At 38.4% G+C, this 72,089-nt stretch overlaps 1 protein-coding gene across 1 annotated transcript; it reads left to right on the plus strand.

Annotated features, from left to right (window-relative positions):
- Window positions 1–21,939: 21,939 nt before the first annotated feature.
- Window positions 21,940–23,976, plus strand: LOC113282392 (the record flags this gene model as incomplete). Its single annotated transcript, XM_026531382.1, has 4 exons — window positions 21,940–22,032; window positions 22,759–22,945; window positions 23,147–23,503; window positions 23,750–23,976. Coding segments are annotated over 4 exons (864 nt in total), but the record flags the coding sequence as incomplete, so codon positions are not given.
- Between the last annotated feature and the right edge of the window lie 48,113 nt (window positions 23,977–72,089).

Below are 72,089 nucleotides of genomic sequence, written 5' to 3' on the forward strand. Positions count from 1 at the left end.
GACTAATCCACCTAGATCAGGAAACAAAATAAATTGCCAGAAGACTACTACTAGAGATAGGAAAGGGGTAAAGAAAGATGCCCACAGCAGATAGAAAAAGCAACATGAAAAGTCTAACAGGATACAGAGAAGAATTCTTCCAACAAATCAAAGAAGAAAGAACTAAAACATATTCAAGATTTTAGAGAACGAACTATAAGAATATTTTCACTTTCCTTCTTAAACAAGAACCTTACTTAAAGAGATTCAATTTTAGAACCCATATTAAAACTCAGAATCAAAGAGCCCCATGTCAAAATCAAAAGAAAAAGCAGAAAGAGGATAAAGAGAAGATTAAACAAGATCAGAGAATCATTCACCCAATAAAGAGCAAGCATCAGCCACAAGGATTAAGAGAGGTATCAAACTTGACAACCTAAGCATACAAGCAATAGATCTACATCAAAAGAGAAACCATAAGAGAAATTTGAAATTGTATTCTAGATAGCAAACTATTAAGAAGGTTTTTTTTCTTTTCCAAAACCCCTCTTTTAAGAGATCCACCTTTAAAATCTCACTTTAAGAAACCCATTTTTACTGCTCACAGCAGGAATAGATAGAGAAACAAGATTATAATCCAATCTATATCTAAATTCTAAATTAAAAGAAGGAACATAGAAGAAACAAGAAACATTAAAAGAAAATTAAAATTAGAATCTGGTTATAAAAGAAGTCACATAAATCATCTTAGTAAAGACAAACAATACTTCGATCTAAGCACTACAAGAAGAAAAAGGAGAAAAGAAAACTAAAAAAAAGGATTATACCCTGCAAAATAATGGTTTCTTCCATCAGTTTCCCCAGATCCGTAATCCCTAGCTCATGATCTAACTTTCACCCCCAAGTGGTCCTAAGATTTACTCTCTAATGGTGTGAGCCGCCATTGGAGAAGAAAGTTTTCTAGGTTTTTTCTAAAAGAGACGAAGGATAGAAAGAGGAGAGAGAAAGAATCCTACAAAAAGATATTTTTTGAAAAAATAAAATTGATACCTCAGTTTAAGGCATCATTTTCATGACCTGAACCCCCCAGCTATTAGCACTTGAAACCCCCGATTCGGGTGAAGACTAACTACGAAAATTCATTGGTTTTTTGGGCATACCTCTCTGAAAACCCTCACGAGACTAAAATTCGTCCGTTAATTTAACGGTTTAAAGGATTGATGCACATGTTAAGTGCAGTCGCGATAGCTGCGGCAATGATATAGCGATGTATTTTTCTCGTTTACGTTTATTTTATGCTTCTTTGTATTTACATTAGTGTATTACTTTTGTCATAATAAACATTATGTTGTTCTATCAAAAATATGTCTTAAACAAGTATTGTTGTTTGAGATAAGTACGTTGGATCCTATAAAAGGATGGGATACCTTCACATATTCCACAAACCCGCAACAATTAGTTTTCGATTGATTTGATTGACTAACTGTGGTTAAACTTTGATTGCACCTAGTTTGTTTATGCTTGAGAATCTTCTTTTATGATATAAGATTCACTCAAACTAGATCGAAGTTTCGACGTGGATCTTTAGACTGTTTGTAGATCTAAAGACTTCTTGTGATAATCCATTGTTAACAAACTCCGTTCTGTGTGTGATTGATCACAAGAGATTCAAGTTGATTGTGTGCAGGTGTTTATTGAAGATCGAACAAGATTTATGATTTGGGTTCATAATCTTTGGTGTGCACAAAACTTCATCGGCTGGGGATCCAACTATAATCAGTTTATCTTTGTGATAACCTTGATTGATTAGTTGAGTAGATCGGCATCAATATATTGTCTTTGTGACTAAGAAGTATTGATTGCAAAATCTAGACAATTACTTTGGTAATTGTTATTGAGATAGATTTAAGAACCTGACAAAGGAGTTTATTGGGATAAACGGAAGAGCCTTTTGTCAAACTCATATCACTTGTTTGAAAAGAGTTGTTACCGAACATATTTGTTGTTCCTTTACTGTTTGGAATACGAACCAAAGGAATTGTTCCAAGTGCGTGACTTATTGCAAGTTGGAGGCGCAGGGATACAGACGGAACTAGGTTAACTATAGGTTTAGTTTCTAGGTTTCAACTATACGAAGTTGGTTTAGATTTTGTATAGCGGCTTAATCCTGAGAGTATTCAATTCTGGATAAGGTCCCGGGGTTTTTCTGCATTTGTGGTTTCCTCGTTAACAAAATCTTGTTATGTCTTTTAATTTTCTATTTCCGCAATTATAATTGTTTTTATTATAACTAGAAGTAAAATACACAAACATTAATTCATATTTACTTGATATCAATCCTATTGTGTTTGGTTAAGTCCGAACCTATTATCAAGTAAACTTACTTCGTTGTTTTATTGTCTCGATCTTGTATCCGTAGTCAATCACACAAGTTATCTTGTTGACGTATTGTATAGATCTCATATCCATAGACGATCACACGAAGTGTGAACCGATTAGTTGTATTATCTCGACTCAGTACATAGACAATCACTTTCGTAGAAAGGACTTATAGGTAGAAAAGTTTTAGATTGAGGTATATTTGGGTGCCCTCGTCTTTTCAATTGGTATCAGAGCAGGCAAACACGAAAAGATCTAACAATCTGTGTTTGGTGTGATCCAACCTATAAGAAATGAACTCGAGTTCTCGTGAGTCGACTTCAATTAACGTACCTCCAAGATTTGACGCAACAAACTATCTATGGTGGAAATATGCTATGAGATCTTTTCTTCAATCACGAGACTTTAATACATGGCTGTTAGTCGTCGATGGTTATAATTACCGAAAGTAGAAAATTCGGAAACTGAGTTTAAACGCTTAGTAGATTTTTCAAACGAAGAAAAGACTTTTGCTAGCAGAATTCAGATGGTTTGAATGTTATAATACATGTTGTAACTCGTGATCTACAACATCATGTATCAACATGTCAAACTTCGAAAGAATCTTGGGATAATCTTCAGATCGTATTCGAAGAAACACATCAGAGAAAGAAGCTAGACTTCAAACTCTTATGTCTGATTGGGAAAACCTTCGAATGGATGACAACGACACTTTTGAATAGTTTCATATTAAACTCTCTGAGATAATTAATGCTTCTTTCTCGCTTGGAAAGACTATTTCTGAAAAGGATATAGTATGCAAAATTCTCAGAACGTTGCCATCTAGATACGATTCTAAGAAACATAAAATCATCGAAGCTAATGATCTTTCCTCCTTATCGATAAGTTCCCTTGTCGGAAATCTGAAGATATTTGATCAGGAGTATTCGTCTAAAAAAAAAAGACAATCTGGCCTATAAAGCTGGGAGAAAGGTTCCGACTCAATGTCCGGAAAACTCCCAAGATCAGGAAGATCAAAATGATGAAGATGAAGCTGAACTAAATCATCATTTATCTTTTATTACTCAACAATTCAAGAAATTTTTGCGACACCGAAAAAGAGAATCTCCTGTGTCAAAAAGAAATCACATTTCTACACAAAAGCGTGAAGACACTTGGGATGACAATGATGATATTCCTCAATGCTACAAGTGTAGAGGATTTGGTCATATTTATCCGGATTGTCCAACTAAGGATGACCAATGGAAAAGAAATGCATATACTGCGAACCCTTGACTATTCCCCTTACGAGGATGATCAAGACTATATGGTGGATAATATTTCAACCATTGCAGAAGTCTTTAAATCTGAAATTCTTTCAACTCTAGATACTCAAGAAGAGTTTATCCCCTCGATTTTCAAAGAAATGTTTCCATGTAAAGATAAAAGAACTCAGCTTCTTGAATCTTACATCAATGGATTAAAATGGTCGCTTGATCAACTCAAACGGAGTTTTCTGAATGATAAAGAAAAATTTAACAAGCGACTGTAGAAAATCGAGGTCTCTCAATGTTCCGAAAAGGTACAAGTATCTAAACTCATTCTCGACATTAAATGTTGTCAGGATGAGATAAGGAAGTTAAAAGCAGAAAATCATAAACTGAGAGATAAACTCAATTGCTTTGGAAAGCCATCACCTGGTATGAATGCATCAAAAGGCAAGGAGGCAAACTTAAATAAATTTGTGGAATTTAAATCCAGAAACCGGAATAATTCTGGTGTTTGTTTCCAATGCAAAGAAAGAGGGTATTATCAAAGGAAATGTTCTGATACTAAACAGAGAGGGAGACTCTATAAACCCAAAAGTTCAGAATCTAAGTCTAGATCAAAAATCTCTTCAAAAAGGGAGAATAAGATTTTCGAACATCAAGATTAAGGATTGAACCTAAGAGTTGAAACACAATTGCTTCTCAAATCCATAAGGATGTTGAAACCTTCAAGGGAAGAAGATTCAACAACCGAAAAATGACAACCTAATTGGTTATCATGAATCCTTACTTGTTACCCTCAAAAAAGGTATACAGTAAGGATATGAATGTAAATATTTGGATAAAAATATTTATAAAAATAATTTTTCGGTTAAGGATTTAATTGAAATTATTCTCAAAGATTTGAGAGAAAGTTTTTGAACTTATAAGAGGAGAGACCTCTTACTTCATTTTATAGAATTTTGACAGAATATCTACCTCTAGCTGCAACTCTGGCAAAACCGAAAAATTCCGGACTATACTGTTTCCTAACAAGAACCTTCATCTCGAATCTTCTGATGGTGATTCGGATTCATCTCCAAAGCTTCATCAAGATGTTCCTAATGAAGAAATCTCTTCTCTCAATGATAATATTCTCAAGAATCTTTCACTAAAATTAGATCTAATCTTATGTGAAGTAAGGAACATGGAAAAGGATTTGCGAAAGGAAGTAAAGGAAGTCAATAACAATGTTATTAATCTTGAATCAAGACTAGTAATCATAGAAGATGATTGGAATCCGGTGAAATCTTCTGATCCGACTTCAACCTTGAAGGAAACTCTAAAAGGTTAAAATTAGAGTTTCAAAATAGACAACAGTTTTTGATTTCTCTCAATAAATTGTATAAGGCCTATTATGAATAAAACTATCTTATTTATGAATAAAATTATTAGTTTATAATTTTTCTTGTGATAGTTTTCGATTACATATCCTGTGCTTGAATGCTTTATTTTATTGTTATGTATGTTTACTAGGGCTTAACCCGTGCCGTAACGGCACGAAATGCTTTTGTCTCTAACTCGATATTGTTCACATTCTGTTTGTTTTATTTTTACGTGGGTAATAATTTTGATATTAAAATAAGTTTGGGACAGAAAAATGATTAGTTACCTGACCTTTTGTTTTATTTAATCATGTTATTTCAATTTAGTATTTGGCCGGAGTAATAATGTTGTCCCAACATGAAAATTAAAAAAAAAAAATAGATATTGTCCATATATACTATTTCATGTGAGGCTAATTTTAAATTTCAAAAAGAATATTTCATCTAACAGTAAATATACAAAAATTGACAACCCAATTCCATGAAGGGTCTAAAATTACTGATAATTAAGGGTCTAGGAAGTGAAACAAATATCCATAATATTTTCCCTACTAAACTATTTTTTTTACGCAAATGTGAGAGTTTCATAAAAATTAAGAACTCCAGGCTATTGGAAGGCTGAGATATATTTGTTTGAGCTGAAAAAATAAACTTATAAACGTAAATCAAAACATGTGCAAGCTTCTTCCTCAATCATATTGATAACATAAAATTGAACAAATTTGTGGATAAAAAAATTTCGCATCAACTATGCTAAGTAGTGCATGAGTGGAGTTCTCACATCTAATGTTACTCAAATATTTCGGAACAATAAAGAACATAATCATCTAATGAAGAAAAATCATTAGTTTCAGGGTAAAAGCCGACACAAACTTTTGTCGTTGGGTTATATGGGCCTTTAGATTAAACATATACCCCAACATTGGTCAAATAATGATTAGAATTTTGGGATCAAAACAGTGTGCCAACGGGAAAAAGGGAGAGACTAACATCAGTGTAACAAAGAGAATACCATATATGTATCTGTAGATGGTGGATTTTCGACAAAGGCTAAAATCGTAAACCCATAATTATACGAACTCCTGATCTAACAATCAGATGTGAGTATTGAGACACGGGTCTCTCATCGAATCCTCTGACTGAGAATAATTTCTCTCAGAGTACATGCAGATATGTAGTCTCTCGGCTGGATAACGGCATATCTCATGAATACTGAAAACTTCAGTAATTATTTCTATATAGAATCATGAGATTGACGGCTCCTAGACAGATTGCTCTGCTAGTATAGAGCGATAACGTCTTCAGGATACAAACAACGAGTTTCCCTGACTATATAAAGGATATGAAGCTCCAGCAAGCTCATGTCAGAATAATTAATGCTCCTAGACAGCTTGCTCTGCTAGTATAGTGCCATAAGTTAATTATTCCTAAATTCTTAGATTCATCCACTGAATTTCCGAAAATATTCAAATATTTTCGCAGTGTTTCGTTACTTCAATCTATGGTTCTTCCCAGCAGAATTCCATGGGTTAGTAATAAATATTCAACGCACGGGCATCTGAGCTACCTCTGAGTAAGATGATAGACACTTTTTTGTGTCTAATTTGATCTCAATACTGTATATTGTTGGTGGCACTCGATTTTGTACTAATTTTGGTGTTTTGTGTGTTTGTAGGTATTTTTGGGAAATTCAGCTCGAAAAGTTGATAAAGGCACCCTCGGAGCACATTTGCTAAACGGACCCCTGCTTTGGATAAGGGGCACCTCATTTATTAAGGGGCAGCTTCTTTACTATTTGCACCACAAGACAGCAACTGCTAACCGCACCCCATCACTGGTTAAGGGGAGACCATCTTCTTCTCAGTTTGAATTAATTGTTTTGGCGGGAAATCTTGGCAAGGGAAGAACATAATTAGGGTTCGAGTTTTGGTGCTCTTCCGAGGAGACTCAATGGATGAAAATGATGGAAAGCATCTGTTAGAGCATAACAGGGATAGAAGGAGTGATTTTGTCGATTGAATTTGGCTAGAACTCGAGTTAGAAGTAAACAGAGGTGTGAACTTTTCACGGGTATTTCAGGCAAGATTTTGCTGGAGCTTTGGCCGGATTCAATGGGATCTTTGGATTGGATATACCCTGTTTCGACTAAACAGGGTTGGTAATCACTCCAGATTCGATAAAACAGGGTTTAATTCTTGGGTCAAGAAAAACAGGGGAGGACATGGACTCAGGTTTTTGTGGAAGTTCTGGGAGTGATCTGTTGGAGTATTTTTCAGGTTTCCCCATTAAAATTAGTTGGGAATATCATGTTCAGCTAAAACAGGATTGATAGATGACTCAGAATCGAAAAAGAGGAGTCTGTCGGACACAGCAAAGCACGAGCATATCCCGAGTATAACTGAGGTTGGTGAGTATTTGGAGAGGATTCGACTCAATTTTCCATGTGCTGGAAACAAGTTTGGAACGTGTAAACGCTGATTGACAGCGTGAAAAGGCAAGAATGGAAGGAAAACAACCGAGAATATTTTTCTTTACTGCGAGTAATGGTGAAGATTTGAGGAGTTAATGAGACGTTATTCTTGTGCCTGCCGAGTATAAAAAGTCTTCTGGGAGCATAGATAAGGGGGTCGAGTGATTGGGGGAAGCTACAGAGAATAATAGGAAGCTGCAGAGCAGATTTTTCTGCTGCTGCAGGGAAGAAGAAACTGAAGAACATACTACCGTAAAAGACTGTCGTTTCAAGGGTCTTATATTTAACAGTTTTTAACGGCCGATTTGTAACGCTATCTTAAGTTTGTGACAATTATTGTAACGGTGAGCTCTGTAACACCGTGACAGCGTTGCGAATTCCCTGAGTTATATTTTCTTCTTTGTAAACACCAATTGAGCTATGAAATATATTTTGAGTGTGTTTTTCACTATGTGGAGCTAAACCTTTCTCTGGGACGACGGAGGAAACCAAAATTCATCATGTGGTAAATTCATTTAATTCTTTATATGACTATTTGAATTAATTTAAAATTAGAAAAAGATTTTTCTTAATTAATTGTCATTTCGTTTGATGGTTTATGCTTAGGATTAATTCTTTTGATATGCCATGCTTAAGTTTTACAATTAATATTTTTAAGAATCTACCTTAGGTAAAGATATAGAGTCAAAATTCTTATTGAATGAGCTATAATGGTTTAGAATAAATAGGTGAATCGCATGAATTTGAATATTTGGTGGAATCCTAGTCTTAGTACCTCTTGATACATTGTTACTATTTTGTATATAATTGCTAGTCTTATAATTTAAATCTAAAAAATCAATCTCATCAAGTCCGAGTGAACGACAACCTTTACCACTATATTAAAATTCGATCATAAACCCCGGCTCAAAAGGTGAAAGTGTACTCAACGATGATACACTAACAATCACCGCACGAACATTATTTTTAAACCCTACGAAAGGGTAGTTTAAATATAAACTGTGTGCAGAGAAGGAAGACGATTACGATATCATCTCAGCCCCTCGGGTTCGTACACTGACATTGGAGTCGATGGCTCGAGTCGACCTCAATGGTTCATCTCCCGTCTGGAACGGGAGGTAAGAATTCTAAACACCCGCGAATCCCTTGTCAGCGGGTTTACTGGATGATTTTGTATGCATATATGTTGAGGACCTGAAATCGGATTTATTTTTCTAGTAAAGGGCAAGGCCTGGCCAAATCAAGATAAGGACTCGGATTTCATCACCGTTTCCTTCTTGCCCGCCTTAGGAACACGTAACCTATGCGAACCTAAGCCTTAAAATTTGGACTAAAACGAGACCGATAGGGTAACGAGCTTAATTGGAAAGTCGTTCGAAAAATATTGGTTACTCTTTTGAGCATACTTTGAAGTTCATGATGGTTTCTGTGAGTTGAATACGCCGCCTTGTAATGTCGGTGAGGCCTTGGGTATCAAAGCTCCACGCAGCTTCCCTCGTCTCTATTCAACTTACTTTAACTCGAATTGATTCCAGAGGGGTTTGCTCAGATTGTAACGAATTCCTTTTCGAAAGAATAGAAGCTGGTCTAGAAACAATCTAAGTGGAGCCATCATGCTTTTTGTTAGGTAGATAAAATAGGATTGTTGTGGTAGAGTCAGCCTTCTTTGTGCTTGTTTAGAATTCCCTAGCAGTTAGGATGTCAAACTAGTATTATAGTAGCCAATACAATGAGTATCCGACTGAGCAGCTTGGACATTATCCTTTTTATGACCAAAGTGTGAATAGTGATTGGGAACGCGAAACTTTTGAAGGTTATGGTCCATACCATTGTGAGCCCAATTACTATCCACATACCCACAGGTCATACGAGCAAAACAATCCTTCTATTTCTCTAGAAGAGTCTCTCAAGAGTTTCAATGAGTCAACACAGAAATTTCAATTATTTATGAAAGAGACTTATAATATTCCGTTCCCAGAAGAGTCCGTAGAGAAGTCAACTAACATGTCTCTAGAAGAGTCCCTCAAGCAATTTACTGAGAGTACAAATAGGATTGTAGAAAAATGTGCTCAAGATAGTCTTAAATACCAATATAGTGTTCCCAATACCACCCTTGAAAATAAGGATAGTTTTTATTCACATAATCAAGATGACGAGGCTATAATTGGTAATACTACTTATTTAGATGGGGTTTGATCATTTTCATGTTATTATAATGATAATTATGATGAGGATAGTATTGATGAAGAACATAAAATATGTAGGCATAGTGATCAGGAATTTGTTACTCCGATTGAGCTTTATAATGATAGTGTTGTTTCTAGTACAAATCCAAATAATTTTAATAATTATTCACCTATTCAAAAGGATGAGGATTTTGACTAGAAATACCCCCGTTTTAGACGATGTAGTATTTCCTTTTCACGAAGCCAACGAAGGTTTAGAGGAACGAGTTTATTTTGAGTCTAGCGATTTAGAAACAATAGTTTTAGACAAATAAAGTGAACTCGTAGAGATGAGTGAGGATGAACCTGACTTAGAAGAATTAATTGACCATTTCCAGGAATCTGATGACCTAGAAATTAGGGAAGTTGTGACTAGTATTTCTAGAGACACTGAAACTCTAAGTTTGGGGGTGATTATCATTCTCTGTGTGCTTTAACTCTTAGAAAGGTCCCTCACTTGGACTTGATATATGTGCCTCAACCTTTGTGCCAGATTACCTTCATAGTAGATATCCCGAACTTAATAATGTCCAGGAAGAAGTTCAGTTGTTAGAAACCCATCCTATGGTTGATGTGGTTTACCCAGGCGATAGTACCCAAATTGACTTTGTTTTCCCACCAAATATTTTTCAACCAATTGGGGGAATGTATAAGTTTCATATGTGTCAATTATTAAGTTTTGAGACCAAACCTAATTACTTTAGGAGATTAGGGTCGACACATTTGTTTAAGGAAGACCACTACTTTCATCGTGGTCAATTGTGTGGGTCAAAACTAATTGACTTAAAGGATCCGTAATTATTTAGGTTATAATTATGTGCTTCCAAGTTTTTACTTGAGTTTTTACAGACTCTAATACCTGAATCGGACCTTAGCTACGAGGAAATGCAGTCTATGAAAATATTTTATCTAGACCCAGTTATAGAACCTGAACCTGAACCACAGCTAGATGTAGTTTTCTTAAACAGGATACTAGACAAGGGCGTGCTTTATCCGTTAATTTTCTTGGCATGTTGCAGATTCATTTTACTTGTGATAGCCCTATTTGGTTTTGGTGATCCGCAGCTATTCCGGCTATTACTTTATGATTCTATAAGGTGACTAATCCTTTCTTAGTCTGGCTGAAGACTTTAAACTTAGCACTTCTTGGGAGGTAACCCAATATTCATGCGACACGGTAATATCTTTCCTTATCTCTTTTGCTTCAATTGGTAACAATTTCTCTTTGTTCATGCTTTTAATTTCATCTTTAGAACATTGAGGACAATGTTAGATTTAAGTTTGGGGGTATGGGAGAAACGTTTTAGTCGCATTTTTGAAACTTCTAGCGTCACATAGTATCCGGTTAGCTAAGTTTACATACTGTTTCTCACCGAAAAGATAGAAATTGGAATGCTAGGGATAACAACCTATTGAGACATTAGAGAAAAAGACATTGAGATTGTAGATGGTGGATTTTCGACAAAGGCTAAAATCATAAACTCATAATTATACGAAGCTCTGATTCAGCAATCAGACGTGAGTATCGAGACACGGGTCTCTCATCGAATTCTCAACGGAGAGTACTTTCTCTCAGAGTACATGTAGATATGTAGTCTCACGACTGGACAACGACATATCTCATGAATACTGAATACTTTCAGTGATTATTTCTATATAGTATCACGAGATGGACGGCTCCTAGACAGCTTGCTCTGTTAGTATAGAGCGATAACGTCTTCAGGAACAAACAACAAGTTTACCCTGACTACATAAAGGATATGACTTACCGACAAGCTCATATCGGGATAATTAATGCTCATAGACAGCTTGATCTGCTAGTATAGAGCCACAAAGTTAATTATTCCTAATCAAGATTAATTCTGCTGTGACATTCACTACTGAATTCCCAGAATAATCTATTACTGCTCCTATTCTATGATCGAATCCACGGCTTGATCTCATAAAATGGCAATAACTATATTATCTCATTACTCCGATTTCATGATCGAATCCACAACTGGTCTCATAAATGGTAATAGATAAATCTTAATTACTCCGATTCTATTGTCGAATCTACGATCCCATGGAATGGTAATGCTCACTTTATTATTCTGAATTCGTAGTCGAATCCTCAGCTGATCCTATGAATTAATAATAAACATCTTATTACTCAGTTTTGTGAATTATTCTCCGCTGAATTCCACAATTAGTAATAAATAATCAACAACCGGGCGTCTGAGCTACCTCTAAGTAAGCCCCGATCAAATGGTGAAGGTGTATTCAACGATGATACACTAACAGTTCACCGCACGAACGAGTATTTCAAAAATACAACGAAACGATGAACCTATGCAAAATAAAGAAGAAAATAATAAATAATTAAAAATATTGACCAGGGTGCTGGGAGCACGGACACACGACCGACCGACCGTGTCGTGGTCAATCCCACGCCAGTTTTATATTTTTAATGCATTTTTATTATTTTCCATGATTTGACGAAAATTCTCTCATTTTATCAAATCTCCTTCGTCTCGAGGAAACTCCTCGGTTTCATGGTACTTCCATAAATCCATAAAAAATAATATAAAATTAAGGAAAGGAGTGTGGGGCGTGACCATTGGCCAACCGTCCATGCCTTGGTCCCAACCGGCCCCACACCCCACGGTTCCTTATTATTTTTTTATTATTATTATTATTTCTCTAATTTCATGAAAAACTCCTTGATATCATGGTATTTTTGCACAAATCATCAAATAATAATAAAATAAATTATGAAAACTTGTGGGACCGGGCCTTGGCCGGACGGTCATGCCCTAGCCGGTCCCACACGCCCCTTTGTTTTATTATTTTATTATTAGTTTTCCTTGAATTCATCAAATTCCTTTATTTCATGGTATTTCTCTCAAATTAGGAAAAATTCCCTCAATTCATCAAAAATACATGAAAAATACACAAAAATTAGGGAAACTCGTGGGACCGGGCCCAATCCGGCCGACCATGCCTCCACGGTCCCACACGCCCTTTTTTTATTATTTTAATATTTTTTGCTTCCCTGAACTCTTGAAAACTCCTTCAATTCATGGAAACTCCCTAAATTCATCAAATTTCTCAAAATTCATGAATTTTTCATAAAATCATCAAAATATTATAAAATTAAGGAAAAGGCACCACGAGACCGTGATCACGACGACCGACCATGCCTTGACCACGGCTGTCCCATGCCTCTCATTCCTTATTTTATAATTATTTTTCATCATCTCATGGTGTTTTCCTCAGTTTTGTCGAAACCCTAATTTTGGCATATTTTCTCGAATGGATGCTCAATTGCACGCCAAAAAATATCAAAATTCTCAGGACTGAGACGCGGACGCCTTGGGGACACGAGCACGCTATCTTGACCGACCAAGATTGGCTATTTAGCTCACGGAAGCCGGTCCCATCAATTTTCACAGTTTTGACCTAATTTGCACAATTGCTCGTATTAGGTCCAAAACTCTTCCAAACACTTTGGATTTTCATGAAGTGATCGTCAGGCGGTCACGTTACAACCCAGGGCCGGTTTCATGACCCCATGGTCGGTCCCTCACTCCGTCATAATTAATTAGGTTTTCTCACCTAAGGCTCAGACGAGCATTTTCGAATAAATGATTAAACCAGCATTTAATCATTATTTCACCAAAAAATCGTCAACTCTTCAGGAGTTCTTTGTATTTTCTCACGTGAGCATATGGAAACTACATGGTTTATCCACGGTCCAATGTAGTCGCTCCCTCCTTCATCCCATGGTCAAAATTCTGACGAACCATGAATTGATCATCAATTGATCAAATTAGGGTTTCTGAATCCAAGGATCATCATTCCATATTCCAACCTTAATAATTTTACGACGACCTCATGGTCATTAATTTTATTAATTATGCTCGGTTCAACGACCAGTATTCTAATTAATATTTTTTTGGTACGCTGCCAATAATCCATCAGATGAGCAACACATGCTCAGAAGATCAAATATTCAACAATTCATCACATGAGCAACACTTGATCAGATGATAAATATTTGCTCAAACCAAGGAATATTGGTTCAACAATCAATATTCAATGATCCATCGAATGAGCAATACTTGCTCACTTCATCGTAAGAACTATACCTCTGTCTCATGACATGTTCAATTCATGAGTTTCAGAACATCATGTTCAACTAAGCAACTACATGGACTCATCGTCCCATCAAACCACGAAGTCATCAATTGACTAACATACCATGAGACGTCAATCGTGTCACTTTGGGGGGATATCACTTAGGGTTTTGGTCTGGCGGTCTACGACACGTGTTCAAACACACGATGGAATGTGATCAAGTCGTGCAATCAGTTGAAGGAATTCACGAGGTAGTGGGTGTAAAATCGACCAAGTCTCCACACGTTGAGCAACTGGTTTCAAACACGATTTCCACTTCCCCACTCCTTGATTCCATCAACTGTCACACTTCATGGGATCATGGTGTCTAAAGTTCAAGCCAATGAATATTGGTTCAACAATCAATATTTAACGATCCATCGAATGAGCAATACTTGCTCACTTCATCGTAAGAACTATACCTCTGTCTCATGACATGTTCAACTCATGAGTTTCAGAACATTATGTTCAACTCAGCAACTACATGGACTCATCGTCCCTTCAAACCACGAAGTCATCAATTGACTAACATACCACGAGACGTCAATCGTGTCACTTTGGGGGGATATCACTTTGGGTTTTGGTCTGGCGGTCTACGACACGTGTGTTCAAACACACGATGGAATGTGAGCAAGTCGTGCAACCAGTTGAAGGAATTCACGAGGTAGTGGGTGGAAATCTCCACACGTTGAGCAACTGGTTTCAAACACGATCTCCACTTCCCCACTCCTTGATTCCATCAACTGTCACACTTCATGGGATCATGGTGTCTAAAATTACAGCAATATAAATAAGTCTCTGAATCATGATTGAATCATCAGCATCAACAGTATCATCAATATCACGTCTCATCGACAACACGAGATCATCAACTCATCAATTGAGCAACTACTCTCAATTGAGCAATTTCAATCACTCAGAGCTTATCGTATTCAGAATTCACACACCCACAATCTTTGATTACCATTGATTCCACATATTTTTCAGCTTCCCTCCTACAGATCAACCCATCCTCTCTTGGGACCGAATTTACTCTGGAACGGTCATTGTATTGATTTAGCCCGGAGTACTACAGATTAATCTCTCGAATCTAAAGCACCCCCTTTGCAGCGGTGCATCTGTGTGAGGTTTAACATTTCGCTCGGTTCGAGGAGTCTCCTCCGTACGGTCGTCTCTTTAATTCCTTAAAAACCAGCAAATCGTTTTTCCCCATCCACAGATTGGCGACCACAGTGTGAGATCATTCTCTCGGTTGCAATCTAAAAATCTCACAAGATGGTTGGTCTCAGGACTAATTCATCTAATTCAGATCAGAATATTTCAAACGGCAACATTCCTCATGTTACACCTGGCGGCATGAAAAGCAGAGGGATACCGACTTTGGCAGAGTTGGCTCAAATCCTAAAGGTCTATACCCGGAACATGGACCTGATGAAGGAGACGATAAACCACATCCTCGACTTTCTCATCAAATTAACGTCCGAGTTAGGCGGTATCTCCGCTCCAGAAGCCTCAACACCAGGGACTGAAGCGTCATCTGACCCTCAAATCAACAGCTTCACCACATACGAGAATCCGGTGGAACAAGAGGTCACACATTTGATTGAAAATCTATGTGAACTCCTGCACTTCTCCAGGGATCAGCGCACAGACATATTTTCATCACTCAACCAGATATCATCCAACGTGCAAATAACGCCACCAACACCATCAGTTGAAGAAGTATCCCTATTGCCTGGGCATTCGATCGACAACATCTCTTTTGGAGAAGAAGATCGCATGACAGATGAAGGACATAACCGAGCATTGTATGTCACTGGTTTCATCAAAGGCATCGAATTTAGAAGATCTCTTGTTGACACTGGTGCTTCCACCAACATTGTCACTATGAAGACTCTCAGGATGCCAGATTCCCACAAGGTAAAATCGTTCGCTATCCCATCCTAATGACAGGATTTGAAGGAAGTCAAAGCCATACATATGGATACGCATACATAGATTTGAGGGTGGGGCCGATTCGATCGAAAGCAAAGTTTCATGTGATCGAGCAAGAACCTGACTACCACATAATACTGGGACGCCCATGGCTCCAGGATAACAAGGTGGTTCCTTCAACATACCATCAATGCATGAAGACCCTGCTCGACAACAAGATTGTTCGCATTCCGGCTTCATCATCTCCTTATGCTCCCGTCTATGATACTGAGTTCCTTGAATCTCAAAAAGGCATCCCGGAATCTCCAAGCAGGATTCGCAGTACGCTACTTCCAAGCTGGAAGACTATCGAGAAGGCTGATAATGATCTGTCATCCTCAGCTGCTAAAGTAATCAAGTCACCTACTACACCGACTAAACGCCATAATGATCAAGTCTCAACTCTAGGGACAAACTTCACGACCGATCGAGACGTAGAAGGGAGAGTCATTTATCGCCGACGGAAAGATTAGAAATTAATCGAGGAGAACGATGAAAAGTCTCCCCACCATGAAGAATCGTGTCAGAGTGAGCTATCACTTGAAGAAGAAGTCCAAGATGCCCCACGACAACTACAGGACGACACTGACTCTACCACTGACGATCTTGAAACAATCAACATTGGGAGTGAAGACGATCCAAGGCCAATCCTGATCAGTTCAGCGCTATCTGATAGACGCATTTATGTGTCTAATTTGTCCTCAATGTTTCGTATTGTTGGTACTCGTTTTCGTCCTTATTATGGTGTTTTGCGTATTTTTAGGTATTTTTGGAATAAAAATATTGTTGGAAAAATTGGCTCGAAAAATCACTCGGAACACCCCCGGAGGATACTTGCTATACGGAGCCCAGATTTGGTTAAGGGGCACCTCAATTACTAAGGAGCACCCCAAAAAGGCAGCTGCTATTCGCACCCCACAGCTGGTTAGGGGGACACCATCTTCTTCATTTGAAACTTAAAAATTGGAGGGAAAAATGTGCCAGCTCTCTGAGAATGTTTCGATCGAAATTTGAAGATGTTCTAGGTGGACTAAAGGGCTGAAACTTCATGGGTAGTTGTGATATGTCATAAAAGATCTGGTATGGGTGTTTGTTTCGATCAAATTTGGCTGGAAAATCCGTGACAAGGAATCAGGGCAGCCCGTGCATGACAAGAATAGTTCACGAGTTTTGGAAGATTTATGCGTGTTCTGCTCGTGTATGATGACTCTAGCAACACTCTGGACCGTGAAGAAGAAAAATGAGGAGATTTTGCAGCTGTAGAAACACATGAGAAGCTAAAACAGGGAAGAAAATATTCCCAGAATATTTTTCTTCACTGCCGAGTTTAATGAAAATTTGTGAGATTTATGGCGTGATATTTTCCTGATGTTGAGTATATATAGGGTGAGGGGATCATAGAGAAAGGATACAGAGAGATTGGGAGAGAAAAATAACACCAAAGAGCGAAAAATCAAATTTGCAGAGCTGTCATTTCTGCTGCTGCAAAACTGAAGAACACGAAGAACGGACTTGCACCAGCAGTCGTTTTTGAACAGTGACAGCAACTCATTCTGTGGGTCGCAGTTTACAGGCAGACTTAAAAACGCAACAACAACAGTAACGGCTCTTTGTAACGGTTTTTGCAACAATTATAAGCGTTGCAAACCCGATTTTTATTATAATTCTCCCTTATTCATCATTTGTAACCCTTTGAGCATAAATGAAATCAACTTTTGAGCGTGTTTCCAACATGATGAGCGGCTAATTCTCTCGTAACCAAGGCAATGGATGAAGCTATTCACACATGAACAATGGGTAACTATTTCATTTTCTCTAATATTTAATTATAATTCACTCAATCACTGCTTTTGCAGAGTTCTTAAAAGTTTACATAATTTTCTTCATTAGTTGTGATTCAATTAGATAGGTTATGCTTTGGTTAGATAATCTATGCTTAGGGGATACAATTAATTTTTGAGAATATGTTTGATTATTTGTGGATTAAGAAATAAAGGATTAAAAGGATAATTAGAGTTATGAAATATTTGACATCATTCATGTGTAATAGTGGATTCTAGTGTCTTGGTTATTTTCCAATCACTTGAAATCAATTTTGAGTTAAGTTTTCTATATTTTTAAGTTCTATTAAGTCTAGAATTCATTGCCTTCACAAGCCTCAACGAACTCTTTACTACAACATCATTGAAAATACCATCAATTTTTGGCGCCGACGCGGGCTTGTCTTTAGGATAGAGTTTTTAGATTTATTTTTTTTTAGTTTTTTTTGTTCTTCTTTACGTTTTTGGGTTTTTGTCTTTTCCTTTCAGATTTTGGGAATTTGGAGCGAAAGAAATTTTTGCCAAAGCTTTTGGCGAATATTTAAAGACTTGAAGTAAAAGGCAAAGCGAAAGGAGCTAAAGAAGAATTTTTTTTTTTATAGAAAAAGAGAGAAAAAAAAGAGTGTTATTTTATTAGATTGTATTAGGAATTCTTTTTTTTTGTATTTTTTTTTTCTTTTTGCACTTTATTTTTTGGACCTTTCTTTTGGACTTTGGACATTTGGACATTAATTTTTTTTAAACCCTACGGAAGGGTAGATTAAATATTAAACTGTTTGCAGAGAAGGACGGTGATTACGATATCACCTCGGCCCCTCGGGTTCGTACACAACATAGGAGTTGTGGCCCGAGTCGACGACAACGGTTCATCCCCCGTCTGGAACGGGAGGTAAGTTTGTCGAAACACTCGCGAATCCCCTGTCAGCGAGTTACTGTATTCCTTCGTTTGCATATATGCTGAGGAACTGAAAACGGCTGTTTTAAATTCCTAGTAAAGGGCAAGGACTGGCCATACAAGATAAGGGTTCGGATTTCATCACCGTTCTCTTCTTGCCCGCCTTAGGAAAACGAAACCAAACGCGAACCTAAGCTTTAAAATTTGGAATAGAACGAGACCTATAGGGTAACGAGCTTAGTAGGAAAGTCGTTCGAAAAATATTGGTTACTCTTTTAGCATACTTCGAAGTTCATGATGGTTTCTGTGAGTTGAATGCGTGACTGCGCCGCCTTGTGATAGCGGTGAGGCCTTGGGTATCAAAGCTCCACTGAGCTTCCCTCGCCTCAATTCAACTTACTTTGACTCGGATTGATTCCAGAGGGGTTTGCTTAAATTGTAACGAATTCCCTTTCGAAGGATTAGAAGCTGGTCTAGAAACAATCTAAGTGGAGCCATCATGCTTTTTGTTTGCTAGAATTCAGTAGGTTTGCTGTGGTGGAGTCAGCCTTGTTTGTGTTTGCATAGAACTTCCCTTCCCTTTTAGGGCTTTTCGTTTTAGTTTTGTTTTTCTAGTGTATGCCCGAGGTCATTAGAGAACGGGCTTGGAAAAGAAACACTCTAGGTCGTCTGATTAGTGATAAACCTAGTAGTTCTTCTTGTGAAGGCGGGGAGCTCGAAGACTCTTCTTTAGAGAGCCCCGTTTTTGGAAACTTCAGTTTTGAGAATCTGCTTCTTTGTGAAGAAAGTACTCCTAGTCCTTTGGTAGTGCCAGAAATGGCAACTTTAAAAGCTTTATTGAACCCAACTAGGACCTCTCGTCCGTCTTGTATCAAGTTAGCTGAAACCGAGGCAAATTATGAACTCAAACCTGGGACTTTACAGATGCTCCCAACCTTTTTAGGAAAAGAGAATGAGAACCCCTATTTTCATGTTAGGGAATTTGAGGAAGTATGTAGTACTCTGAAAATTAAAAACCTTAGTGATGATGCACTGAAACTTAGGTTATTCCCCTTTTCCTTAAAAGATAAAGCCAAATCTTGGCTGTATAGTTTGGATTCTGAGTCAATTGAAACCTATGAACAACTTACATCTGCCTTTATACATAAGTTTTTCCCAAGGCACAAAACATCGTCTATTAGGACACAAATTTGTACTTTTGCTCAACAAGAGGGAGAATCTTTATATAGGTATTTAGAAAGGTTCAATGACTTAATATCTCAATGTCCTCATCATGGTTTAGAGAAGGTTAGGTTAGTTCAGATCCTCTACGAGGGTTTAGATTATTCAACAACAACCATGGTTGAGTCCTTATGCACAGGTGGGTTTGAGAATAAAACTGTTGATGAGGCGATGACATTTTTGAATGAAATCGCCAATAAGACCCAACAATGGGAAAATAATAGGGAACCCCAGAAAACAATTCTTCTAAGTAGAGGAAATGTCAATAGGGTAGAAGGATCCTATGAGTCAGATGCTAAAATAGCAGCCATAGCCAAAAGGTTAGAAGCGTTGGAATTAGGTCATTCTAGTGGTACTAGTGGTAGAATAGAGCCTTTTTGGGAAGACCATACTGTTGAAGAGCAAGCCAATGCTCTTTATAACAACACTAGATTCGATAACCGTCAGAAGTTTGACCCTTATTCAGAAACCTATAACCCTGGCTGGAGAAACCATCCCAACCTTTCTTGGTCTAAGGGCCAGAATCAAGGTCAGTCTAGTAACTCTCAAGCTCCCCCAGGTTTTGGCTATCCTAAGAATCCTTCAGCCCCGGCACAGTTTCAGAACCCTTCGGATAAGAAGATTATGAGTTTAGAAGAGTCTCTTGCTTTGTTAACTCGTAACACTATGCAGTTTCAGCAATCTGTTGCTCAAGGTTTAGAAGAAAATAGAGAATAGGTCAGGCTAACTCTCAGGCTATTTCCGAGTTGAAAACCCAGGTTAGTCATATAAATGAGTCTTTAAGAGAAAGAGGTAAGTTTCCTAGTCAAACTCAACCAAACCCTAGAGGAATTAATGAAATAGGTGAAAGACCATCCGATCATGTAAATGCTATTAAAACCCTTAGGAGCGGTAGAGAGATAGACAACAAGGTTTCCATGCCTAATAGTGAACATGCTGTAGTTCACCCTTCTGAGCCAGAGAATGAGAAGACTGATAGAGTCTCCAAAGAGACCAATGAGGGTCCTGCTGAGCCCGCTTTGTTCCCAGAGCCCCGTTTCCCCAGCTGCTAGTTCCGACTAAGAGGGAGTCCAACTTTAATGATATATTAGAGGTTTTTAAGCAGGTTACTATCAACCTACCATTGTTGGATGCGATTAAGCAGATTCCGGCTTATGCCAAGTTCCTTAAGGACTTGTGTACACGAAAGCGTAAGCTTAGTGTCCAAAAGAAAGCCTTCCTAGCTAGTCACGTGAGTTCCATTATTCAGAATACCACTACTCCTAAGTATAAAGACCCAGGGTCCCCTACCATTTCTTGCACAATAGGTAAACACCGTGTTGAGAAAGCTTTGCTTGACTTAGGAGCCAGTGTGAATTTACTTCCATACCATGTGTACCTTAAGCTAGGACTTGGTGAGATGAAACCTACCCAGATGACACTCCAGTTAGCTGATAGGTCCGTTAAAATTCCTCGTGGTGTGATCGAGGATGTTCTTATTGAGGTCGACAAGTTTATTTATCCAGTGGATTTTGTTATCCTAGATACCCAACCTGTCCCTGACCCAGAGAACCAGATACCGGTGATTTTAGGTCGCCCATTTTTAGCAACATCCAATGCGATCATTAACTGTCGAACTGGTATTATGAATTTGTCTTTTGGTAATATGACTATTGAGCTGAACATCTTTCACATTAGTAAGCTACCCCAGGAACTGGACGACTCGAGCGTAGAAGAGGTGAACATGATAGGCACCTTAGTAGAGGAGTCATTACCAAACACTTTGATAGAAGATCCATTAGAGAAATGCCTAGCTCACTTTGGGATTGATTTTGATGATGATGATGTGATTAATGAGGTGAATGCTTTGTTAGATTCAACCCCTTTGTTAGACACTAGTAATGGATGGAAACCTAAGTTCGAACCTTTACCCGTTCCCGAGTCTACCCTAGTTCCTTCGTTGGAAAAGCCTCCCAAGTTGGACCTTAAACCATTACCAGATACCCTGAAGTATGTTTTTTAGGCCCCCTGAAACTTTACCTGTGATTATAGCATCCGACTTGGATAGTGATCAGGAAAGTAGGCTAGTGACTGTCCTTCAGAATAACAAGGAAGCTTTAGGGTGGACCATAGCAGACATTAAGGGTATAAGTCCTATTGATTGTATGCATCATATCTATTTAGAGAGTGACACCAAACCTTCTAGGGAGATGCAACGTCGACTGAACCCTAATATGAAAGAAGTTGTTCGAACCGAGGTTCTGAAGCTGTTAGATGCAGGCATTATCTACCCCATTTCAGACAGTAAGTGGGTCAGCCCCGTTCAGGTTGTTCCCAAGAAATCCGGTATTACTGTAGTCCAGAATGATAACAATGAGTTAATCCCAACCCGAATGACCACGAGTTGGCGTGTCTGTATTGACTATAGAAAATTGAACAAGGTCACTAGGAAGGACCACTTTCCCCTTCCCTTCATCGACCAAATGCTAGAGAGATTAGCTGGACGTAGCCATTATTGCTTTTTAGATGGATACTGCGGTTATAATCAGGTTCCTATTGCCCCAGAAGACCAAGAGAAAACCACTTTTACCTGTCCCTTTGGTACCTTTGCGTATAGACGCATGCCTTTCGGCCTATGTAATGCCCCTGCGACCTTTCAGCGTTGTATGATGAGCATATTTTCTGACATGGTAGAACGGTTCTTAGAGGTCTTTATGGATGATTTTTCAGTGTTTGGTTCGTCTTTCGATGAGTGCTTGCATCATTTGTCATTAGTTTTGACTAGGTGTAAGGAAAAGAATTTAGTGCTTAATTGGGAGAAATGTCACTTCATGGTTCGTTCAGGAATTGTTCTAGGGCATATCGTATCTTCAAAGGGTATAGAGGTAGATAGAGCCAAAGTTGACCTTATTAAAACTTTACCGGTCCCAAAAACCGTAAAAGGTATTAGGTCATTCTTAGGGCATGCTGGTTTTTATCGTCGATTCATTAAGGATTTTAGCTTGATTTCTAGACCTCTTTGCAATTTGCTTGCAAAAGATGTTAAGTTTGTCTTTGATGATGCTTGTTTAGAGGCTTTCGAGAAGCTTAAAACTTTACTCACTACCGCCCCCATAGTCCAGGCACCCAACTGGAACCTACCCTTTGAAATCATGTGCGATGCTTCAGATTATGCTATTGGTGTTGTGCTAGGTCAGCGAGAAAACAAGTTACTTCATGTAATTTACTATGCTAGCAAAACTCTGAATGATGCCCAGTTGAACTATACCACTACGGAGAAGGAACTGTTAGCCATTGTGTTTGCCTTAGACAAGTTTAGACCCTATCTCTTAGGTTCTAAGATCGTAATATATACTGATCATGCTGCTTTGAAATATCTTTTGTCTAAGAAGGATACGAAACCTAGATTGATTAGGTGGATCCTGTTGTTACAAGAGTTTTCTCCGGACATTAGAGACAAAAAGGGTGCAGAAAATGTAGTAGCAGACCACTTGTCTAGACTTGTTGTGGATACCCTTAATGATTCCCTTCCTATAAGGGACAACTTTCCTGATGAACAATTGTTCTTTGTTACCCAATTACCTTGGTATGCGAATATAGTGAACTATCTTGTTACTGGTCGAATGCCCCAACATTGGGGTAAACAAGAGCGTTCTAGATTTTTAGCTGAGGTTAAGCACTTCTTTTGGGATGATCCTTATTTGTTTAAGTATTGTCCAGACCAGATTATTAGGAGATGTATACCTGAGAGTGACCAGTCCAGTATTATTTCCTTTTGTCATGATCATGCGTGTGGGGGTCACTTTAGTGCTAAGAAGACTGCTGCTAAGATATTGCAGTGTGGATTTTATTGGCCTTCGTTGTTTAAAGACTCCCACAGTTACTGTGTTACTTGTGAACGTTGCCAGAAATTAGGAACCATTTCCCGTAGGAACATGATGCCCTTGAACCCTATTTTAGTTGTCGAGGTCTTTGATGTGTGGGGTATTGACTTTATGGGTCCGTTTCCTAATTCTTTTGGTAACCTATACATCCTTGTCGCTGTAGACTATGTCTCTAAGTGGATTGAGGCGGTTGCGTGTAAAACCAATGACCATAGGGTTGTGATTGATTTCTTGAAAAATAATATTCTTACACGTTTTGGTACACCGCGGACTATAATTAGTGATGGTGGGTCGCACTTTTGTAATGGACCTTTTAGGCTTTTGATGAAGAAATATGGTATTACACATAAGGTAGCTACCCCGTATCATCCACAGACTAATGGTCAGGTTGAGGTTTCCAATAGGGAGATAAAACGTATATTAGAGAAAACAGTTAATCCTAATAGGAAAGACTTGTCGTCTAGGCTTACTGATGCCTTATGGGCTTCCCGTACTGCGTTTAAGACCCCCATTGGAATGTCTCCTTATCGGCTTGTGTATGGAAAGGCATGTCATTTACCTGTCGAGTTAGAACATAGAGATTATTGGGCTGTTAAGCAGCTAAACTTTTCTCTTGACAAGGCAGGAGCCCATAGGAAACTCCAGCTCAATGAGTTGGACGAGATTCGTATTGATGCTTACGATAGTGCGAAGGAGTATAAGAACAAAATGAAACTTGTGCATGATAGAAATATTTTAAGGAAGTCATTTTCTCCAGGTCAAAAAGTTCTTCTGTATGATACCCGCTTGCATCTTTTCCCTGGGAAGTTACATTCTCGGTGGACGGGTCCTTTTATTGTTCGCATTGTCTTTCCTCATGGAGCTATTGAGATCGAGACACCGGATGGTAGTAGTTCTTCGAAGGTTAACGGTCAGAGATTGAAACCCTTTTTAGAGCCCTTTCCAACAGGTGATGTTGAGGAGGTCCCTCTGGAGGACCCTGTTTACCCTTGATTGACCATCGAGGCGATTGTATGTTGTATATTAGTTTTTGATTTCTCTCTTCACCCAGGTACTATCTTTCCGACTTCTCTCTTTACTGATTCCTCATGTTACTTTACTTTTTGGTATTGCTCTTTCATTAGAAACATTGAGGACAATGTTAGATTTAAGTTTGGGGGTGGGGAAGAAACTTTTTGTTAGCTTTTAGTTGCAATAAATAAACTCCAGAGCCTAGAAATTTATGTTTATTAAGGTTGGCACTAACCAATCTAAGTGTATGGGAACATTTTGATTGTAGGAGTTGAGGAACCAATCTGATTAGATGGAAACATATAGAAGAGTCTATTCATAAAAGCACAGAGCTCAGGTGTTAGAAAAGAAAACATGGTAGTTTCACCATATCCTCGTGATGGAAACATCGAAAGAATCCTGATCACTTCTTTTTTTGTTTTTTTACCATTACTAGGGTGAAATAGAGTGACTGAGATGAAAAAAAAAATAATAAAATTGAGACCAGACCACCAGACCAACTAGAATAAATACAATAAAGTCGACCACTGGTACCCTTGTATATGCCAGCTGAGTTGACCTAGAGTTAGGATTATCGACTACTGGTTCCCTTGTATTTGCCAGTGTGTTGATATTATTCCAGACCAGTATCTCAGTCCATTAGGATAGGTTCACCTTAGTCAACATCATCCACATTTTTCTCTACGTCCATCTTCTTAATCTATCCATGTGATTGGTTGACTCCGGTTTATGATGTCCAGAAACTATCTGAGTAGAGCTCTGTCACTTATATATGAATTTTAGTATGCTTGAGTGCAAACTCGTGTACAACAATTGGAATTTCGCATCAGGGTACTTCCTCCTGTAGTCAATAAGTATGTCAACCAAGGAGATTATTTAGTGCCTTCCAAGGTTCTGCATAGATAGCTAGAGTCTGGAGTAATGGTTTTGTGGGCACACCTCTGGTAAACCCTCCCGAGATTAACTCGGTTTTATTTATTTTTTATTAGTTTTGCTCGAGGACTAGCAAATAATAAGTTTGGGGGTATTTGATAGATGCATTTATGTGTCTAATTTGTCCTCAATGTTTCGTATTGTTGGTACTCGTTTTCGTCCTTATTATGGTGTTTTGTGTATTTTTAGGTATTTTTGGAAAATAAATATTGTTGGAAAAATCGGCTTGAAAAATCACTCGGAACACCCACGGAGGACACTTGTTATACGGAGCCCAGATTTGGTTAAGGGGCACCTCAATTACTAAGGGGCGCCCAAAAAGGGAAGCTGCTATTCGCACCCCACAGCTGGTTAGGGGGACACCATCTTCTTCATTTGAAACTTAAAAATTGGCGGGAAAAATGTGGCAGCTCTCTGAGAATGTTTCTATCGAAATTTGAAGATGTTCTAGGTGGACTAAAGGGCTGAAACTTCATGGGTAGTTGTGATATGTCATAAAAGAGCTGGTATGGGTATTTGTTCCGATCAAATTCGGATAGAAAATCCGTGACAAGGAATCAGGGCATCCCGTGCATGAGAAGAATAGTTTACGGGTTTTGGAAGATTTATGCATGTTCTGCTCGTGTATGATGACTCTAGCAACACTCTGGACCATGAAGAAGATAAATGAGGAGATTTTGCAGCTGTAGAAACACGTGAGAAGCTAAAACAGGGAAGAAAATATTCCCAGAATATTTTTCTTCACTGCTGAGTTTAATGAAAATTTGTGAGAGTTATGGCGTGATATTTTCCTGATGTTGGTATATATAGGGTGAGGGTATCATAGAGAAGGGAGACGGAGAGATTGGGAGAGAAAAAGAGCACCACAGAGCGAAAAATCAAATTTGCAGAGCTGCCATTTCTGCTGCTGCAAAACTGAAGAACACGAAAAACGGACCTGCACCAGCAGTATTTTTTGAAGAGTGACAGCAACTCATTCTGTGGGTCGCAGTTTACAGGCAGACTTAAAAACGCAACAGCAACAGTAACGGCTCTTTGTAACAATTTTTGCAACAGTTATAAGCGTTGCAAACCCGATTTTTATTATAATTCTCCCTTATTCATCATTTGTAACCCTTTGAGCATAAATGAAATCAACTTTTCAGCGTGTTTCCAACATGATGAGCGGCTAATTCTCTCGTAACCAAGGCAATGGATGAAGCTATTCACACATAAACAATGGGTAACTATTTCATTTTCTCTAATATTTAATTATACTTCACTCAATCACTGCTTTTGCAGAGTTCTTAAAAGTTTACATAATTTTCTTCATTAGTTGTGATTCAATTAGATAGGTTATGCTTTGGTTAGATAATTTATGCTTAGGGGATACAATTAATTTTTGAGAATATGTTTGATTATTTGTGGATTAAGAAATAAAGGATTAAAAGGATAATTAGAGTTATGAAATATTTGACATCATTCATGTGTAATAGTGGATTCTAGTGTCTTGGTTATTTTCCAATCACTTGAAATCAATTTTGAGTTAAGTTTTCTATATTTTTAAGTTCTATTAAGTCTAGAATTCATTGCCTTCACAAGCCTCAACGAACTCTTTACTACAACATCATTGAAAATACCATCACTATCACCAGAGGAGCGGACCGAGCTGGTAAAATTATTGAAAGAATATCAAGATGTCTTCGCCTGGACATACGAGGAAATGCCGGGTCTGGATGACAAACTCGTCACCCATCACCTGCACATCGTCCCTGGTTCCAAAGTTGTCAAACAACCGCCCAGACAATTTAGACACGAAGTCGAGGATCAAATCAAGGTCGAAATCCAGAAACTGTTGGCAGCAGGGTTCATCAAGCATATTCTTCATCCAACGTGGCTAGCAAATGTGGTACCTGTTAAGAAGAAAAATGGTCAAATCAGATGTTGTGTCGACTTCAGGAACTTGAATAAATGTTGTCCAAAGGATGATTTTCCTCTACCCAACATTGACATGCTCGTCGATGCAACCAGTGGTCACGGTATGTTCTCTTTCATGGACGGCTATAGTTGGTACAACCAGATCAAGATATATGAACATGACGCCAACAAGACTGCGTTCCGTACTCCCATTGGGAATTTTCACTACACTGTGATTCCCTTTGGATTAAAGAATGCTGGTGCCACCTATCAACGAGCCATGACTGCCATATTCCACGACATGATGCACAAGCAAGTAGAAGACTATGTTGATGATGTGGTGGTAAAATCGAAGACTCGAGCATCTCATCTCGAAGTTCTAAGGAAGGTGTTTGAAAGATGCAGAGAATAGAATTTAAAAATGAATCCTTTAAAGTGCGCATTCGGAGTTTCTTCCGGAAAATTCTTAGGATTCCTGGTCACGGCCGAAGGGATCAAAGTCGACCCAAACAAGGCAAAAGCTATTACCACCATGCCTCCTCCACGTACCGTGAAGGAACTACAGAGCTTTATGGGCAAGGTAAATTATATTTGACGCTTCATTCCTGGATTAGCTCAACTCATTGCTTCGTTCACACCTCTGCTGAAGAAAGGAGCAAGATTCACCTGGACAGCTGTTCAACAAGAAGCTTTCCATAAAATACAACAGATATTATTGTCACCGGCCGTCATGAGGTCTCCAGTACAGGGACGACCTCTGATTCTTTACACAACCTCCAGTGACGTCGTCATCGGCGCACTCCTCGCTCAGTAAGATGACGAAAGCGTCGAACGACCGATTTACTATTTCAGCCGCACAATGAGAGATTCTCAACTCCGATATCCAAAGGCCAAAAGGGCATGTCTGGCATTGGTACATGCAATCCAGAAGTTCAGACATTACTTATTATCTAACAGGGTCGTACTCATCTCCAAAGCTGATCCCATAAAGTTCTTGCTATCAAAGCCAGCCTTGATAAGGAGACAACGAAGTGGCTACTCCAGATGTCAGAATTTGACATAGCTTGCACGCCACCTAAAGCCATCAAAGGTCAAGCAGTAGCAGACTTGCTCGCTGCTTTTCCAGGGGAAGACACAACAACACTACATGAAGAAGTGCCCGGCGAATTCCCGTACATCTTGGTCATCAAGGAAGGAACATGGATTCTATACTTTTATGGGTATGTCACCCCTAGTAATGACACCGGAGGAGCGGGCGTAGTGCTGGTGTCTCCATCTGGTGAAGTTTTCTCACATTCATTCAAGTTGGATTTCCACTGCACCAACAACTCAGCGGAATATGAAGCCTTCCTATTAGGATTATCGTTGGCCAAGCAAGCAGGAGAAACACCCCTCGAGATAAGGGGAGGCTCAAAATTATTGGTCAACCAGATGAATGGAACATATTCTCTCAAAGAAATCACACTTTCTCCATTCAGAACCGAAGCTCAGCGACTGTTGACCTATTTTGCTGACACAACGATCGTCCATACTGGACGGACTAACAATAGGCATGTTGATTGTCTAGCAACTCTCGCCTCCAAGATGCAATTCGAATGAGCATAGAAAACGATCACTGTACGGAGGCGTACAGTATCTTCGACTTGGCTCACTCAGATCGAAGACATTCCAGCGAACGATTGGCGATCACCCATCATTCATGAATTGAGCATCTGTATTTCAGAAGGCCAAGTCAGCCTCAAGGAATTGAAGAACTACTTCTTACTTCATGGAGGTCTATACTATCGAAACCCTGATGGATCTATATCACGATGTCTTGGGAGCGACGAAGCGGAAGAACAGCTCAAGCGCATACATGAGGAAGTCTATGGGAAAACGTTAGTGGTAACACTTTATAGAAAGCTTCAAACAATGGGGTACTACTGGCCATCCATGGAGACTTAGTCAAGATCTTTACAAGGATCTTGCCCTGATTGCCAAACACCTCCTCATCACTTGGAGGTTTTGACGGTCCACCACACTGGGGACTGGAGGGATCCTTACATCAAATACCTCCGGGACAACGAACTACCACTGGAAAAGAAGCAAGCAGTCAAACTCATTCAGAAAGCTAAGAGATTCGTCTATCTCGATGGGATCTTATACCGCAAAAGCTTTGGTGGAAATTTACTGAGGTGCTTAGCCGAACATGAAATCCCTACAATCCTGAAGGAAGTACATGATGGAGAACATCAAGGAAAGAGGAAACTATTTCTTCAAATTCATGAGAAATATTATTGGCCAACCATGGAAGATGATGCAGCCGCACACGTTCATAGGTTTCACCAATGCCAAACCCATGGTAATCTCATCCACACTCCTTGTCTCCCGTTGAATTCTGTGAATATTCTGTGGCCTTTCTACAGCTGGGGACTAGATATCATTGGGAAGATCAATCCAACATCTTCAAAACAACATGAATACATCATCACTGCGGCAGAGTACTTCACCAAGTGGGTCGAAGCTATTCCTCTTCGAAGCATCACTGGAGTTACGATTGCCGCCTTCATCAAAGAGCACATAATATGCAGATTCGGAGTTCCTAAGCATATCATCATAGATAACGGGACTCCTTTTGCCAATAAATATGTTGAAAAGCTGCTCAATAAATATGGGATCAAACAAATCTTCTCCATGCCTTACTATCCACAAGGAAATGGTCAAGCATAAAGTACCAACAAGACTTTGGTCAGGATTATCAGTCGGACGATTCATGACAATCCTCGATCATGGAATGAGCAATTACCCATGGCTCTATGGGCTTACAGAACTGCACCAAGGAGCTCGATCGGTACTTCGCCATATTCCCTTGTTTATGGAGCCGACGCCATACTTCCAGCAGAAATCAAAGTTCCCTCAGCCAGGATTGCAGCATCCAGTGGTGTACAATGGGATGAGGCCGAAATCTCCAGATCAAGAATCGCTGAGCTAGATATGCTGGAATCAAGGAGAACCAAGGTGGAAAAATATGTGGAAGCTTAGAAACAAAGGATCTCCAGAGCCTACAATAAAATGGTAAGACCTCGAACATTTCAAGTAGGAGATTTGGTATTAAAGAAGGCAAGGTAAATTATATTCGACGCTTTATTCCTGGATTGGCTCAACTCATTGCCTCATTCACCCCTCTACTGAAGAAAGCAGCAAGTTTCACCTGGACAGCCGTTCAACAAGAAGCCTTCCATAAGATACAGAAGATACTATTGTCACCTGCTGTCATAAAGTCTCCAGTACAGGGACGACCCCTGATTATTTACACAGCCTCCGGTGACGTTGCTATCGGAGCACTCCTTGCTCAGGAAGACGACGAAGGCATCGAACGACCAATCTACTACTTCAAACGCACAATGAGAGACGCTCAACTCCGATATCCAAAGGCTGAAAGGGCATGTCTAGCATTAGTACATGCAATCCAGAAGTTCAGGCACTATTTATTTTCCAACAGGGTCGTACTCGTCTCCAAAGCTGATCCTATAAAGTTCTTGCTATCAAAGCCAGTCTTGATAGGGAGACCAGCGAGGTGGCTACTCCAGATGTCAGAATTTGACATAGATTGCACGCCGCCTAAAGCGATCAAAGGCCAAACAGTTGCAGATTTGCTCGCTGCTTTTCCAGGAGAAGATACGACAACATTACACGAGGATGTACCCGGTGAATTTCTAGATATCTTAGTTATCAAAGAAGAAACATAGCTTCTATACTTTGATGGATCCGCCATCCCTATCAATGACAACGTAGGAGCGGGCATAGTGCTGGTGTCCCCATCTGGTGAAGTTTTCTCACATTCGTTCAAGTTGGATTTCCACTGCACCAACAATTCAGCAGAATATGAAGCCTTCTTATTAGGATTGTCCCTGGCCAAGCAAGCAGGAGCGACACACCTTGAACAAGAGGAGATTCAAAGTTACTGGTCAATCAGATGAATGGAGCATACTCTCTCAAGGAAATCACGCTCGCTCCATTCCGAACAGAAGCTCAGTGATTATTAACTCATTTTGTTGATTCCACGATCGTCCATACTGGATGGACCAACAACAGCCATGCCGACTGCCTAGCAACTCTCGCTTCTAAGCTGTAGTTCGAAGGGGCAGAGAAAACAATCACTGTACAGAGGCGTACTGTGTCGTCTACCTGGCTCACTCAAGTCGAAGACATTTCAATAGACGATTGGCGAGCACCTATCATTCATGAATTGAGCAGCTCTATTTCAGAAGGCAAAATCAGCCTCAAAGAATTGAAGAATTATTTCTTGCTTCACGGGGCGCTGTATTACCTAAACCCTGATGGATCCCTATCACGGTGCCTTGGAAACGACAAAGCGAAAGAACAACTCAAGCGCATACATGAAGAAATATGCGGACAAACACTAGTAGTAACACTTTACAGAAGGCTTCAGAGGGCAAGATACTACTGGCCTTCCATGGAAGCTCAAGCAAGGGCTCTACAAGGATCTTGTCCCAAATGTCAGAAACCTCCCCATCACTTAGAGGTTTTGAAAGTCCACAACAGTGGGGACTGGAGGGAGCCTTACATCAAACATCTCCGGGACAATGAACTACCAACAGAAAAGAAGCAAGCAGTCAAACTCATTCAGAGAGCTAAGAAATTTGTATTTCTTGACGGGATCTTATACCGCAAAAGCTTTGGTGGGTATTTACTGAGATGTTTAGCTGAATATGAAATCCCAATAATTCTGAAGGAAATGCACGATGGAGAACATCAAGGAAAGAGAAAATTATATCTTCAAGTCCATGAGAAATATTACTGGCCGACCATGGAAGACGATGCAGCTGCATACGTTCAGAGTTGCCACCAATGCCAAATCCATGGTAATCTTATCCACACTCCTTGTCTCCCGTTGAATTCTGTGAATAGTCCATGACCCTTCTACAGCTGGGGACTGTATATCATCGGGAATATCAATCCAGCATCTTCAAAGCAGCATGAATACATCATCACTGCAACTGAGTATTTCACCAAGTGGGTTGAAGCGATTCCTCTTCGAAGCACCACCGGAGTCACGATTGCAGCCTTCATCAAAGAGCACATGATATGTAGATTCGGTGTTCCTAAACACATTGTTACTGATAATGGAACTCCTTTCGCCAATAAACATGTAACTGAACTACTCGAGGAATACGGAATCAAAAAAGTCTTCTCCACACCATATTATCCCCAAGGAAACGGACAAGCGGAGAGCACCAACAAAACTTTGATCCGAATTCTCAGTCGGACAATTCATGACAATCCTCGAACGTGGCATGAAAAGCTGCCTATGGCGCTATGGGCTTATAGAACCGCACCAAGGAGCTCAATCGACACTTCGCCATATTCCCTCGTCTACGGAGCAGACGCCATACTTCCAGCAGAAATCAAAATTCCTTCAGCAAGGATTGCAACATCCAGTGGAGTACAATGGGATGAGGCCGAAGTATCCAAGTCAAGAATCGTTGAACTAGACATGCTCGAGTCAAGGACGGCTAAGGTGGAAAAATACATAGAAACCTACAAATAAAGAATCTCCAGGGCCTAAAACAAAATGGTAAGACCTCGAACATTTCAAGTAGGAGATCTGGTATTAAAGACAGCAAAGCACATTCAACAAGATATGTCCGCTCACAAGTTCTCTCCGAAATGGGAGGGACCATATGTAGTCATCAAGGCAGTATCCAGTGGGTACCATAGGATCTTAGCTGTGGATGGAGGAGTGGAAGGGAATATAATCAATGGCAAATGGCTCAAAGCCTATTACGCCTGATTCATGAAAGCAATTATCTTTTCATCATTTCAAGCATTTTCAAAAATGTAATTTTCATTCCTCCAAAGAGCGTGCAAATGCTCCTTTGTTCATTAAACATTTCATAAATGAGTAAAATTCCTTCATACCATGATCAATTATTCCACCTAACCAGAAGCTTAAACCTATTCAAAAACAACAATCATAAATGCTCACTCAGACCAAACCATCCAACAATGGGTAATCTCTGTAAGCAACCTTGTCAAGCTTCTTCTGAAAACTTTTGGTTTTCGTCCTCATTCTTGCACCGCCTTCTCAACCCAGGCCGACTCCAAAGAGAGCATCTTCTCCTCCTCCAGTAAAGCAGTGGTCAGAGAAATCGCATCAGCATCCTCCGCCGCCTTATGAATCTTGATTATCTCGAGCCGATGACGAAGCCATCCTACATTGAACCGCAATGTCTCGCAGTTCGAAATCATCTCATCCCACCTGTGCAATTCCTGATTCTTGACATCTCGCAGGCGCATCTGGTCCATCTCCTCAATGATCGGTAACAGCCCTGCAACTGTAGTTAGGAGGGTTGGTAGAAAACCCTTCCACACCTCGGTCGTAGCAATATGTCCATATCTTTTCCAGATCTTGGTGTAAAGAGGCGTGTGACACTTGGGGATGACGAATCCACCAACCACCTCATTGTCTGGGAATTTATTGATCATAGGAGTTTCAAATGATGGTCCAGCTATTGGATATTCACGAGCGTGAACCCTGTGTTCAATCTCTACGGATTCTGCAGAGTCTTCACCAACTCGGGTGCTGCTTTCTTCAACCTCAACCACGGTCACAGACTTTCCACTCCTTCTCCTTCTCGCATCAACGACGACACGAACATTCTCCTGCGACGAAACGGAGAAGTATTCAATTTTTCCGAAATTGAGCATAGTGGAACTGCAAGGGTTGTAAGGGTGCTTACAGATGATCCAATCTAAGCATAAGCCGACCTGTACCGGGCAGGAGCTCCAACAGTCCGCTTGGGCCTCGAGTTATGAGATGAAGAATTCTTCTGGTTATCCTGCAACAAATCATTTTCTTATGATCAGATAATCTCGATCAGACATAGACGAAAAAGGTATACAATTACTGGGATGGACGCTTCTATTTCGCGTTTCGACTAAGGATCATCTCGAGAAGAAATACTACCGCTCGACATAGCGATAACAAGGTATGATCGGAATTTCTCTGCATGATGAAACTGACTCAGGAATGGAGGAAATATTCACGTAGATGATAGACTCAAAGTCTCGAAGATATATATTATACACGGTGGATGTTTATCTTCTACGAATAGTCAGTTCAGTTACGGGCTTCGCGGAAACCCTAAGCTTCAAACGAGATCAATACTGAAGACGCGGAGGAAAATAACACATCGTGGACTGAGAATGGCATAGTCATAGAATGTCCACGCATCTCTCTACACGTCCCGTGTCTCTTAACTGTATTTTGGTACTTCTCACAAGACGGAAATCATCAAAAGAAAGTATGATGGATTCAGGCGCATGGACATTGGTCTGTTTCATTCGATCAGAAGGAATCAACATTAATAAAATATTTATTGTTCAGAAGAAATCCCTAGCTCTAAAGAAAAGTCATCCAAATCATCAAAGAAATGTCTACTACGAAGGATAAAGAACATTCAAATGTTTAAAGAAGATAGAAGTAAAGCTACTCGTCAGACTCATCCGAATTGTCAGATTCGTCATCACTGTCCTTCTCGTCATTCGAGTCATCATATTTGTCATCGCTATCTTCCTATTCGTCGGAATCAGCATCAGGGATGAAGTCTGAACGAGCCTCAGGATCATCATCTGAGTCTGAGTCTTCTTCTGCTTCAGCTTCGGCTTCAATTTGCTTCATGGTCCTCCGAAACTCTCTTTCGTATCGGGCAGGCTTGATCTTGCGCTCTGTAAATACCCACGCAATCTCCTCTTCAGAAACATCAGCATCAGAGTCAGAGGGTACCCCATCAAGGAATTGACGTCTTTCCTCAGCCGCTTGTACTCGGCGCCGGATTCGATCCCTTCTGCGCTGACGATTCTCGGCTTCATCATCTTCAGCCTTCCTCTTCAAAAGTTCAGCATAAGTGACCCTGCGATCATTCAAGGGTACGCTAAACTTCGCTCCCTCATCATGAGTTGTCTTAGCTTTTGATTTGGCTACAGAAGCTTTGGAATCCTCATCAGAGGAGATGGAGGAGGAAGAGGAGTAATAATAATCGTAATTGTTGCCGCTGGAAGTTGACATTTTCTGAAACCAGGAGCATAAAATTATCAACATGCAAGTGAATCCATCTGCAAAAATGGTAATTCTTAACTCTTACCTCTTTACGATTCCACTGACGACAGTGATAGTGGTAATCCAAGAGTTAAACACCTCAAAACTCGTTTGTTTCTTCGAAACCTGCAAAAGACGAACGAATCTTAGGTTTTCATAAAATCATGAACATTTCTACTGCGTGAACATTCACCATGGAATTATGAAAAACTAAAAAAATATCTCATCATAAATAATTGTTTACTTTGAACATTATTCAAAAATCAATTTTGAAAATATATGTTTACAAAACATGAAATAATAACTGACGTTTTATTTTTAGTGAGTAACAACTCACGCAAAAAAAAAAAAAAAACTCTTTTCTTTCGTATCGTCGTTCGTCTGTAAAACGAAGGTTTATTTCAATTTTGTGAAAGCTCACACCTTATAAGATAAAGTTTTGATTTACATGAAAGCTCATAAACAAAATTTTATCACTGGACACAAGTTCATGTATAAACTTTTTTTTTCCTTCGTACTATCGCCATCCTCTAAAACGAAGGTTTATTTCGGTTTTGTGAAAACTCACTTCTTTTATGATAAAACTTTGGTTCACATGAAAGCTCATAAACTAAACTTTATCACTGGACCTAGGTCTACATATATTAAAAATCTCTCTTAAATCAGGGATTATTGTTAGTTTTCAAAACTAACGATCAAACGAACATACGTTTTCAAAGAACAAGGGTTTTTCAACAAAAATCCTAATCACCTACACACATATATGATTTCAACATGATCACTTCATGAAACTCATATAAACATCAGCAAAAAAAAAAAAAAATCCACACCTGGTCGGCGCCGGCCGGATGTTGGTCGGACGGTGGCGGCGGCGGTCGGTGCTCCGGCGTGAAATCTTTCTTCTCCTGTTGCTGGCGTGAAGGTGGTGGAGAGGTGATGAAGTTGCTGGTCGTGGAAAAAAAAGGGATTAATTCCCTTTTATATCAATTTTTATTTCCAAAACCTAATTTTACAAGGATTTCCTTATTTGGGCCCGACCCGCGAATCCTAAACGACCAAGGTTCCATCATCCAAACCAGCGGTTCAACGCCACTTTATGCTCATCAAACGATGCTCTATCATGCCACTGAGATCTTCATTCAAGTCATGGTATGCTCGCACCATCAAAATCCGGTAACGTCTTAACTTACGACTAAGTTCAATTACTTATATTGTTTATGACCGGAAAATCACCATTCAATGCTGACTGAGGAACACGGCTTTCCTCACTAAGCAGGGGACCTAATGTAGATGGTGGATTTTCGACAAAGGCTAAAATCGTAAACCATAATTATACGAACTCCTGATCCAGCAATCAGTTGTGAGTATTGAGACACGGGTCTCTCATCGAATCCTCTGACTAAGAATACTTTCTCTCAGAGTACATGCAGATATGTAGTCTCTCTGCTGGACAACGACATATCTCATGAATACTGAACACTTCAGTAATTATTTCTATATAGAATCACGAGATTGACGGATCCTAGACAGCTTGCTCTGCTAGTATAGAGCGATAACGTCTTCAGGATACAAACAACGAGTTTCCCTGACTATATAAAGGATATGAAGCTCCAGCAAGCTCATGTCAGAATAATTAATGCTCCTAGACAGCTTGCTCTGCTAGTATAGAGCCATAAGTTAATTATTCCTAAATTCTTGGATTCATCCACTGAATTTCCTAAAATATTCAAATATTTTCGCAGTATTTCGTTACTTTAATTGATGGTTCTTCCCAGCAGAATTCCATGGGTTAGTAATAAATATTCAACGCATGGGCATCTGAGCTACCTCTGAGTAAGCCCCGGCTCAAAAGGTGCAAGTGTACTCAACGATGATACACTAACAATCACCGCACGAACGAGTATTTCAAAATACGACGAAACGATGAATCTATGCAAAATAGGAAAGAAAATAATAAATAATTAAAATATTGACCAAGGCGCCAAGGGATTGGGCTCATCGACCGACCGGCCGTGTCGTGGCCAATCCCACGCCAGTTTTATATTTTATCATATTTTTTGTTATTTTCCTTGACCTTATGAAAATCCTTTCATTTGAACAAATATCCTTCGTTTTGAGGAAACTCCTCAGTTTCATGGTGTTTCCTTCGCACCAAGTGATGAGTGCTAAAAAGTGCATATTTCTATATATTTTTCTTGGCATTTAACTCATCTTTTGTGCATTAATTCTACATTTTATCCCATATTCTGTATTTTCATTGTTTTCAAGAATAAATATTTTTATTAATTAATTTTGCATTTTTAGGTAATAAATAAAGTTTGGATGAATAGCGGAGCGAAAAGAGCAGAAAAGTAGTGAAAAGCCGGGAGGAATTACACAAGGAAGCCGCGAAGAATGTTGTGCACAAGACCAAAAGGCTAGAAGTGGGCTTGAAGAGGAAGAATTGTTCTTAAAGAAGATACGGGCTTGGCATACCCAATGCCCAAAACCCTCACCCAAGTCCATTTCCTATATCCATACCCGTTTCCCTTTCTAGCCGTCAGATTGGATCATCTCAGTATCCTACGGTCGCAGCATCGCCATTACATCAAAGTCTGAAGATCCTGTCTAACACTACAGCACCTAACTCCATCTTGAGCCGTCAGTTTCGTTGTATCAGGCATCCAACGGTCGCTCTTGATCTGTCTCCATCTCGCCGTTAGATCCGTCCCAGAAGATATTATCCCACGGCTCAGCTTCGCAAGACATCAAGATTTGTTGTACCCGCATCACACTCGAACAACCTAACCCTATACCCAAAACAAACACACCCTAGCCCAAAACCCATCGAGCCATCTCCTTCTTCCCCTCTTCTGCAACAGCGACGCTGTCTCCATCACCACCATCTTCTCCCCCAAATCACTTAATCACCACCATCTTCTCCCCCCAAATCACTCAACCACCACCACTCGAGCCATCATCACTTCTAACAACCAAGACATACTTTTCTAGACACTTATTACATCACCTCCTAATCGTTTCATCTCACATGAACCCTAGGTTAGGAGTTGATGAAATAGGTGAGGGTAGAGGATAAATCGAAGGCATGGGTAGCATCAGCAGACGACAAGGAAGCATGGGTGAGAGCTATCAATCGTTTTCAGAGATTAGGTAAGGATTTTTTGTAAAACCCTAATTTCACTGATTTGGGGATTTTGGAATTTTTTTGTTGTAACTATAAAAGGGTGTTAGGGGTTGTAAAATTCGGCATCTCTGGACTAGCCAGTAGACATTTGAAGAAATTTTCATTACAATTTCAAATTCAGTCCCTTTATCACAGTTGATTTTTGAATGTTGTGTGTTGTGTTTGAATTATCTTGTATGATGAATGCTTGTGTATGTAATATGTTGAGCATGAGCTAAGTAGCATTAAGCTAAGGCTCAGTTGAAGCCTTATGCACTGTCAAATGACAAGTTGCTAGGATAGTTAACTCCATGCCCTGTTTTGCTTGAGCAATTGGAAGAAACTAATGCTCATAGTGCCTGTGATTGACTGTTCTGTCAAAAGACAGTCAATACTAGGGGCAAACTAATGAGCAAGTTAGTTCTCTTCCATTTCTAGATGTATGCATAGGATATTCAACTCAACCTAGAAATATGTTGTTTGATTAGGACACAAGGTGGATTCTAAGCCTTGGCTTAACCACAAATCCTTTACAATCACTTATAATTTCAGTTCTATTTTGTTCCCTGCTAAATTTACTTTCCTTCACTGTTTTTCTTGCATTTTGAAGCTGTTGTGCACTGAAATCAGTGCACAAACTCCCCCTGCCCTTGGCTTACAGCCTTGGTTCCCTGCTATTTTTATTTTATATCCTCTGCCATTTAATCTTTGCTGTTTTGCCATCTTGTGTTAACTGCTTTGGTTTGTTAACTGTTTTGGTTCTTTGCATCTGCCATATTACCTTGCCTTGCTCACTGCCATAGTGCTTTGCACCCATTGATAGCTTAGGATAATTTCTTGTATGCTCCCACTCCCTGTGGACTGATCCCATTCTTACTTTCTATACTAAAACTTGACCTTGTATACTTGCAAGTCTTTTGTGTGTCGTTCCCAAGCACACCAAGTTTTTGGCGCCGCTGCCGGGGAGTGGTGCTTGCTGCTGCTGATTTCCTTTGCTGTCCTGACCTGCAATCATTGCAGCAAATCATTGCATACTTGCACCAGATCATTGCAGCATAACCTCTGCAATCGTTGCACTGCAATGATTGCAACTTCTGTTTAGCCTCTTCACTATCATTGCACACTGCTTGTGCAATCATTGCAGTTCTGCCTTGCTATCATTGCACTACAATGATTGCACTGTGATCATTGCACTGAGTTGTCTGAGCTTCTTCACTATCATTGCAGGTGCCACTGAGTTGCTGCAGAGTGTTGCTGGCCACCTGAGCTGGGCTTCGCCAAACTTTGCAACTGGGCTTAGTCACCTGCTGCTGCTGGGCTCTGCCTTTTTCTGTTGCTGGGCTCGTGATCTTCTGCTCCTGGGCTTCGCAGCTGATCCTCCTGGGCTCGTGTTGCTGAACCAACTCCAACTGTTGCTGGGCTTGGGCGTGAGCTACTTAGGACGATCCTAAAGCCCAACTGGGCTGTGCAACTAAAAGGGGACCAAAAGCCTATTTTTGGGCTTCCCTCCAAAAATCAAGTAAGCCTAACCCATGAGTTAACCCACTTGGGCCTCATTTAAATTCAAATTCGGGCTTGTAATAATTAATTTAATTATTTATTTGGGATTGTAATAATTTTTATTTTCCTTTATTTTCTTTTTCTTTTTTTTTATTTGGGATTGTAATTATTTTTTTGTCTTTATTTTCTTTTTTTTTCTTTTTCTTTTTCTTTTTCTTTATGGGCTTGTCTTAATTATTATTATTGTTTTTATTTTCTTTTATGGGTTGTGCTAATTTATGCTAGGTTTAGTTCAAAAAAAAAAAAAAAAATTCCAAAGCCCAATTTTAAACCAAAAACAAAATCCCTTATTAAAACCAAAACCCACTCAAAACCAAATCATCAAAACCCATTTTAAACCAAAATATTGGGCCTTTTTTGTGGTCCAAAATTGTTTCCGATTGCTCTGACTAAAATGTTAGTTAAGGTACCTGCTAGGACATGATTGTGACCTACAGAGACCAAACAAACAGACTTGTTAGAATTAACCCAGACGAACCTATCAAATTCTAAGTTCTGAGGGAGACAGTCCAGATCAACCAGAAACAATGGGAGAACCCCGTACACTCAAGGATTATATGTACCCAACGAGAACCAGTCAACCTTCTTGTATTGTGCTACCCGAGGTTAATGGCCATTATGAGCTGAAATCGAGCACAATACAAATGCTTCCTATTTTTAGAGGTGTTGAGAATGAAAACCCTTATCACCATGTGAGAGAATTCGAGGAGATTTGTGGAACTCTGCGTTTCACTCAAATGCCCGATGAAATCCTAAAGTTAAGGCTCTTTCCTTTCTCCCTGAAAGATAAGGCAAAGGCCTGGCTGTATGCTTTACAGCCTCAATCCATCATGACATGGGATGACCTCATAAAGGAGTTTTTCAAAAAGTTTTTCCCAAATCACAAGACTGCGACAATTCGTCAAAGTCTAAATAGCTTTGTGCAATTAGAGGGTGAGACCTTAGCTAGATACCTGGAGAGATTCAATGAATTATTGCTCCAATGTCCCCATCATGGTTTTGAAAAATGGAGACTTGTGCAAATTTTGTATGAAGGTCTAGATGTGTCCACCCGAACAACTGTTGAGTCGATGTGCAATGGTCTATTCGTAGACAAAACTGCTGATGCGTCTTGGGACTTCTTGATTGAAGTAGCTGAAAAGACGCAACAGTGGGAATCCATCCGTGAACCCAGAAAGACTACATCAGAAGCTAAGGCTTTTAGGATTGAAGCAAATTTCGAGGGAAAAGCAAACATGGCATCAATAGTTAGGAGATTAGAAGAGTTAGAACTACATAAAAATTCAAAACCTTCCACCACTACTCTCCGAGAACATGTCGCTTCGTCTGTATGTGCCGCTTGTAACGATCCCAACCATCAATTCCAAAATTGTCCCGAATTGCTTGCAGTCCAGGAATCTAGGCTTGAACAGGCACATGCCATGTTTCAAAAACAAGAGCATAACCCCTATTCACAGACCTACAATCCAGGATGGAGAAACCACCCTAACTTTTCATGGTCCAAAGGACCCACTCAGGGAGGACCATCTCAACCCAATCAGAGCTATCAAAACAATCAGGGATATCAGAACAATCAAGGTTATCAACACCCGAGAAACCCTCAACAACAATCAAACCCTCAACAATCATATCCTCAACACAATACCGACAAGAGACTATCCAACATCGAGGAGATTGTCCAGAGTCTGGTGCAAAGTCAGAAAAGTCTTGATCAAAAGATGGGTCAAATCTGTGATTCCATAAGTGAGAGAGAAAAGGGTAAACTTCCGAGCCAACCCCAACAAAATCCAAAGAGTATATTTCAAACAGGCTCATCATCCTGCAAGGAAACCTCTCCCGATCAAGTACATGCCATTACCACCCTCCGAAGTGGTAAAGTCATCGAGAACAAAGTGGGCGAACCTAATGAATCTGATACAAATTCCACGCTGTCTCCACAACCCCAGAAAACCAAAGAATCTGAGCAAGTTGGAAAGCCTGACAATTCTACCGCTATGAATGTCCCTTTGCCAACTCATTCTCCTGTTGCCCCTTTCCTCAGAGATTGATCTATCAACAGAAAAGTACCCATTACAATGAGATGTTAGATCTGTTCAAGAGAGTCAACATCAACATTCCTTTTCTTGAAGCAATCAAGCAAATCCCTGCTTATGCCAAATTCCTCAAAGACTTGTGTACTCAAAAGCGCAAGCTCAATGTGCACAAACGTGCTTTCTTAGCTGAGCAGGTGAGTTCCATCATTCTGAACAAAACTCCACCCAAGTTTAGGGATCCAGGATGTCCAACAATTTCTTGCACTATAGGAGAACACACGGTCAATAAAGCGTTATTAGACCTGGGTGCAAGTGTTAACCTTCTGCCATATTCTGTTTATGAGCAGTTAGGTCTTGGGGAGTTGAAGCCAACATCTATCACTCTACAACTGGCAGACCGATCTGTCAAGATTCCTCGTGGATTGGTCGAAGACGTTTTGATCAAGGTTGACAAATTCTATTTTCCCGTAGACTTCATTGTCTTAGACACTCAACCTGTACAAAACCCAGACTGTCACATTCCAGTCATCTTAGGACGTCCTTTCTTAGCTACGTCCAATGCGATTATTAATTGTCGTAACGGAATGTTGAAACTGTCTTTTGGCAACATGACGATAGAATTGAATGTGTTCGATATTAGTCAACAACCTGTGAATCTTGATGATGATGATGTGCATGAAGTTAATATGATTGAAGGATTAATACAAGATTCGTTGACTAACATTCTATCCGTCCGATCCCTTTCAAGCATGTATGGAGAACTTTAACTCAGATTCCTATGATGATGCATACTGTAGTGACGTCCTATCTCTGCTCGAATCTGTACCTCAAATGGACGTCACTGAAAGGAAATATGAAGTGGAACCACCCTTACTCTCTGATTCCAAGCTCATTCCATCCATTGTTGAGCCACCCAAGCTTGAATTGAAAACATTGCCTAGTACGTTGAAGTACGCATTCCTAGGTTCTTATGATACTTTACCTGTCATTATTTCATCATGTTTAGACACGGAACAGGAAAGTAAGCTTTTAGAAGTACTTAAGGAACACAAGGAGGCATTAGGATGGACCATCTCAGACCTCAAAGGAATAAGTCCTACCATTTGCATGCACCACATTAATCTCGAAGAGAGTGCCAAACCATCTAGGGAAATGCAAAGGAGACTTAATCCTAACATGAGAGATGTAGTCAAAGGAGAAATCCTGAAACTGCTTGATGCGGGTATCATATACCCAATTCCCGATAGCAACTGGGTTAGTCCCATTCAAGTTGTGCCTAAGAAGTCAGGCATTACTGTAGTTCAGAACGACAAGAATGAATTAGTCCCTACTCGTACAACCACAGGATGGCGAGTATGCATCGACTACAGGAAGTTGAACACAGTAACAAGGAAGGATCACTTCCCGCTCCCTTTCATTGACCAAATGCTAGAACGTGTGTCTGGACACAGTCACTACTGTTTTCTAGATGGCTTTTCCGGTTATAACCAAATTCACATTGCTCCGGAAGATCAGGAAAAAACTACATTCACGTGTCCATTTGGGACGTTTGCTTATAGACGTATGCCCTTCGGGTTGTGTAATGCACCTGCTACTTTTCAGCGTTGCATGATGAGCATTTTTTCTGACATGATAGATAGTTTTCTCGAGATCTTTATGGATGATTTCTCTGTTTTTGGTTCCTCGTTTGACGAATGTTTGAAGCATCTTGCCCTCGTGATATCCAGATGTAAAGAAAAGAACCTTGTTCTAAATTGGGAAAAATGCCATTTTATGGTGAATTCAGGAATAGTTCTAGGACACATCATCTCAGAAAAAGGAATTGAAGTGGATAAAGCTAAAGTTGACCTCATTCAACATCTACCACAACCTCGCTCTGTGAAGGAGATCAGATCATTTCTAGGTCATGCTGGTTTTTACCGGCGATTCATCAAAGATTTCAGCAAAATCTCCAGACCTCTGTGCAATCTTCTCTCCAAAGATGTTGCCTTCAATTTCGATGCTGCTTGTGTGAAGGCATGGGAGGAATTAAAAACCCTTCTCACCACCGCTCCTATAGTCCGACCACCCGATTGGAAGCTTCCGTTCGAACTTATGTGTGATGCCTCTGATTATGCTGTTGGTGCTGTTTTAGGACAGCGAGTTGATAGACTACCATATGTGATATACTATGCTAGCAAAACCCTTAATGATGCCCAACTCAATTATTCAACTACCGAGAAGGAATTGCTTGCCGTCGTTTTCGCATTAGACAAGTTTAGATCTTATCTGATAGGGTCTAAGATCATCATATACACAGACCATGCGGCTTTGAAGTATCTTCTTTCCAAGAAGGATGCTAAAGCTCGCCTTATTCGATGGATACTATTATTACAGGAATTCGATCTCGAAATCCGTGATAAGAAAGGTTGTGAGAATGTGGTTGCTGATCATTTGTCTAGATTGACTTTAGAGTCTATTGATGAATTTGAGCTGATTAGAGAATCATTCCCAGATGAACAGCTGATGTCTATCTCAGACCTTCCTTGGTTTGCTGATATTGTTAACTACCTCGCTACAGGTAGGATGCCCTCACGTTGGTCGAGACAAGACCGCTCTAAATTCCTGGCTGAAGTTAAACATTTCCTTTGGGATGACCCATATTTGTTTAAGTACTGCCCAGACCAAATCATTAGGAAATGTGTCCCCAACACCGAACAGAAAGATGTGATATCTTTCTGTCATGACCAAGCCTGTGGAGGCCATTTCAGTGCCAAGAAAACCGCTGCAAAGATCTTGCAGTGTGGGTTCTATTGGCCATCGTTGTTCAAGGACTGCCATGATTACTGTGTTGCCTGTGAACGTTGTCAGAAGCTGGGAAGCATTTCAAGGAGAAACATGATGCCATTGAATCCTATTCTGATTGTTGAGATTTTTGATGTTTGGGGGATCGACTTCATGGGTCCATTTCCCATGTCTGACAGCAAGTTGTACATCTTAGTCGCCGTTGACTACGTCTCCAAGTGGGTAGAAGCCATCGCAACCAGAACAAATGACCACAAGGTGGTACTTTCCTTTTTAAAGGAAAACATATTTTCACGTTTTGGTACCCCGAGAGCTATCATCAGTGACGGTGGTTCACATTTCTGCAATAGGCACTTCGAGTTTTTAGTACGCAAGTATGGAATAACTCACAAGGTTGCTACTCCGTACCACCCTCAGACCAGTGGACAAGTGGAAGTGTCTAATAGGGAAATCAAGCACATTCTAGAAAAGACGGTTAACCCGTCTAGGAAAGATTGGTCAATAAGATTGAATGATGCTTTGTGGGCCTATAGAACAGCGTATAAGACACCAATTGGCATGTCCCCCTATCGTCTAGTGTATGGAAAGCCGTGCCATCTTCCTGTGGAGTTAGAACATCGAGCTTATTGGGCAATCAAGCAACTGAACTTTTCTCTAGACGAAGCTGGAATTCAACGGAAACTTCAACTCAACGAGTTGGAAGAATTGAGAAATGAGGCTTATGACAGTGCCAGGTTATATAAGCAGAAGATGAAGATATTTCATGACAAGCGTATTCTACGCAAATCCTTCACTCCTGGTCAGAAAGTCTTGCTGTATGACTCCCGGTTACATCTTTTTCCTGGAAAACTGCGTTCCAGATGGAAGGGACCGTACCTAGTACGCACAGTTTTCCCTCATGGAGCTGTAGAGCTTGAAGATGTCTCCAACAAGAACATTTTCAAAGTCAACGGGCAGAGATTAAAACCATTCCTTGAACCATTCCCACCCGACACTGAAACAACCAACCTGGAGGACCCAGTCTATGTGGACTAAGCTGGTCCACCCTTGTACATAAGTAGCTGCGTTTTCTTCCCCATTGAAAACCAAAAAGCCTTTTTCCCTAAAAAACCAAAAAGTTTTCACTCCCGACAAAACCAAATTTTTCCCAAAAAGTCCAATCCCATTAAAAACCAAATTTTCTTGTAGATAATGTGTTAGTTAAATTTCCTTTTGTATATATTTTGTGCTCATCCATTGTGACTCCGAATATGTTGGAGTTTTGCCTTGGATAACGGAGTTTTAATTCTGCTTTCGCCGTTTTCGGGTATTCTCTCTCCTTTTACTCTACTCAGCATGTCCCTTTCCATATGTTGCATTTTAATTCTTTCCATATTTTTAAACATTGAGGACAATGTTTAGTTTAGGTTTGGGGGTATAGAGTAGATACCACGATAATATGCCATAATTGAAAACAAGAACTCCTTCTTTTTGAAAAATTTAAAAATTCAAAAAAAAAAAAAAAAAAAAAAAAAAATGGAGCTCATTTACCTTGAAATGTTGACTCTTGTGCAAATATGTAATTATTAGGAGTCTTAGTCTAGATATTTAGGCACCCTGATTCTAGCACAATTCACATAGTGATAAGAAATTTGCACGCGCACGATCTACCAATACATGTATAGCCTCGATCTTCAAGGTGTTTGATAGGAAGTTAGATTGCCAATCACTTTAGAATACTGAATGAGACTTGACTAGCTTGTTCTTTGGTTGGCTGGGATAGAAGTTGGAGGATACGTTAAGAAAAGCAACCATAGAATTTGACCGGATGCATTCGATAAGGGCCACCTCTTGCTAAGAGTCATGTAATTATGTTTTTCTTTTTGTTCATGTATCAAAAGTGTCATGATGTTGTAAAGATCAAAGTTTTTCTTCAAAAAAAAAAAAAATATCAAGTATTTATTTATTCTATGTTTTGTCATGTTAAAGACAATAGTTCTCTCTTGTTCCAAAAATAAAAGAGAGTAATCAATGTAAATAAGAGTCATGTAAAGAGTTATCTTTTTGTTGTAAATAGTCTTGTAATAAGCAAGGAGGGTGCAGCCATCGATGTATAACGCGGGTAAACTGAAATATCACCAACTCATTGGGTGAACATTCACAATTCTCGTAAAGCCTGACAGCTAGCTTGGCTTAGAATTCGGTTCTTAGCCTAAAAACTATCTCTTGGTGATTAGTAGTCGTAACTTCAGGTCATTCTAGAAACATGTGTAGATACACTTTACACTCTTATCACGTGTCTTTAGTTGTTATCAGTGCTAGGATTGTGCCTTAGATAGCTAGATTGACATCTCCATTTTGCTGTGAGCTTCTACTGTCTTGCACATGTCACATTTGATGGAATCTGAGCTTATATTTTGTCCTAGAACTTTGTAGGTACGTTCTAAGCAAACCTTCACGAGACTTCACTCGTCCACTAGGGACACTTAGTGGTTTAAAAGGCTTAGTGCATATGCTAAATGCATTCGAGAGACCAGCGACAGTGGTATATGTAGGATTTCCTTAGTTTTGTTTTACTTGAGGACAAGTAAAATTCAGGTTTGGGGGTATTTGATGAGTGCTAAAAAGTGCATATTTCTATATATTTTTCTTGGCATTTAACTCATCTTTTGTGCATTAATTATACATTTTATCCCATATTCTGTATTTTCATTGTTTTCAAGAATAAATATTTTTATTAATTAATTTTGCATTTTTAGGTAATAAATAAAGTTTGGATGAATAGCGGAGCGAAAAGAGCAGAAAAGTAGTGAAAAGCCGGGAGGAATTACACAAGGAAGCCGCGAAGAATGTTGTGCACAAGACCAAAAGGCTAGAAGTGGGCTTGAAGAGGAAGAATTGTTCTTAAAGAAGATATGGGCTTGGCATACCCAATGCCCAAAACCCTCACCCAAGTCCATTTCCTATATCCATACCCGTTTCCCTTTCTAGCCGTCAGATTGGATCATCTCAGCATCCTACGGTCGCAGCATCGCCATTACATCAAAGTCTGAAGATCCTGTCTAACACTACAGCACCTAACTCCATCTTGAGCCGTCAGTTTCGTTGTATCAGGCATCCAACGGTCGCTCTTGATCTGCCTCCATCTCGCCGTTAGATCCGTCCCAGAAGATATTATCCCACGGCTCAGCTTCGCAAGACATCAAGATTTGTTGTACCCGCCTCACACTCGAACAACCTAACCCTATACCCAAAACAAACACACCCTAGCCCAAAACCCATCGAGCCATCTCCTTCTTCCCCTCTTCTGCAACAGCGACGCTGTCTCCATCACCACCATCTTCTCCCCCAAATCACTCAATCACCACCATCTTCTCCCCCCAAATCACTCAACCACCACCACTCGAGCCATCATCACTTCTAACAACCAAGACATACTTTTCTAGACACTTATTACATCACCTCCTAATCGTTTCATCTCACAGGAACCCTAGGTTAGGAGTTGATGAAATAGGTGAGGGTAGAGGATAAATCGAAGGCATGGGTAGCATCAGCAGACGACAAGGAAGCATGGGTGAGAGCTATCAATCGTTTTCAGAGATTAGGTAAGGATTTTTTGTAAAACCCTAATTTCACTGATTTGGGGATTTTGGAATTTTTTTGTTGTAACTATAAAAGGGTGTTAGGGGTTGTAAAATTCGGCATCTCTGGACTAGCCAGTAGACATTTGAAGAAATTTTCATTACAATTTCAAATTCAGTCCCTTTATCACAGTTGATTTTTGAATGTTGTGTGTTGTGTTTGAATTATCTTGTATGATGAATGCTTGTGTATGTAATATGTTGAGCATGAGCTAAGTAGCATTAAGCTAAGGCTCAGTTGAAGCCTTATGCACTGTCAAATGACAAGTTGCTAGGATAGTTAACTCCATGCCCTGTTTTGCTTGAGCAATTGGAAGAAACTAATGCTCATAGTGCCTGTGATTGACTGTTCTGTCAAAAGACAGTCAATACTAGGGGCAAACTAATGAGCAAGTTAGTTCTCTTCCATTTCTAGATGTATGCATAGGATATTCAACTCAACCTAGAAATATGTTGTTTGATTAGGACACAAGGTGGATTCTAAGCCTTGGCTTAACCACAAATCCTTTACAATCACTTATAATTTCAGTTCTATTTTGTTCCCTGCTAAATTTACTTTCTTTCACTGTTTTTCTTGCATTTTGAAGCTGTTGTGCACTGAAATCAGTGCACAAACTCCCCCTGCCCTTGGCTTACATCCTTGGTTCCCTGCTATTTTTATTTTATATCCTCTGCCATTTAATCTTTGCTGTTTTTCCATCTTGTGTTAACTGCTTTGGTTTGTTAACTGTTTTGGTTCTTTGCATCTGCCATATTACCTTGCCTTGCTCACTGCCATAGTGCTTTGCACCCATTGATAGCTTAGGATAATTTCTTGTATGCTCCCACTCCCTGTGGACTGATCCCATTCTTACTTTCTATACTAAAACTTGACCTTGTATACTTGCAAGTCTTTTGTGTGTCGTTCCCAAGCACACCACCAAGGAGATAATATAAAATTGGGAAAAACATTGCGGGGCCGTGATTATTGGCCAACCGGCCATGCCTTGATCCCGGTCGACCCCACACCTCATGGATCCTCATTATTTTATTATTATTTCCCTAATCTCATGAAAACTCCTTAATCTCATGGTATTTTCACAAAACCATGAAAATATAAAATAAAATTAGGGAACCTCGTGGGACCGGGACCTAGCCGGCCGGCCATGCCTCAGCCGGTCCCACACGCCCCTTATTTTATTATTATTATTTTAAGGTTTCCTTGATCCCATGAAATTCCTTGATTTCATGGTATTTCTTTCAAATTATGAAAATTCCTTCAAATCATGGAAAATAATACACAAAAATTACATAAAATTAGGAAAACTTGTGGGACCGGGCCTAAGCCGGACCCACACGCCCTTATTTTATTATTATTTGCTTCCTTGATCCCATGGAAACTCTTTCACTTTAAGGAAACTCCTTAATTTTAACAAAATTCCTTGATTTCATGATATTTTCATAAAATCATGAAAAATATTATAAAATTAGGAAAAGGCACCATGGGGCCGTGGTCACTGGCCGGCCGGCCATGCCTTGGCTCCAGCGGTCCCACGCCTCATATTCCTTCATCTTATAATTATTTTTTTCCTTCATCTCATGAAGTTTCCTCAGTTTCAGCAAAAACCTGATTTTATTGTATTTTCTCAAATGGTTGCTCAAATGCACGCCAGCAAATATCAAAATTCTCAAGACTGAGACGGACGTGTTGACGACGTCAGCATGTTACCTTGACCGACCAAGGTTGTCTCTTTGGTTCGCAATGATCCGGTCCCACGTATTTTCATGGTTTGACCTAATTTGCGCAATTGCACATATTAGGTCCAAGACTCTTCCAAATAATTTTGGAATTTCATGAAGTGATCATAATTCGATCCCACGACCATCCAGGGTTGGTTTCATGACCCCTAGGTCGGTCTCTGACCTCTCCATAATTAATTAGGTTTTATCACCTAAGGCTCAGACGAGAGCATTATATGAAAAATGATTGAACCAGCATTTGATCAACTTTTCACCAACTCTTCAAGGGGTCTTGGTATTTGCTCACGCGATCATATGGACGTTATATGGTCGACCCACGGTCTCATGTAGTCGGTCCTCCTTCATTCCATGGTTAAATTTTCAATAAACTATCACTCGGTCATCAATTGATCAAATTAGGGTTTCTGAGTCCAAGGATCATAATTCCATATTCGAACGCTAATAATTTTATGACAATCTCATGATCACCATTTTATTATACTCGTTTCAACTACCAGTATTCTAATTAATGTTTTATTTCGGTCACGCTACCAATAATTCATCAGACGAGCAACACTGGCTCAGATAAGCAATATTTGCTCAAATCAAGGAATATTGGTTCAACTATCAATATTCAACAATTCATCGAATGAGAAATACTTGCTCACCTCAACTATCAACGTGAGAATTATATCTCTGTCTCAACAGACACGTTCAATTCATGATTTTCAGAACATTTTGCAAAATCATGTTCAACTCAGCAAATACATTGACTCATCGTCCCATAAAGTCATGAAGTCAACAACTGACTAATTAGCCACGAGACGTCAATCGTGTCACATGGGGGATATTAACTAGGGTTTTGGTCTGGCGGTCTACGGCACGTGTGTTCTTACACACGATGGAATGTAAGCAAGTCGTGCAATCAGTTGAAGGAGTTAACAAAGTAGTGGATGGAAAATCGACCAAGTCTCCGCACGATGAGCAACTGGATTCAAACACGATTTTCATTTCCCCACTCTTTGATTCCATCAACTGTCACACTTCATGGGATCATGGTGTCTACAATTCCAACAATATAAATAAGTCTCTGAAATCATGATTGAATATACAACGATCTCACGTCTCACAGACAACACGAGATTAACTAAACATCTGAGTAATTACTCTCAACAGAGATTCAATCATTCAGAACTTATCTTATTCAGAATTCACAACACACCTACGATCTTTGATTACCATTGATTCCACACATTTCTCAGCTTCCCTCCTACAGATCGACCCATCCTCTCTTGTGACCGAATTTACTCTGGAGCGGCCATTGTCTTCATTTAGGCCGGAGTACTACAGATTGATCTCTCGAATTCAAAGCACTCCCTTCTTGCAGTGCATCTGTGTGAGGTTGAACATTTCACTCGGTTTAAGGAGTCTCCTCCGTACGGTCGTCTCCTTAATTCCGTAAAAACCATCAAATCTTTTTGCCCCATCTACAGTATCAAATTCTATTACCTAAACATGTATTCAAATTAACACATCATCAATTAAACATAAAAAAAAACCAAGTTGAATTATATTTGCATAAACAAAATTTATAAGAGAATTTTGTAATTAGAAAATACCTCCAAATCACTATTAGAAATTTAATTACATGCCTTATCAATAATTACAATAGGTTGAAATCTCCAAATTAATCTGTAGAAAGTTCACTGGATATGTAGCATAGATAAATTTACAGTGGTGGTGATGGTGCACCATCTAACCGTTGTCTGGTTGATTTTTATTTTTGAGAAGGTTTCAGTTTTGTTTGGAGAAACTGAGAGGGAGTGTTTCATTATTTTCATCGCTATTCAGAAAGCCAAGATCAAAATTACGCATCGCTTTGGGAATCTCAATACAACCATAGATTTATCTATTGAAATGAGAAATCTTGATAATAAAGATTACATCTTTAGTAGTTATTATATAACGTGACATCCCAGTGTTTATTTTAATTTGCATGTATTTAACCAAATTTATTTCAGCATTAAGACAATCAACCACATCTTTTACTTTATAATGTTACCCATTTTGTAACAACATAATATTAACATAGTCTGTTCCTAATCACTGATACCCGCCAGCACCACAAAACCACCACATCCCTCGTAGGATGTTGGGCGTATTTCGAATTTTTAACGGCAAACGTCATGTATAAACTTTAGATTGCACAAACTTAGGTCGTCAATTAATTTATTCAACTATATCTCTTTTATTATATTCTATTTTGTCTTGTAATTAATTTTATTTTAATTCTAAAAACCATGATCTATACGATCGTTTACCAAAGATAACGGGGCTACCATTTGATCCAATGATCATAATCATTTTGTCTTGTATGATTTGCTATCATCCCCGAAATATTTGTACCTACCTTTATTAATCATGTAAAAAAACAACCAACTTCATCTTTTAAAATACAATCTCACCCACCTTTTTTTTTTTGCTTCAAAAAAAAAATTTAATACCCCCACCACTAAAATCATTTACCGCCACTATTTATTCCACTACCACTAACGTAACCGTCTCCACATTTACTAACACCCGAAATTCTTCCACCACCGACTACTTCTTCCACTACCACCATTAGTACTCATTGAAATAATTTTTTTAAAACTCTTTGTTGATGGAAATATGTATTGATAGATTAGTTAAAGGGACATTTATGATGAAATATTAATAAATAATTTATTATAAGGAATTAACTAGATTAATAAAACACTTATAATGTTTAATTTAAACAAACCATGACTGCAGATTTATCTTCTCAGTAAAGGCAGGGAAAGAATATGTGTTTAAATGTATCCCTCGAATCTTATGTTACAGTTGTTTGTGGAAAATTGGTCTGGTGTATTTGTGCTAATATTGTACACTTATCCTCATATGTTTTTGTTTTAGTATTATATCTGGTAGTCATAAAACCCTCGAGGACAAACATTGTTAATTGTTAAAGTGAATCCCATGTGCAGTAAAACATGACTTCAAAATACTAAGTAGTATCCCGACCTCAAAAGAAAATAAAATAAAAATCATCCTAAGAGATTCACCAAATCTGTGACAAAACTAAAAGCATCCAAGATTACTTCAAAATCAATCAGATTAATCTTACAAAATCTATTAACTGTAAGGTTTATTTTTTTTTCTTTGGTGATATAAATCATCCCAAATTTACATAAGTTGTTTATACATTTTCCTAAAGTTGAATAATATGTAATTTTTGATACATTTCGTTTCTTGTCTCTTCATCTTCTCTATTTACCTATTCACATGAACTGTTTCTCAAGCATAATTATATGGAGTCCAAGAGACAAAAAAAGGAAAATAAATGGAGAGAGATATGAGAAAGTGAATGGATTACAATTAATTTACATGTATCCTTGTATTTGATATGCAAATCGCAACCATTAATTTATCTTTAGATTTTAAAAAATAATCATAAACTAAAAGATAATTAAAAAAATGAATAAAAACTAATTAAGAGTAACTACATAATTTATCTACCTTCGGATTTTTTTCTCTCCGCTACCACTACTTCTTCCACCACCACCATTAATGTCACCCCTCCACCAGTCACCAACACCCATCACTATTATCGCCACTGCCTCCACCACCTTCTCCCACCATCACAACCACCGTGTGTCTACTTATATAGTTTTTTTTTTTACCTTATATAGTTAATATCAAATAATTTATTATTTATTAATGGAGTTATATTTATTAGATTAATTAATGAAACATTTATTTCAAAATACTTACCAATAAAATATTTATTAGTAAAATTTAATAGGATACTAACCATTGATTTAAATCTTGGATTGATCAAACTATAACCATTGATTTATGTTCTCCCTAAACAAATCCTGACCGCTCTTTATCTAGGCTAACTTAGCCAAACTATGTTTTGTATTATAGATGGGATGTTTGATTTCGGTTTTCATGACCTTAATATTCGATCTCATATGGTGTGAACCTTTATGGTTTGGGTGACTTTTTGGTTTAGCGGGATTGAGTTCTAGCCCATGTTGCTAGGCTTTATCAAATGATCATAAGGGGTTCCGATTGAAACAAATATGTGAAAAAGTCACAATATGTTGAATCATTTGGTTTAGCATAAAAGCATATGTGTTTCTGGGTTTCAACTTTTGCATCACATAAGTTAAAACCGGTTTTCAACCTTTCTCTGGTAAAGGTTGGTCCTTGTTGTTGTTCTTTTGTTTTGCGAGAGGATGACAACACAACGGGGGAGAGTTCTATGTGAACTTGCGCTTCATGACATATCTTAAGGGGAGAAGAGGATGCGGAACTTGAGGTAACAAATTTGTTAGTTAATCGTTTTCCTGTTTAAGAAAAGCCTGATTTTATTGCATATATTTATTACTTTTGCTTAACAAAATTATCGGTACAATTGATGTTTATTCCATTATTTGTGTATGGATGTGTGTGTGATTCAATTGTTTCTGGTTAAGAAAAACTATTGGTATCTTGCTTTATTGTGTGGTATCAATTTTTTAGGCTTACAAAATTTCAGTGAAATTGCGGTATTATAATGGCTATGTTTGTTTCAATTGCTTCCGGTTGAGGTAAATAATTGTGCAAGTTGATTTATTTGGTTTGTATGAATTGTTTATGGCTTAACAAAAAAGTTTTCGGGATGAACTGTTTAGTCCAATTAGATTCCGGATAAGAGAAACTAAGTTAATTCTGATCTTAGTTAGACTTATCAAAGTAGAGGTTTCGATTATTCAAGTATAATCGAATGCCTTAACAAGAAACGCTAGTTAACTAAACTAGTATTTGTCTTGTTTAAAAGTGAAATGTCTAAGTTATTATTTGAATAATTAGAGCCTGATGAGAAAAATAGAGTTAATTCTTATCTTTATTTTGGTCTTATCGAACAAGCGATTGTATTTGTACAATCGGTTTAGCAAAGGAACTAAAGTGCTTAGTCAATTTTTGGTTTGCTAAACTATTAAGGAAAATTTCTTCGGGAAATTGTTTCCTTGGTAACATATCAAAACAAAATCACTTTGTAGTTTAGGTTTTGATATTGGTTATCAAAAATGGTGTGTGGAACCCTCGTGCTTAACTCTTATAGGTTTTGCAAGTCTTTTGAGATTTGTAAGATCCTTTCGGTTTGTCCTTTATTTGCTCGTACCTTTATCATTTTGTGACAAAAAGGGGGAGAAATATATGGAGTAAACAAGTGATTTGATATCACTAAGGAAAGTACATTGGTGCTTAAATGTTATATCTAACGAAAGAGTAAAGCATAGACTAAGGGGGAGTAACATATCATATGATGATGGAAATAACAAAGACGTGCAGATCGAAAATCTACCTATCTTACCTTTAGGGGAAGTATTAGATCTGTTATTATAATGTCAACATCGACATTTATGGATTGAATGTATACAGGTTATTGTGTTGTTGAATTTGGGAATCAAGCGTATGCGTAATTAATTCTTGTAATTTGTTTATCTATATGATGTAAGAGTTTTGTCACTAAAATTGACCAAGGGGAAGATTGTTAGAGCATAACTCGGTTGAACCCACCAAGCATTGGTATGTCAAGTTTGGTTTTCATATTTTAGTGAATCAAAACTCATTTAAAGAGTCGATTGATTGTTTACTAGAGTCAACTTCGTATAGGTTAGCTAGAAAGTTACTAGGATATGATGAGACTTCCAAGTATTACGTGAAGACTTAAAGAATGTGAAGAAGTAAAGAGCTACAGCGATGACATCATCCTTCCACTTGAGGTTAGTAATATTTGACTTGAAATCTTTATTCCTAACGTATCTTTCAAGTCGTGCAATTTGAAAACATAACTGCGAAGCTGTGAATGATTATACTCTAGTTAGACATAGTATTAAGGAATTACAATACGAAGTATAACGTCTATCTTTTGAACTTCGTATATAAGACATCGACATAATCGTATGAATGTTATTGTGATTATGTATGGGTATGGGTGAAGATTTCGTCCTAGGAAACAATGTTTTACATTCGTTTAAAGGAAGTAAATTCATGAACTTGTTTTATGAATCGAAAGGGAAATCGCTAGGCTTATTGGTATTGTCATTCATTGCAAATCTTTGGACTACCAATATGTGTGTTTAGTATAACCGCTCATAACTTGTTTATGTATCTTGGTAAAACTATTCACAAGGCCTTACTTTTGTATTGGTATGACTTTTATTAGTGAAACCGATCTTAATTAATCACCAGAGATGATATGATCGATATTTGTAATTGGTGTGACCACTTCTAGTCATTGGGTGACCGATCCTAGAACTTGGTTGGTACTGATCACAAGATGTGTAATTGATCCTTGTAGTAGGTTAACAAGTTTTAGTAATTGGTGTGACCGATCCCATAAATTGTGCAACCAAATACAAGTTAGATACTATATATATGTGGTAACCGATCCTAGTACCTAGTCAACCAACTTTTGGTAACTAGTGTGATCGATCATAGTACCCACATGGAGGTAAAACCGAGACTTGTTTATGTAGAACCGTTAAACCCATGAATGGTGACTGAATGTTTTTGATCAATCACATAGTTCTTGGAAATCGGATGAACCAATTCTAAACTTGTTTGGAAGTGTGGCAAATCGGTTCCAAGATTGTAAGTATGAAAAAGGATTTACAAAGTAAAGATGTCGACATACTTTGAACATGTGCAGTAACTCTTATCTTTTATTGTTCAAAGATATTCCTTAATAGCTAAAGAAAAGAATCCCGGATCGAAATAAATTGAGAATCTTTTAATTAAGGTTTTTAGTTTTATATGCTTTTAAATTCCCGCAATTAAAATGCATATATTTAGAAAATAAACATTAGTAATGTGCATTTACTAATTGGAGATTTTCTATTGAGATTTCGGTCATTAATTGGACAGAGCATTTCCAGGAATTATGTAAACCGTTTTTGGGTTTATTGCATATCTTTGAGAATATTCGGTTTTGGAAATTCCTTGGTGTCCAAACTTCCTTGGTCTATAAATATTGAAGTTTGCATTTTGACCAAACTAATCCTCAGAGCCAGCAAAACTACCTAGTTGTGTTGTTACTGGTGGAGCCGTCTATTCGGAGAGGAAAGTACCCTAATTAGGCGAAATCTCTTACGACCGCTCGTTTTAAAGACTTCTTTGGGATTGGGAAGCTCTACGAGTACCTTTGGTGGGAAACCAGATAATTGCAGTTTATTATTAGTTTTCGATTGATTTGATTGACTAACGGTGGTTGAACTTTGATTGCACCTAGTTTGTTTATGCTTGAGAATTTTCTCTTCTGATATAAGATTCACTCAAACTAGATCGAAGTTTCGACGTGGATCTTTAGACTGTTTGTAGATCTAAAGACTTCTTGTGATAATCCATTGTTAACAAACTCCGTTCTGTGTGTGATTGATCACAAGAGATTCAAGTTGATTGTGTGCAGGTGTTTATTGAAGATCGAACAAGATTTATGATTTGGGTTCATAATCTTTGGTGTGCACAAAACTTCATCGGCTGGGGATCCAACTATAATCAGTTTATCTTTGTGATAACCTTGATTGATTAGTTGAGTAGATCGGCATCAATATATTGTCTTTGTGACTAAGAAGTATTGATTGCAAAATCTAGACAATTACTTTGGTAATTGTTATTGAGATAGATTTAAGAACCCGACAAAGGAGTTTATTGGGATAAACGGAAGATCCTTTTGTCAAACTCATATCACTTGTTTGAAAAGAGTTGTTACCGAACATATTTGTTGTTCCTTTACTGTTTGGAATACGAACCAAAGGAATTGTTCCAAGGGCGTGACTTATTGCAAGTTGGAGGCGCAGGGATACAGACGGAACTAGGTTAACTATAGGTTTAGTTTCTTGGTTTCAACTATACGAAGTTGGTTTAGATTTTGTATAGCGGCTTAATTCTGAGAGTATTCAATTCTGGACAAGGTCCCTGGGTTTTTCTGCATTTGCGGTTTCCTCGTTAACAAAATCTTGTTGTGTCTTTTAATTTTCTATTTCCACAATTATAATTGTTTTTATTATAATTAGAAGTAAAATACAAAAACATTTATTCCTATTTACTTGATAGCAATCCTATTGTGTTTGGTTAAGTCCGAACCTATTATCAAGTAAACATATTTCGTTGTTTTATTGTCTCGATCTTGTATCCATATTAAATCACACAAGTTATCTTATTGTCATATTTTCTCGATCTCGTATCCATAGAAGATCACACGAAGTGTGAACCGATTAGTTGTATTGTCTCGACTCAGTCCATAGACAATCACTTTCAGAGAAAGGACTTATAGGTGGAAAAGTTTTAGATTGAGGTATATTTGGGTACCCTCGACTTTTCAGTTTGAGTTTAACGAAGACGGTTTACCTCTTCATTATTACGTACCTCCACAAGATGGAGACGACGATTAAATTGTTCATCATTTTTTCAAGATTTTGTGGGTAAATCTTCTGTAAAAACCCTCACGAGACTAAAATCGTCCATCAAGGTCCACTTGGGGTTTAAAGGCTTGTTACACATGTTAAGTGCAATCGTGATGCCTGCGAAAGTGAGTAAGGGTTTGAATCGTGTGTTGTAATGTACTGGAGTGCAAACAAATATCTAATGTTAAAAAGTGTTCATTACATCATAACTTCATTCGAACTAAAGCATACAACCACAGTATACATCATAATCATCCTACATCTTTACTCTACTTCGGTGTTCAAAACCGTCAACGTAGTTTAGGAATGAGCACACTGATAAAAAATTAAAAGAAAAAAAAATACACCACGAAATTAGTAAACCTATGTCAACTTCACATGACCTGCGGTTACACTTAGCCCGTGTAAGCCTTTAAACCCCTAAGCGACTCTAGAGCACGGGTTTAGTCTCGTGAGGGTTTTCAGTTAGGTCTACCCACAAAACCAATAATGCAAACAAACTTGGTCTAATTTTCATCTTGTTTGAGGGTAAAAACTGATTCTACGGTTTTTGGTAAATTTGGGGTGTGTTGATGAGAAACGAATTCAAACCCTAAATAATTTACTGCACGGGAATACTTTCAGATTCGAGAGATCAATCTGTAAGACTCTGGCCTAAACCAAGAAATGGTCGTTCCAGACTAATTCGGTCACAAAGTGAAGGAAAAGGGTTGATCTTAGGGAGGGAAGCGAAGAAGGTGTTGAGATCAAAAATATTGAATTATGAAGGTGTGGCTTTTATGACTTGTATCAGAATGTGGAACTGGCTTGCATAATGTAAGATATCAGTTCTGGGTGTTTTCTGGATACTGTGTTAACAACACTTGTCTTCTTGAAATAGATTGAAAACCTATTTATACAAGTCATTTGAGCGCAACCTTGATCTCGTAGGAAGTGGAGAAGGTTAAGTGATGGAGAAGTGGGGTTTTGTAGGAGATGGTGATCATCACGTGGTCACCCCTCCACCCACTTCTCTCATCGTTGTTAACTGTTCATCTTTTCCTGACACGTTCTCGTGATGGGCGCATTGCACGCCGCACGCTGTAAACCGCCATACCGATACCCCAGTAAGTATCCCCCAGTTTGTGTCATGTTTGATGTCTCGAATGAGTGGGTCAAGTCGTGGGACTTTCCGCGGAGAATAGCACATGATGCTATTAGGTGAAACAACTAAGTTGTTTATGAGGCCGACATAAAATATCGTATGTATTTGATGCATGTGAAGCATCGCATTTAAGAAGCTCAATTTAATTGATTTGTATGAAGCATCATTGTTTTAGAGCCTAATTGAATAAGTCGCGGATAAGCGTCTTAAAAGGATAGCAGGGTAGACCACTTTGGGTGATCGTTCGAGTGTGTTATGGGAAAACTACCATTTGGTCGATCATTCCCTATAGAGGAGTGATGGCCGGTGTTCACAACGCCACTTTGTTAATTTTCTGAGAATAAATCTACACCGTCTGACTAAGATGGCGAAGTTGGATGGTCGTGATTGATTTGTGGCAGTTGTTCAATGTCATTGACGCGATTTTTAGGGTTTGGAGACCGATCGACCAACTCCCTTTTGAGCGAGCGATTCGAGGTGTTGTGTTTGGGTTTGAGTAGGTCGATCGGCCATGTACAAAGATGGATTTCCAGCGAGCACGTTGACATCTCCTGGGTCACCTAAAATTAAATCTAAGACACTCAATTCGGCTGGCGAAGTTGGATGGTTGTGATCGATTTGCGACAGTAGTGTGTTGCCGCAAACGTAATTTAGGGTTTCTAAAGTAGCGCGTTCACCCTACTTTTGGTGAATGATTCTATATGTTCTTGGCTTGCCGTGAGCAAGTCGATCAACCATGGGTGTAGCTGGGTCGCCGGTGGATACGCCAGCACTTCTTTAATCGCTCAAGATGCGATCTAAGCCGTCCAACTAGGCCGGCTAAGTTAGACAAACGTGATGCGTTTTGAGACCGTCTTTGTCGGTCTCAATTCGTTTGAGCTATTTTACGCAGCGTGAACGGCCATGTCTGGGTAAGCGATTGAGCACTCTATAGGTTTGCCGCATGCAAGTCGATCGACTAGGGCACTAGTGGGCCGCTGATGATCATGTTTGCGCTTCCTTAACTGTTAGTAGGAGGATCCAAGTCGTCCAACCAGGCTAGCAAAGTTGGACGTTCGTGATGCTTCTAACACCGTTTTGAACAGTCTAGCTCGTTTGAGCTTCGTTTTTACGCAGCGCAAACGCCCTTGTTTGGGTTGGCGTTTGAAGCGCTTGTGAATGAGCAACATGGGATTCGTTCAACTAAAGGACTAGTCCGCCGGTGGTTGCTACGGTGACTGCTTAGTTCTACTAGGAGTAGTCTAAGCTTGTTAAATTTCGGGGCCGAATTGTGTGGCCGCAATTATTTTTTGAGACTGATGTGAACAATCCATATTTTCCTTAAGGAATTTAAACGCGTTCGATCGCGCCAACTTTTAATTAAAAGGTGTGTGAACACGCTGATCTCTTTGTCATAGGGTGGTGTAGCCTATATGGGTGTTTTCATGCAGGTCTCAATACTGACACTTCGGGAGATTCATGCTACTCCGTTGCGAGTGAACATTAATCGTCATGTCATGCAAATTGAGAGTTTGGCTGGGGAGTATAGCATAGGAAAACACTAGGCAGGCCATGCATTAGTGAATAATGCTGGTGCAAGATAAAATTTATAGAATATTTGGGATTGTTGCTACATGCACCATTCTGAGTAAACTTTATATACATAAATATATTGAATTGCTCAATACATATATGAGCGAAGAGGGTTAGGCACTCATCACTTTTAAATGGCTCCATTTCATTAGTGAATAATGCAACTAGGAGCTTAAATACTCATTAGGCTCTATACTAGAGAACAATTCATCTAGGAGCTTGAGTTTCAATACAATATGAAGAGCGGCATAGGCACTCATCAGATTTTGATATATTCTTCAAGTTCCTTGCGGAATATAGACATATCAAGATCTATTACTTCCGGTTCAGGTAGATAGACTTTTACAATTTTCGCCCTAAACGAAAAAACACGATCAACACATCCCTATCCTGGGGAAGATTATCATTAATCTCTAGATTGTATTCCATCAGATGCGCTTTAAGAATTTGAAAAACCGCTTCGTGTCTCCATGTTTTTCCATAAGATGGCTCTTCTTCATACTTAAGTTGACCAGCGCGGCACTAGAGACAAATTCATAAAAAGAGTTAACACCGTGGACGCGTGAACAAAATATAGGAAACAATTATTCGTAGTAAACTCATCGTGTCTACAGGGTTCCACCATGCAGGCATGTTTATAAAGTATGCTCTTGTGCATCCAACATATCTCTTTATTTCTCGTTTTAAGTGTGCGACTCTATGTTGTAAAGCCTTCAAATTTCTAATATTCTCCCCCACCCATTCGGTTCTGTATTCAGCTTGAACTTGGGACCAAAATTATGTATTGTTTATATTTTTTCTTATTGGGTCGTTGCTAACCAAACAATAAGCACAAATTAGAGCGACATCCTTTTCATGTGAAAATGTAGACATTTTCTGTAACTGCAGGGAAACCAGAGAAAAGAGAAATATAAATTAGCAACACAGGAAACTAAAAATGTTATCTAAAAGTGTTTGTGTTTGAGTTTTGGTGTGTTTAAATTGCACATCACAAGTTCGGTTTATGTACTTTCTAACTCAAACCTTTCCACACACAACGATGTAGTTCTGTTTAAGTTAAGAAAAATAAATGCTAGTCTCGGTCCTTACGAACTTAGCTTTTGTGCTTGATGTGTGACAATGCGATGTCACAAGTTTAATAATAAAGCGGGAAACATAAGGAAATGACAGTGAACATTGTATAAAATTGATTGAATAAAATTTTCAAGATGTTATTATTACTTTAGGGAAAAGTTTGTCGAAACCTGCTACAAAAATAAAATAAGATTGTGAATCTCGAAAATTTATATGGTGAGACTGTTTACAAATATGCATTAACTGTTCACAAAGTGTCCTCAATTTTTTTTACGAAAGGGCATATATGTTCACAATCGTCCTTACACTTTTACGAAAGCCGCTAACTGTTTACAGAGCCACCTACTATTTCAGTCACATAAATGACATTGAATTGTCAAGAGATAGACATTGATTGATGTAGTTGGGCAATGTAGATTAAACGCAATCACGTGGTGTCCAATACCACATAGACAGAAACATAGCCATACCTACACAACACCTAACATTATAATCATTACTTTGGATCTTTAATTCGAACTAAAACATACAAACCTCACATAAAACGTTACAAAATAAAAAATACATAAACATTACATCATAAACATCTCTTGACCAAACTAAAACACAGGATAAACATTACATCATAAACACACAATAACACAGTACAAATCACTGAGCAACATAAAACACACTTAATCAGCCCATTCCACCAACTGACACCCAGAATATTTCCAGGAATGTTGACCAAAGGTTTTCTCTAGAACGATGTAGTTTCATAACAAATTCACAACTAGGGTTTGAGCACGACACCACTTTTTGGTGTTCAACATTAAATATCCCTTTGTCTTTGAAGTTTTTACATAGTTCATTAACCTTTCTATCTTCTTTGGCCTTGATTACATCTTCCAACCATTGTGCTTCTTCACGAAAATTCTCTTATTGGAAACGCAAGTACCTACTCTGTCCCAGTTACGATTTAAGTAACATTTTGATGCCCGTACAACCTCTCTGCGGGTACTTGGAATACATCCAAGGGCATTGCATGACGGTATGGTCATCAAGAAAATATAGCGGACAAAGTTGTTTTGCTTCCACACATACTATATATTTTCCTTTGCGACTGGAATTCATGGTTTAACTGTGTATATTTCCACAATGGTTTTTTGCTTGACGGTGTGTTTCTATGAATGGTTAATTGATGTGTAGTTGTGTGAAAAAAATGATCTCCAGGTATCTTAATTTATAAGAGAATTCCCTGATATTCGTCTTATCAATAACAGTGTGTTGATAACTATAAAAAGATATCTATCTGAATGAGATGTCAATAACAGTGCGGTGATGAAAGGATGATCAGAATCTCAGACTCACAATAAGATATCCCGGGGAGAACACGCACTATCTATGAACAATGTGAGTTAAGTCATCTGAGTGTAAATAGGGTATAGGTTTAAAAAGGTCAAACAAATATTTAAATGGAGCGACTAACATTTGGCGCTAGCTACCGGCACCAAATCATTAGACGCTCAGAGCGCCAAACCATAAGGCGCCAACAACATATTCTCGGAGAATATGCTTCCGAGCGCCTAACGGTTAGTCGCTAAAGCAAATTTTCGAGCGTCAAATGGTTACACGCTCATGTGTTGGTTCAAGCTGAGATCCAAGCAAATGCTTGAACCTCATCTTGATTCAGGGGAGTTGCAACACGTATGCAACACTTATGTGACACTCTCCAGCTTGAATTTTGGATCTTGAATGACCATAGTGGCCAGCCTTAGTGGACCTAAAAGTACCTTGGAGGCTCGAGTTGGTTGAAACAATATAAACCAAAGGACTGGCAAATAGCACTTTTCTTACTGCAAAGGGAATGCCACTACAAAATAGAATTCTCACTTCTTCATTCCCTTCCCATTCCTCCAGTTGGTTCTCCTCACAAGCATCATAATATACTCTTCAATCAGAGAATATACTTGTAAGAGAAAGACAAAAGAAAGTATTTTAGATGTTATCGAATTGAAGGATATTAACATCCTCAATTCTATAGAGACTTGATAAAGTACCCATTTCTTTAGTTTGAATCAAGCAGAAATGTAATGAATATACATAAAAGACTGGGTTCTGCTTGAGATTGCAAGATATGTCAAACTGCTTAAGTGCACCTTTCAGGTTAGCCTAAGGCCCTAATCTTATCAAACTATTTAGATTGAGTAACGGGACCTCTGTATACAGGGCGCCAGGTGAAGAAATAAAAAATATACATTAAAATGATCGTGTGTGTTTATTGCTTCAGAGTAACAAAAATAAAGAAAAGGAGAACAGGAAGAAATGAAAAAAGGATAGGGTTTACCAACAGAAAATTGTATTTACTTAGTTTTCCCTTTTTAGCCAAAACTGCACCTGCGTAAACACAACAAAAAGCAATTAGAATAGATGAAGGAAGAAGAAAAGAGACAAAGATAATGAGTATAGAGAAGAGAAAAAAGGCGCCTGCGGAAAAAGGGTTTTTAGTACACCATCGGTTATCAACAGAGGATAATGGAGATATATTTCAATCCCAGATATATTTCAATCCAATCAATATATATCAAAACATAAAAAAATTAATCCTTGACAACTTGTTAGATGATTATAGAAAACCCATGATCTAAAATTGATCACAAATCAATAAAAGCTTAACCTTTTTGAGGGAAGAAAAGATGCAGAAATACTTCAAGAGTATTCTGTAACTTGTATGGGAAAGATCAAGAGCCTCAATCTGAAAGAAAGCTTGACCGAAGAAAAAATCATTGAAGTTGTTGTGGATCCAATCAATAATCACAGAAAAAAACCAAGAATACGAAAGGAGATTCGCAAAGGGAGAAAGTAAAAGAGAATATGGAAAGTTAGGGTTGTGAATTTTTGCCTGTATAGGGTTTAGGTTTAGCTGATTTTCCTGGATTTTTTTTTATTCTCCCGTGTAAATTTTTTAATTTAGGGAGAAAAAATGATTTAATTTAGCTTGAGGAGAGATAAAAATTGAAGCAAAAAGAGAAAATTTCTCTGCAATTTGGTGAGGTGGGTGGTGTTCACTTTTAGCGTATGGGGGAGTTTCCATTATCGTGCGATGTAATTTACTAGGAAATTAGGAATTACAATTTACTTAGTTGGTAGTTAATAATTACAATTTACCAACTAGGGCGTAAAGTGGAAAATTGCCGATAAAGTATTTGGGTTTGACTAAACGAGCTTGTTTTAAAATATTTTTATGTGGGATAAAGTGATTCGAAGTAGAAATTTGTTAAATCCACCACTTATGGTCAACATGGCCGTTAGGTTAATTGTGGTCAAGAATCTAGAAATCCCGCACATCACCAAAGTATAGATGTGTTCTTCATTCTTGAAGCAAAGATGGGCAGACGTGAGAGACAGATATATGATTCAATTCGTTTTCAACGTACTTATCGTGTTTGATGTTGATGTTATGGCTAAGAGTGGGTGCCTATTAGGTGAAAGGGAAGTTTGGAATTATAAAGGAAGATCTAATTTGTTGCTTCAATAGAATATCTAAATGTTTCTTATTTTAGATTTTTATAAGTTGTTGTTTTTTCTTTGGGGTTGACCTCTTTTTTTGTAAACTTATTTGTAAATATTGATTTTTGTTAATACAATTTTTCGACTTATCAAGAAAAAAGTGTTCTTCATTCTTGAATTGGATAACCACTCAGTCCATTGATTCACTTAAATCATTACATTGTCATCTCAATTGCAAAATTGCAAGGAGAATATACGTTGTCTCAAATTACTAGGTATTTGTATTTTCCTCAATCAAACCACCATCAGCAATCGATTATGCTCTCATCTTCCATTTCATAAAATCATCCTCCACTACCTATTAGTTTATTGTTTCTCGAATTACTCCGGCCAATGGATTGATAACCACCCCCGCCACGAAATAATGCATGGCCTTCTTCTTCCGAAGTAAAGAAATCATCAACACTACCCAGCTTTACTACCACGCCTAATTTTATATCACAGATACCTAAAATCAACCAACTACCGAGACAAACCACGAATCCCAATATGCGTCCCCCTGCTAAACCATCCATACCCACTGCAGAATCAAAACCAACAGCCTCAAACTTCTAATACTCCTCCTTTTATTTCTTGGCTCAATCAGTTCCCAACCAAAAAAATAAAGGGAAAAGAAAAATACAAACAAACACTTTCCTTCAAAAGAAGGAGATTACCGAGAAATCGAATCTTCCCAAAAAGGTAACTATCCAGGTACAAGATCAAGAATCCCATCCATCAACAAACAAACAAAGTCCCATCAGATTCTCATCTCCAGATCAATACCCCCAAAAAAAAATGTAGCCTTTCAACTGATAGAGAGAATAAAAAATCTCATGCATGCTCATCACAGCCATTATCTAGCAGTTATTGTTCTCGCTGGACACTTCACATACTCGGGACTCGAACAAGTCCTAAAAAAATATTGGCACCTATATCCATCAAAAACTTCCAAACATGGCCAAACACAGACAACAAAATCTACCAAGTAATCATGGAGCATCAAAGTGATAAAGAAACAGTCATATCACACAAACCTTGGATCATCTCGAACCAGGTGGCTCTTCTGGGGAACTGGAGCAGTTATCAAGCAAACCCCCATGCATGTTTTGCTAAGGTGGTTTTCTGGATCCAACTAATCAACCTACCAATCTACCTGGAAGATGTAACATCAGTGCAAGAACTCTTAAGTGACACAGGAGAAGTCTTGGATGTGGATATACAATATAAGCCTATTCGTGCAAAGGTGGTGATGAACCTTTCATGCCGGGAGTACTACTAAACATATCTGGTAAAAGTTGTATGTAGTTACGAATACCTACCGACGTTATGTTATAAGTGTGGAATTATTGGACATATTTCTGATGAATGTCCAAACTTCATCAACGAACAACATGCACTGCATAACCCCAATCATCCTCTCTTCCGGTACCACAGACACAACAATAAGATGAAGGCAGTAAAACCAAACCGTAAAAGTTGGAGTTGGAGACCCCAATGTGTTGAGTCTCTCGAAGTCCCAGTTGTTAGCTAAAGGTTGAATGTTATCTGAACGTCCCCAAAACCAAACTATTTATCCTTCACTTCATCTTCATCAAACCAACTTTCAGGAAACTCATCATCCAACCAACACTCCACATCAACAAATTTCATGGCCCTCAACTCTCAAACTAAGATACAGAGAGACTCACAAACTCAATCGGAGTCACGACCGATCCTACCACTAAAACAGACATTGGCTAAACCAGTACCAACTCGGCTAGAAACAACTATGAGTCAACAAGGTTTTAGCTGAACCCCCTTCCTCAATCTCCGTTATCTGCAAAAGAAACAAAAACATGCAGTGATCAGAATCCAATCCATGTGAATTGTGCAATTTCGTCTACTGCAGGACGAAAGATTGATGGGTCTGCTGCAATGCAAAAAGCAACTGACAATGACAAAAATGGTTGTCGGGTATTCAGATTAGGATCCGAATTCTAGATTTGGTTTAGGTTCGAAGACAACAAACTCTTCAAACCCACTCTTTGGGGATTCCATAACATTTCGAGTTCCTATAATTTCAGCATCCATCATTCTGGATGCGGACAGAAAGTGAAATGCGGGGTACCAAAATACACCACCAACTATTTATTAGGAAACATGTATGTACAAACTTAAATACAATTCCGAGACTTCAACTTAATGAATCTCAATCAAGGAATAATATTTAGAGTTATATCTCTTTATCCCACAATCAGAAAGTTTACAAAGACAAGTCCGTGAACCTGATTTACGTGTGAGAATACTTGGACGATTCCAAAGATCAATATCCAAGAATCAATCAAGTCGTATCCAACGATCAAGGATGGATGTATCTACTTTGATTAGTTTATGTACAACCTGTGATATTTCAATTATAAAGATAAACAATATAATGCGGAAAAAAAAATAACACAAACACCAGAAATTTTGTTAATGAGGAAACCGCAAATGCAGAAAAACCCCGAGACCTAGTCTAGATTTGAACACCAAACTGTATTAATCCTCTACAGACACTAGCCTACTACCATTTAACTTGGGACTGGAATGTAGTTGAGACCGAATTAAACTCTCACAACAATTCAGTTACAATTGTGTTCCTTACGCCTCTTGAACCCCAGCAGGATTCCGCACAATTGATTCCCTTAGCTGACGTCCTTTATAGCCTAAGAGTTGCTTCAACTCAATTGTAGACTTTAAACCAATCTGCCTCCTAAATATAAGCCTATATGTGTGATTTTTTTTTTATGATTGTAGATCAAGGTGAGACTGGAAATCGATAGCAATAGAAAAAGTATAGCTAACCTCAAAATCCAGACTTATGTTTCCCAAAGAGCAGCCTAGATTATTATTCACCTCACAAGTATTAAACCTGTGGAATCACAAAGTCTGATACGAAGAGAACTTTGCGATTTCTATCTATCTTTTTTGAGTGAGTAGTTCAACAATCAAACAAGATCAGGATACACGAACTATCAAGATAAAAGATAGTTGGACCCGGCTTCATGAATCCATGTGAAGTCTTTTTAGTCGCGAAACCCTAAAAGGGTTTTATGAAAAGGACGACTCTAATTTACAACTAGGACACACAAGAATAGTTTTGGGATTAAAAGATCCCAGTTGCTTGAGGTTCCCCTTATATAGACTTTCAAAGTGTAGGTTACTTTAGGTTTAATCTAAGATAGCTTGGAACCAAGCAAACAATATCCACCGTTAGATGAATCTTTGAAATGGATTAACATATCAAGATTTACACTCTGATTAGGATGAACCGTAACCGAACCGTGTACAAAGACATTGCTCATGGACGGTTAGTCAAAACTAGTCGATTGAACTATAAGATTAATCATTTTCATGTAACACTTAAGACTTTAAGCTTGAATCACAACCATAGGTTATAATGTGATCAGTCATGTCTATATAGTGTTTTTAGAGATTTATTCAAATGTTAATTATCTCACACAAATAATTTTATGTGCATCTGAAAATATTCGACAGGGCAAGTATGTGTACCAGGTACGTGTACTCTTCCTTGTTCGTGACTATATTTATCATGGTACATGTACCGAATATGTGTACCCTTGATACAAATGTACGTTTCTGAACTTACAGAACTTTTCTGGTTTGTGTACCGGGAATGGATATCACGCCAGTTTCAAAACCAACAGTTCTTTTTCGGTATGCATACTAGGTATGTGTACAATTCCAGGTTCACGAGTTCATAGCTTTTTGTGGTACGGATACCTGATATGCGTACCATTAAGTCACTGTCGACATATAGCTACGTCGCTACGTGTACTGGGTACATGTACTACGGCTCCGGACCTATAACAATTTTTCCAATTTGTGAAACTGGTATGCATGTTGTCATGTATCCAGATGTACAGTAGTTTTATATTTCTCTCTAAATCAATTTGAAACATTCCCAAATAACATCAATGACACATATCATTGTTCCATGATGTTTTCGAATGATAATTTTGAATCAAAATTTAGATTGTAAACAATAAATTGTTCTTAACCGAAATTCATCAAGTATGAACAAATGTTCATTAATCTTAGTCATATATACTTCAAGAACTAATTACCAAGATAAACTTGACTCGAAATTCTTGATATGCTTACGATAGTCTAATTATTCATGCGACAACGTCTCATAGATAGAAGGATGAATATAACTTGAGAAATAGGTGGTTCAGTCTTCACTTACCTTTTATTGAAGAAGTTCTCCAAAAGCTTCGATTGGTCTTCTACTTCAAACAGTAGAACGTACAAAAACTCCTTGAATCCATCATGCTTGATTTCCTTGGTTTCTTCAACTCCTTGAATTCTTCGTTACTTCAAGTTGGAATAATTCTGAACGTGTTCAACTCAGCATCGTTGTTGTTGAAGATCCGTAGCGATAACAACTTTGAAAACAAATATTCTCAATCCTCGTTATACAAAAACATAATATTATTATCTTCTCCAAATTTCAATTGTATCACAACTTTGAAGTAATACTATGGTGATATATTTCTCCCTCTTAATTAATACTTACATCTTTTGCATAATAGGTGAAACCTATAGATATTGATCCCCTCCCCCACCCCACATAATGATCCGTAAACCATATGTATGCAGCGCAAAACTACTAATTAATTCTCCCCCTTTATGTCAATAAAAATTGGCAAATGTACGAAAATCATGGGATCGTAATGAATACAACCAAAAGATATTTGAAGATTTAAAGGAATTACATATCAACTTTATTTAGATGACATATTATGAAATGCTTAACGCTCATTTAGGAGATTTAAGATACAAATATCCTCTGTAAATTCCATAGCCACACACCCTACAAAGATATAGCAATTAAGCACAAGTTCATTTAATAACTCTCTCCTATTCGATGTCATTCCCAGGAGAACAACATGAGTGACCTTACTTTAATGAAAAAGAAGGATTTTGTCGGACATTAAAAAATTACATCGATTTGTATCCTGAACATCGACTTAAATTAATCTCAACACCAGTTACGAACAAAGAGATTATTTTAATCGGTATGACTCAACATAAGAAAATCTTACGGAGTGTATAGTGCAGTAATAACACAGAAGTGTGATCACGAGTAGATCGATACTGCGAGAATTTGTCACAAAGTTTTTCTATTTTTAGTTTATAAAAAAAATAAAATAATAGATTTAACTTCTGAGCATGTATGAGATATCGGTTCAATTTACAAAAAGTAAAGGACACATATATCTCATTAGACTTTTGCAATATATTAAACCAATAATGATTACATACTGCAAGTTCATCTTTCAAAAATTCTAGAATTTAAATAAATAAATCTAAAAACATGCAAGATGAAAATCGTTGGAAATAGCTTGTGTAATCACAATATTTACTATACCAAACCCTAGTTATTCTTCTCAAAAGTAAGAATAAATTATCACAAGAAGTTTCCTAGAAATTAGTTACAAAAGAACCATAAATTGTAAGGGTTACTCATTGTCTTCATCATTGGAATCACCCATATAGTTGAAGGTTGAATCTTGTGTATTTCGTTATTGATATCGGGAAATTTGTAGGAAGCACACGTAGTTGTTTTTGCATACCTTTTACCTTGGATTTGATCTTACAAACATCCTTGTAAACTCTTTGAAGAAGACTCAAGGTTGTTAGATCACAAGAACCGTCAAGAGATGAAATAGATGTCATTTTTCTTTTTCACTCGTTCGTTCTCATACGTTTGAACGTACTTCCACAAACCAAAATAGAAGTTCGAATAAAGTTTCCAATCGGACCAATGGAGAATTATCTACATATGTGTTCGATAAGACAAGGAAAATCCAATTTTTTGTTGGATAAGGTCA

Source organism: Papaver somniferum, chromosome 5, assembly GCF_003573695.1.
Source record: "Papaver somniferum cultivar HN1 chromosome 5, ASM357369v1, whole genome shotgun sequence".
Lineage (NCBI taxonomy): Eukaryota > Viridiplantae > Streptophyta > Magnoliopsida > Ranunculales > Papaveraceae > Papaver > Papaver somniferum.